Source organism: Lutra lutra, chromosome 15 (genome assembly GCF_902655055.1).
Source record: "Lutra lutra chromosome 15, mLutLut1.2, whole genome shotgun sequence".
NCBI classification, from domain to species: Eukaryota; Metazoa; Chordata; class Mammalia; order Carnivora; family Mustelidae; genus Lutra; species Lutra lutra.
This window is the reverse complement of record NC_062292.1, coordinates 51,531,950-51,604,038: the sequence shown is the minus strand read 5'-3', so window position 1 is coordinate 51,604,038 and position 72,089 is coordinate 51,531,950. Positions and strand designations below refer to the sequence as shown.

General features: G+C 35.5%; 1 pseudogene; it reads left to right on the top strand.

The window, feature by feature from the left end:
• The first annotated feature begins 23,909 nt into the window (after positions 1–23,909).
• Positions 23,910–36,885, top strand: LOC125085594 (programmed cell death protein 2-like; annotated as a pseudogene).
• Positions 36,886–72,089: the final 35,204 nt, after the last annotated feature.

Sequence of the window (72,089 nt, the reverse complement as noted above, 5' to 3'; positions counted from 1 at the left end):
CAATAGCAGTGGTTATCTCTTTATAAGATAGAGAATGAAATACAGGCAGAGACATTTCCCTGCACATACCTTTTTCTATTTTTTGCTTTGTGAATCACAAGAATTTTCCCTATTCAAAAAATGGAATAAAAAATATAATTTTATAAAGATCTTCCAGTGCACTTGAATTTGTGTGCTGGGTTCAGAGACCAGATGGGATAGCGCTGTGGTATTTGCTCTGATCCATGAAGGGAATAGAGGTGATATATTAGGAAGAGCTTTACACATTCAAGATACATTTGAAAAGTTGTCAAAGGAGTTGGCAAATGTAACCCTTGGCTGAAATCAGAGCCAATGTCAGTGTTCTAAATAAAATTTTGTTTGAACACAACTACACTCATTCTTTTATGTTTTGTCTATGGCCTCTTTCATACTATGACATCATAGCTCAGTAGTTGTAGTAATGATCATGTTGCCTGCAAAGACTACATTTACAGTCTTGCCCTTTATAGAGAAAGCTTGCTGAACCATGGTATAGATCAGAGGATTTTCTAATGGATGACTTGTGCTGTATGAAATAGTAATGGGAGTAAATCATGATTGTACACTTTTTAGCCTGAGCGACTGGCAAATGCAATTGTCATTTATTGACCTATTTATTAAAATAGGATCACTCAGAGTGGAACAAATTAGAGTTGAAGAAAACTAACAGAGTCAACAGGATATTGGTGAATTCCTTGAGAATGTCTGTATGACCCCATGAGTTCCCAGATCCTAATTTGAGAAGCGGTTGTGCAGTAGGATAGGAAGTACATATTTACAGGTCCTAAAACTAACAACACTTTGAACAAATTTTTTAAACTTTATGAATCTCAACTTTCTCATGAATATAATAGTAGGTTAATCTTAGTGATAACTTGCATCCCTTTCCAGCCCCAAATTTGTAAAATAGTAACAGAAACTGTAATATATGTATATAAGTCCATAAGTGTTACTTTTTAAAAAAAAAAAGATTTTATTTATTTATTTGAGAGAGGGAAAGTGAGAGACAGACCACAAGTAGATGGGGAAGGAGAAAAGGGAGAGGGAGAAGCAGACTTCCTGCTGAGCAGGGAGCTTGACGCAGGGCTGGATCCCAGGACTCTGGGATCATGACCTGAGCTGAAGGCAGACACTTAAACAGCTAAACTACCCAGGCATCCCCATTAAGTGTTGCTTTTAAAGACTTAAGTTAATGAAGGATGCAAGATATAGTTAGCACAAAAAGGTAAGCTTCTCACTGAAGGCCATAAGGTAGATAGGACTTTATAAATTTTGTAAATTTTGATTCAAACAAAGACAACATCAAATCTTTTTTTAAATGTTTATTAAATTTTATGGTATTAAACTTCAGGAACACTTACATTTCAAAAGTTAATAATAGGAAAACATAGCCAATCATAGACTTCCACCAAACTAGTATCCTACCTCCACTTTGCATTTTAGTTTGATGATTTTGCATAAATATAGAGAATTTTGATGGCAAGCAATTTCAGAGAGTTAATTGATGAAGAACATAAGGTATTTCTTTGCAAGTTTAACCTTACTGTGATGTTTGACTTAAAAAATAAATATAGCAAGAGTGTAATAAAACATGGAGAATTTCTCAGTGTTACTTTCTTCCCTTTCCATTAGAAACTTCCAAATATTTTGAAGATTTTCATATTTAAAAGAGATTTGAACACCAAGACGCCTCAACATTTTTTTAAGACAACAGAAATATATAAAAACATCTCAGAACAAGAGATTTGACCAAGAATCAACTTCATTATTTCAAATTACCAGTCTGTTTCTGTCACAATGAAATTTTCAGGCCTTTTTAAGGCATTTCTAAATAATTAAATATATGTAAATGTTACCTGACCTATTTTTTTAAGCAAGCCATTACATTTTTTTTTAAGATTTTATTTATTTATTTGACAGAGATCACAGGTAGGCAGAGAGGCAGACAGAGAGAGAGGAGGAAGCATGCTCCCCGCTGAGCAGAGAGCCCGATGCGGGGCTCGATCCCAGGACCCTGGGATCATGACCTGAGCCGAAGGCAGAGGCTTTAACCCACTGAGCCACCCAGGCGCCCCAGCCATTACATTTTTTAAGTGATGCTATCTTTGTAATTGTTTTTACCAGCACACATTCTCTCAATTGTTCCACACACCCCTCTTTAGAAATGCTGCTAGATATATAATTTCATTATGTCTAGTTTTCATGAGAGTAGAGGTGAGTGTTCTTTATTAAGCCTCCATAATAACCAAATTTTCATCCCCCCAAAATATAAAGTGGCAATGTTCTCACTCTTTCACATCCTCAGTGAAACTCCAGTTCTATTATCTCTAAGATTTTCCGCTTTTGTTTTCTCCAATTGATTGCATTACATTCTCAGATCAGCAACTGCAACTGCAGGCAGCTTTGTGTGTGATCCAATCATGTGAAATTCAAAACTGTTCCCATTAGTTATCACGCACATCTTAATAAGTTATATAAAACAAGTTTACAAACATATGCAAGTATGCATAATAGTTATTTGTTTTTCTCATTTAGGTTTCTAACTGTATTCTCTGATAACTTCTTACCATCAAAATTTCCTTTATTTAAAAAAATTTTCCTTTATTTTATCTACTTCCAAATTTACTGTTTCAAAATGGATGGAGCGATTCCTCCTTGAACATAGGTAAATCATTTATACTTAAGAATTATGTGAAGATGGGACGCCTGGGTGGCTCAGTTGGTTAAGCAGCTGCCTTCGGCTCGGGTCATGATCCCAGCGTCCTGGGATCGAGTCCCACATCGGGCTCCTTGCTTGGCGGGGAGCCTGCTTCTCCCTCTGCCTCTGCCTGCCATTCTGTCCGCCTGTGCTCGCTCTCTCTCCCTCTCTCTCTGACAAATAAAAAAAAAAAAAAAAAAGAATTATGTGAAGATAACATCAGAATATTTCCTAAGCAATATTTTGGGAAGTGATTTGTGAGGATTGGTATATTTGGTAACACTTTGAGAAGGTGAGTTTATAGGCAAGCTTTGAAAGGACTACACACTCTCTTCTTCTGCCCGCTGCCACAGATAACAGAAATTTTTCCTTTATGACTCCCTAAACAGGCTCAGTTTCCTCACAAATAAATACTTTAGTGAAAATGTCACTATCTCATGCTCCACTCTAAAAACAAAGTATTTCTCAAATAATAAGTGAAAATATCAACTAATCATTTTCCTTCCTTATGTTTTTATTACAAAATTAAACAGGAAAATGTGTTTTTTTAAAAAGAATTACTTATGTATTTTAGAGAGGGGGAAGGGGCAGAGAATGAGGGAGAGAGAGAATCTCAAGCCGACTCCCCACTGACTGTGCAGCCAGATATGGGGTTCGATGACACAACCCGGAGATCATGACCTGAGTTGAAATCAAGAGCCTAATGCTTAACCAGCTGAGACACCCAGGCACCTCAACATGTTTTTTCAAGACAACAGAATTATATAAAAATATCTCAGTTCTCAACAAACTGAGGGTTTCAGAGGGGAGAGGGTGGGTGGATGGGTGAACCTGGGGGTGGGTATTAAGGAGGGCACGTATTCCATGGAACACTGGGTGTGGTGCATAAACAATGAATCTTGGAACACTGAAAAAATAAAATTAAATTAAAAAAACAATCTTAGTTCTCTTTCCCTCTTTTCTCCTGTTCTTTCCCACCCAATTTCTGCATCTTACTCACTCTTCCTCAGGTAACCAATATATCCTTCCAAAAATGTTGCTATAAATTTATATACACATTTTTATGCATACACCTAATTATTTTCAATACACCTTGTTCTGCGATTTTTTTTTTAATTTTTAACTTAGTGATGTATCAAAAGTGTTTTTCCATGTGGGTATATATAGTTCTACCTCATTCAAATAGTTGCAGAGGCTTTTTTATTTGATCTCTACTATTTAGGACATTTTAAATAGTTTAAACAAAATTACATAAATTCTTCTATAATGCAGTGCATGGGTTAAAAGTATGGGCTCTAGATTCAGAACTTTCTATGTATCTGTTTTCTTTTTATAAAAGTGAGGATAGGGAAAGTAAATATATCTCATATATTTGTTTTGACAAGTAATGACGTAACACAAAAAGTATTTAATCAGGGTCACAGATACACCAACTACTCAATAAATATGGCTACAAACATGGTCATATTCATGATGCTAAAACTGTTCAATAAAGACGTATAGGTCGTTAAACTATTATGTGTTTCCACTATGTTTGGTAATCACCATGGCTCTGGGTCCTATAAGTCCTAATCAACTTTGACGGCTGCTCTCATCCCATGGAGCCCCAGAAGAATACCACCAGCATAAATCCTCATCTTCCGCCAATCTGAAATCTGCTGGCCTACTAGGTTCCCATGTAAACAACCCCCCCCCGCCGCCGCCCCCAGCCTTCAAGTTGGATGCTTGTAGGAGAGATGGCAAACTAGAGGGATGATGTCTAGGCTCAGCTGTCTGTCTTGAAGCATTTTACAGTTCTCTGAAAGTCACTTGTGGGTACTGCAAATCCTACAGTGTTATAAATTTAATATTAAACATTTTTATTATCATTCAGGATTATTATTGATAGGGTTATAAATAAATAATACAAATACAATGATAAAATACACGTATTTTATATAGATAATCTACATGGGAGATTACTTATATACACCTTTTTAAGGATGCTTTGCTAAATAAAGATATACTCCCTCAAAGAGTACAAATGCTGATATTACTGGTTAATTTTTATTATTCTTATATTAACTTTTACACCTGTTTTCTTAAAGGTCAGCCTAGTAGTGCCAGTAGAGCTTAGTGATCAGTTCATGAATAGTCAAATGTTGACCTTAAAAGGTTAAACAAGTAAGATTTCTATTCTCTGCTGATGGATCTTGCACAAAATGGAACAGCAATGAAAAAATCAGGCAGCTTACAACGTCTATTTTGGTTTTTACTTTTCTCCAGACCCCCTCATATATCCTCTGCGTTCTGTGCTTGGCCTCATGTTTAGCCATGGACATGTGTGTTAGGTAGGCAACCCTGGGAATGCAGGAGGAACAATAAATAAAATCTTCCTCTACCCAGGACTCTCCCGCCAGAAGGACTTCTGTCAAGGACACGTCACCTTGAGTAAACGGAAACCTATGGGAGAAACAGAAACCAGCCACTTTGGGACTTTCCAACCCCCAACCTCTAACCTTACCAAATATGGTTATGAGCCCCTGCCCGCCTTGGCCCAATAAAAACTCACTCAACCCCTTCCCGTCTGCGACTTCCCTGACTCTTCCTCTCCTGAGTCGCGGAACCTGGCCTTAGGGCGCCTTTTATAAACCTTGCCTTGTGCCTATCTCGCTTGGTGTCGTGTGTATCTTGCCTGTAAAACCTTACAATGTGGGTAGCAATACCCCTCCCTAACTTCCTCTGTACAACATTGTTGGATCATGCAGCTTTGCACACTGCACCTTACATATACATAGATATATAGCATCTTATTGAGGCTTATTTTTGCTTGTTCATTTCTAGCATTTCCCTGTTAAATTTCTGGAAAATCTGCTGACTTTCATAGCTTGTCTGCTCTGGCAGAAACACTAAACACAAAGAGTTGGGACTTGGGGAAAATGAGAAACTCTAGTTAAGAATGTTATGAACCGGGGCGCCTGGGTGGCTCAGTGGGTTAAGCCGCTGCCTTCGGCTCAGGTCATGATCCCAGGTCCTGGGTTCGAGCCCCACATCGGGCTTTCTGCTCAGCAGGGAGCCTGCTTCCTCCTCTCTCTCTGCCTGCCTCTCTGCTTACTTGTGATTTCTCTCTGTCAAATAAATAAATAAAATCTTTAAAAAAAAAAAAAAAAAGAATGTTATGAACCTCCAGGATTGTTCCCTAAGGTTCAATAGATTTTCTTGAATAAATCCATCTCTGTTGTGTGCCTTTGGTCAACTTATAGAATTCCCAAAGTTGTTGTTGACAATTTGGTACAGTTTTATCATTGCATTTTTGGGGTACGAAATTGCCAAGCTCTTCACTTCACCACTCCAGGAGTCTTGTTAAGACACCAACTTAAAAACACATGGGGATAGTCTATTCCATCACCAAAGAGAAGGAAAATAATCCCAAATTCATATAACTCTCATCCTGAGTTTCAGGCTTTTGAAGGATCTTGTAATTAATTAGTATAACTTACTTTTTAAAATCATAAGTGAAATGCCGGAGTTTTATCTCATATGCAGGAATGCATGACAAAGGGGATATCTAGAGATATTGCAGTACAATACATGGTATTATAGTAGCTATGCTTATTAGCTTTCAAGTTTCCTTTAATTATATCATGCCAGCTTTGAGTTCTAGATAAAATCATCCAAAGAAATACCACTTAGCTATATCGTCTCCAATGTGGAGGCTTACGCTAATGAAACCATTTAAGGAAACAAACATTGGTTAAATATTTATTTTATTCAAGGCACTGTGCTGAATGGCAAAGATGTAAATGTGAGAAGGTCATGATTAAGAAGAGGCTTTGCATTCCACATTTAAAAATGAAATTATCCTTTGGTATACACATATATAGTAGCTAGGGGAGTAAAGAGATTTAAATTTTCATTAGTGTAGGTGGGAAAGCCACATCAGGAACTCTACTTCTGACCATTTATTCTGTCTTAATAACTAGTGATGTAAATAAGAAGTTGTTGGAAAGAACTTATCATAATTAGTGCAACAATAAACTAGTATTCATCAGTGGGAAAATAATTTTCTAAATTTCATATATTTATAAGATATAATATTATACAGATATTAAAATCATATTATCAAAGATATTAATGCTAGGGGAAAATGTTCATATAATTATATGGTAAAGCAAATACAGCATTCAAATATATACACAAGATGATTTCAAATATATTTTTATAAAAGAAAAGGCATGGGAGTATAAAGATACATAGGTTTTATATACACACACACACACACACACACACACACACACATATGTGTGTGTGTGTGTGTGTGTGTGTGTGTGTGTATATAACATTCATCCATGGATGGATAGATGAGCAGACACAGAGATAGATGTAGATAGATGGAAGAGCCATTACAGATGCTTTCTAAGTCTCTGATCCATGGGATTACATAAAACTTTCTATACTTCTCTGTGATATTTTAAAATTATTTAATAAGAGTTTCATATTAAATTCCTAATCAGAAAAGAAAATTAAAAATTTTTCCCTGACGATCCCCTCTCTGCCCACCCCATTCCATAATATTAAAAACATGCATAAACATCCTTTTAGAAGAATCAGAGATAGATCACTGTTTTATCCCCTTCAGTCAAATATAACTTCTTGAAAGCCAGGAACCATGATGTTTATCTCTCTCTCTTTTTTTTTCACTCAGAAATAAATAGTCACACTTGGTCATGGAAGAAAAAAATTGAATAAATTTCAATTTCATTCTAATTTCATTACAAAAACAAAATTTACTGCAATGTTTAATGGTCTCTAAGAGATCACATTTTAAAGTGGCAAACTATGCCATTAATGTAACCTGAAAAATCCTCAAGAAATGGCAGTTTTGAGCACTCAAGGTTGTATAAATCCAAGAATATAATAGATTTTATCTTAGCATTTTAAGTGTGTATATACAAATATGTATACCAAAGTGCAAAATAATTTTAACATTAGATGTATTCTCTGTCCTGTTACTTTCATGCACTTGTTAAAACTACTGCAAAAATATTTAATTGGTTAACTTCTGCATCTGTATTTTATTTTTAGTTGACATTTACTAACTGGCTATTAGCCATGTATTTTTATCCCTAAAGAGACCTCCAAAGCTAATGCAATTTAGCCTGATCATTTTACCCAGTGATGAATTATTTTGAACTTCTGAAACCTTTTTATGTGAGTTTAGAGAGATAAAATACATCAAACTAAGGCTTTTAATAAAGCTTCAATGAAGTGATAAATAAGATGACTATTGCAAACAATGTAGAAGTATCCTTGTACCGCTAAATGATGTAAGAAGCATATCTAGTATAAATTAGTTGTTTGAAAATCAAAGGAGCATCATTCCATTTAGTATTTCCTTTTAAAATGACCCTTCACACTCTACTTTTTAAAAGCAAAATAACTTGTTTTTATTGAGTTCCAATTTTTTTGCAAGATTTATCAGCTTTCAAGTTTTCAAATATACTAAACTTTTAAAAATTTAAAGTATAACCAAATTACTCTGTATTTACTAATTTTTATTTTAAAATTTAATTTAGACAAATGAAGTATTCCAATATCTTTTTTAAAAATGGGAATTCATATTAATACTCTCTTGAGAAGATACACATCAATATTTTTGGGATCACCAATGTGACCAAATTCTCATAAATCAAAGACTGTTGAAATTATATTATTCATACATGTTTGCCTTCATCAAAGGATATAACTTTTGAACTTCTAAATGCTTTTGGTGTTTTCAAGATTGTTGTGAAAATGTTGCTGTTATTATTCTTTTTCCATATTATACCTTCTCTAGTCTCCCAAAAGACTGATCGCAAAGAGTTTGAGAAAGAAATACATTACTAAGGATAATCTTCTTTTTCTAACATGATTGACAAGGAAGCAATTCAAACTAGCCCTTTTTCTTTCATCTCTTACAGTAATGATGGAGAAATGACAAAGCATAGAGTCAGATTTTCTTGACACCCATTCTGGTTTTCTGGGTAGAGATTGCCAGCATATATAACACAATTCAATATATTAAATATTTAAGATCCCTACACTTGCTGTTAGAGTTCACATTGGATAGTTATCTAAGGAAGGTTTGCACTATTTAGCACCATCCCTGGATTTGATTAGTAAGGCTGATGTTGTCTATGAAGAGAATCTGGGGTTCTTGCTGATACTCTCTATTCTTAAATTCACACTGTTGACTTTGAGAAATGGGTTTCAGTATCTAGAAATAGCAATAGAAAGCATTCCTGGAGTAAACGTGTATTCGAAAACTAAAAGGGTAATCATTTATTATTTGAGGATTGTTCAAATGAAAGAAGAGGGCAGAAAGAGTTGGGGAAGACAAGAATTAGAGTACATCCCAGCATTTGCTCAATCATATCTCAAGGAAGTCTGACTGCTCTCAGTGATGTAGAAACTCCCCTACTTGATAACCAGATTGTGTTGGCTTTCCCTTCAACTCTCCCTGAAGAGATCCCATCTCAAGATTCTCCACTAAATGGGAGTCTACATTATGGCACATTTCCAAGTGCACTGAAAAGAGAAATCTGAAGTAAAAACCAAATCCCTCTACTTTATTCTGTATAAGAATTTCCATGGAAAGTAAGAGAAAAAAATCTCTTCAGCTCTTGTATCAAAATTTGTGTATTCCTGCTTTTAGATTACTTTGCTCTTCAAAGCACAACTTCCTTCAGTAAATATAACTCTCAATTTTAGAGAACCTTGTCAAGTAGTCTCCTTCTCATTATTGTTATACATGATATTATTGCTGGCTTGGCTTAAAATTTCAAGTTTTCATAGTAAGTCACTCAATAAAGCAATATTATAATGAATAACTATTTTATTAACTCTATGGGTATTCTCAGACATTGTTTCTCTGACACAGTAACTTGTAGATAAACTTTAAAAAATAGAGGTAAAAATCACCAAACAAATTATATTTTAGTCCTTCAAATTTAAATATATACAACATAAGTAAAATCCATACAAATTATTTAATTTGAATCCTTCTGTTCTCAGAATCTATTAAATAATAATACAAGTAATAATTAATAATAATAAATAATAATAAATAATAAATAATAAACTCTGATATCTGATATTTCAGCAGCCACTTAATTTGGGGGAAAGATAGATTAAACAATATCATATTCATGTAAATATGTGAAAAGATCATTACAGTGGCAAAGGACCTAAAACTAAGAAATAATTTTTCTGGAATATTCTACCAACTCCAGAATTGAATTTTATTCACATTTTAAATTGACCATTCCATTATTTTAATTCTCTAAAGTAATATTAACCTACAGAAAATAAATCTATTAAATGTCTTCACCTGTAAGAAAATTCACTATCACTGTCACCTTTGCTACTCTTGATCAGCAAAACAATGGAAGCTCTGTCCAGATTATGTCTGCTTATCTTGTTTAAGTTCTTAATCCTACACTTTTATAAATGCATTTAATTCTTAAAACCTAGATAATTTGTATTTGTCATAGTTAAAGGATGGTCAGAAACAGGACTTTTTTGTTTGTTTGTTTTTGTTTTTGTTTTTGTCCATAGAAGGACAGAAGCTCATAGAATGAGAATGTTCTCAAATAGAGAAAAGTTATTTCAAAATGTTGAACAGCCATGACCATACTATGCCAAGTATTTCTTGTACCTGTCATTTTGTTGCTATTATTAAAGAAAAAGCTATGCAAAATCAGTAACTACATGCCAAAACCATTTAATGGTATCAAATTTTTCAGTGAATTTCTGAGGATATTTTTAATATTTCTGTAGGCCAGTCAAAAGAATTTTTAAATTGGTGACAAACCACAACTCAGCAAAAAAAGAGAATGATGTTTTTAAATAGAAACTACTTTAAAAGAACCTATAGTTTCATAGGTCTAACTTCTTGGAGTCTGTTATGGTCTAGGATAGAAGTTCTAGTACATATCAAGCTGGTTGCACTTTGGCCATAAGATTCTCATCTCATACTGCCCTTGACATTTCTACAGGGCTTTAGACAGTATTCTCTGGTTTCCTGTTTTCATTTTTGTTTGTTTGTGTTTTCTCTGCCTGTGTCCTAAGAAAGTATACATAAGAGTAATTTTTCCAAGTATTTTTAAAATTAAAATATTTTTATGTCTTTATGCTTGATTAATATCTTGACTGATTATGTAATTCTGGTTGAAAATCATGTTTGTAGACTTGCTTTATTCTTCTACAATCTAATACTGTTTTGAGAAATTTTATCCCTTCTGCTTTACATTCTTTTATACAATTAATAACCCTAACCCTCTTCCTCTCAGAAGCCTTTAGCAGCTTCTGCCTCACTGTTGAAAAAGTGATGATACTATGCTTTAGTTGCTAATTAATGATTCGTGGTACATACCGTTATACTATAAACAGAACAAACTGAAACACAAGCAAAATAAACAAGAGCCATAGAAAGCTAGTTTCAACTCAGTATGCCATAGAAAATATGAGAGCAGAAATCATGATAACAATAGATGAATGGCTTATCTTCCTCAGCATGCAGAGTCCTTTCTCATATTGTGAAAAAATACTCTTTGGTAAAAAAACTGAATGTTGATTTGTGCAAAGTTTTGTCCATGTTAATAGTTTTAGGAATTGTGTTGCTCTTGGTTGTGACTTGAACATATTTACTGAGTCTGATTTTTTAAGAGAAAAGTTGACTTCAATTTCTAGATCGATAGAAAAGGAATATTTTTAGTTTCTTCCAATTTAAAGTTCACATTTTGACTTTTTATCAATTTGGCTGATACAGGCATGTTTATCTTGCCTTCTTTTATTTTTCCTTTTTTTGTTTTTCAAGCTGGGAGATGACTGTGAAGATAAAGATTTCCTTCTTCAAAGTACACATGAAAACTTAAGCTAGAAAGTTGGCTAAATTTATTTTTTCCAGTCATTTTAAATACTGTGGGTTTTTTTTTGTTTGGTTGATTTTGTTTCTGGGGGCTACATTTAACTACATTTAACTAATTTTTTTTTCTGTCATCAATAATTTCTACATGATATACAGGCTTTAAAAATATTTATTAAGTCATGTTTCTTGATTAAATTTGTCCTCAGTCTTCAAATATATACTTTAATTGGAGACTAACCAGTTGTCTTTTGGCAATATTTAATTGTACTTTTTTTTTCTTATTTATTTGACAGAAAGAGAAATCACAAGTAGGCAGAAGTAGGCAGAGAGGCAGGCAGAGAGGGAGAAGCAGGCTCTCTGCTGAACAGAAAGCTTGATGTGGGGCTCAATACCAGGACCCTGGGATCATGACCTGAGCTGAAGGCAGAGGCTTAACCCACTGAGCTACCCAAGCGCCCCCAATTGTATTTTTTACACTTTTTTTTAACACTTTTTTGCTCTTCTTAACATATATAAATGTGAATTATTTAAATTACTTGACTTTTATCAAATTTCCATATAATTTAGCCATTACTGTTTCCAAAATTTGTAGGTATTACTTTCTCTTAAAAAATATATTACCTTAGTGATAATATCACTTATATTAATTCATTAAAAGACATCAAAATTTAGATGCTAAAACCATTTTTAAATGTAAATATAGAAAGTGATTAAGCTGTTTAAATAAAAAATTCTGTATGTCTATATTTTTTTACACCAAAAAAAAAGTATCTAATAACATTTGTGGTCACTTATGCTCAATATATAGCCTAGACAAATATCCTAAATCTCTTGAAGTCATAAATGTATAATTTTATCATTTTGTTATGTTTTAATATAAGATAATTTAAAGTCTATGTAAAATGGTTGGCTGGGTGGCTTAGTCGGTTAAGCATCCGACTCTTGATTCTGGCTCAGGTCATGATCTCAGGTCATGGGAACAGGCCCCGCATGGAGCTCTGCACTCAGTGTGATGTCTGTTCCAGATTCTCTCTCCCCCATCCCTCTGCCTGTCCCACTTGTGCTGTCTCAATCTCTCTCTCAAATAAATAAACAAAAAAATAAAATCTTTAAAAAATGAAGTCTATGTAAAGTATGGAATATAATATTTAAAATGATTATTTATTATTTTTTTAAACACAACTATATTAGAATTGTTTAGCAGAAAAAGTGAAAAAGTTTGATGTCTTAAGTAGTAATCAGGTTAACTGGTGGCAGGACTCATAAATTGGTATGTACTTTCCAGAGAGAGATAAATAACATATGAAATCACTCACATGTGGAATTTAAGAAACAAAGCACATGAATAGAGGGGAAAGGAAGGGAAAATAAAATAAGATGAAAATTGAGAGGGAGGCAAACCATAAGTGATGCGGAACTCTAGGAAACAAACTGAGGGTTGCTGGAGAAAAGGAGGGTGGGGGGATGGGGGAAATGGGGATGAGCATTAAAGGGAGGGGTCTGTGACGGAATGAGCACTGGGTGTTACATGCAACTGATGAATCAATAAATTTTACTTTTGAAACTAATTAAAATAAACAAGTAGATTTTTCTTAATTTAGTTTAACAAGGTGACGTTTAAATGAATAAATTTTCCCTGACCAGTGTCTTTATTCCACCATTATGGATTCAGATAGTTTTTGCAAAAAGCTTCTTTCTCTAATTGGTAGACTTACATTGACAAAACTCACAGATGAGTTCACATAATGGAAATCATGGCCATAGAACGCCTCTGAGAAACAGAACTCTTTGTATCTTTTCTTCCTCTTTTCTTTTTTTATTCCTAATTCCAGGGGAAATACTTTTGATTAAGACATTTGTATCCTATCTCAGCCAACCAAATGTGCCCTCAAGAGCAGTAAACTCAGGGCTGCTAGTTAGGTCCCACCTATAAAACTGAGTAGATTGAGAGAAGGTAGTCACCCCACAGAAAAGGGAGAGAGAGATAATGTAGATGATCTAGTAGATTCTCAGTACTTATATTCTGTTTGAATAGCTTGCTGAAAAGGTGTACTGTATTTATTCTCAGTCCTAATAACTGAACACTTTGCAAGGTAAAACTTTGGAAGGTCATAGTCATAGTAATAACAATAATTATATCAATATATCAAATTATGTGTATTCATTTCAATGAATTTGTATTATTTCATTTAATTCTTGCTAAAACTGGTAAATTATTCAAAACAATTATATTCATTATATGATAAGAGATTAATGTGTGTATATATGTACATATATATGTATATATATGTATATGTACACTATACATATATATACATATATATATATATACATATGGAGATATATTTCTTCAAATAACATGTTTAGAATGAAGCATAGTCAAGACTAAAGGTTTCAGCTATCTCAGTCCAGTAATTAGCCCTGTGGTAGTAGAATTGCACCATATTAGGAGTCTAGAAACCTAGGTTCTATCACAAATCATTTGTGCTATTTAAAAACTCAGTTAACACCTGTAACTCACCCTCTTTTATAAAATACTATGTGTTTGTCATGCTCTTAATTGCTTATTTTGACATTCTCACTGACTCTTGTAAACTTTCATAGTCTTTTTTTTTTTTAAAGATTTATTTATTTATTTGACAGACAGAGATTACAAGCAGTCAGAGAGGCAGTCAGAGAGAGGAGGAAGCAGGCTCCCTGCTGAGCAGAGAGCCCGATGTGGGGCTCGATCCCAGGACCCTGGGACCATGACCTGAGCTGAAGGCAGAGGCTTTAACCCACTGAGCCACCCAGGCGCCCCTACTTTCATAGTCTTTATTTTGAAGACTTAGTTTAGTTTACAGTAGAATATAATATTAATGAAATTAAAACCAATGGATGCCTCTCTACTATAATTTTTCTGCAATTTTCCTATTTGTTTTATGTTTAAACAATTTTATTCCTGCATCACCTGGTGATCTAACATATCTCTGTTCACTGATTGTTTTTAGAGATGTTTGAACCTCATTTGAGTTTTTATTTGTACTCTGAAAGAAGAAAAGATTGAAAGACTCAACCCAAATTAATAGAGTGTTTCCAGCCTCCATCTGAATGTCACTCATTGTGTAAACACAGAAATTGTCAGATGAAGCAGCAAAATGCAGTCCCTTCAGAAGTGCTGTTCCCTGCTGAGCAGATTCTTAGAAACACTGAAAATCTTGAAAGAAAAAAATGAAGGGAGTCTACTCTGAAATAAGCATGATGTTCCATGCTGAGACAAATCACACTCACAGGGTCTATGAACATGAAAACAGAATTGCAAACCAGAAACAGGAAACAATGTAATGTTAGCTCGAGATTCTATCCCCCAAATTTAAAAATGAAATTTAAGCATTTAGAGGAATTTAAGGCATGAAGTTAAGCAAATAGAACAACAGCAACAATAAAAAAAATACTAAGGGTTATATATGATTCCTTAAAAAGCAAAAGCAAATGAGAAACTGTGTTGACAAGTGTACTCCTATAAAATGTTGAGTACCAAAGTGTAACAGTTGCAGAACTAATTAAATGAACCAGATGTGAATGTGGTAAAAGTCATTTCTGTGAAAACTGGTTTGGGTATGTTGGATTTTAAATGTTCTAACTTCCTCTTTCGGAAATGACTGTCAAATACAAATATCTTTTTTTAAATATATTTTTTAAAGATTTATTTATTTTTATTTGACAAAGAAAGACAGCACAAACTGGGGAAGTGGCAGATAGAGGCAGAAGGAGAAGGAAAGGGAGAGGCAGGCTCCCTGCCAAGCAGAAGCCCCAACTTGGGGCTCCATCCCAGGACCCTGGGACGATGGCTTGAGCCAAAGGCAGCCACTTAATCGACCCATCCAGGCTCCCCTACAAACATCTTTAATTGGAAAACTTCTAGCTCATACCCCTTTAGAATATTTTTTATTTATATTATGTCAAAAGTGTAGGTATTCTTTTAGGAAACAGCAGTTTTATAAAATATTTTCTGTCCAGAATTCCATGTAACTTCTATTAATATTACAACCACATATTCCTACAAATTAAAAATGAGAAATAAGTTAATCATAACTTGAAAACTAAACACTACATAGTGGATTCCAAACAACAATCATCAAATTTGAAGAGAAATGTGTATAATGATACATTTATCTTCAACTTAAGTCATCTCAAAATACACAGAGCACGATATTTTTATTCTATATATTTTTATTCCCTCTACATTTTTCACAAATCATATCAGACCTCAGTGCAATAGATGGACTGAGAAGTGGAAGAAATAAAATATAAACATGAATGTTTAATATGTTACATGTGATATTAAAGCTGTGTGAGAAATTAATTCTAGTCTTGTGCTTACTTCAGAAATTATGTAAATATTGCACATTAGAATCAGTTGTTAGAAATGTATAAGTTGTAAAAAAAATAGAAAGCAAAACAAAAAATGGTCAATATAATGTAATTATGGTTATATTATAAGTTATTGCAAATAGAGCACCTTATTTTCTAGTTTAATTGTACTGTGGCATTACGTTAGGATCATAGAAATAAGACAAGAAGAAATAAGGTGCACAAAAACATTTCAGCTACTAACAGAATATAAGAAATGCTTGTATACACTGTAGGTGTCTTTAATGTATTCCATAGAGAGTGTTTTTCATATCACAGACCTCAATCAGTGAGTTAAGATAACATAAAAAAATTATATAGCAAACAAATCCTTGCCAAACTCTTTCTCAAGAATTGATATCTACTCAATTATCCAATCTTTACAGAACCTGTGATGTGTAATTCCTTCTAGAAACTCTGGGAGATAAGATATAGCCTTGTCCTCAACGTAGTTATGATTAACTTAGAAAGATAGAATTAAGCATTTTATAATATCTAAATAATGTTATGTGGGTTGCTATGAATAAACACTCTCTTCAAATTATATATTTGATAAAGCCTTAAAACAACAACAAAATTGGGGCACCTGGGTGGCTCAGTTGGTTAAGCATGTGCCTTTGGGTCAGTCATGCTCCCTGGGTCCTGAGATAGAGCCTCAGTTTGTTTCCCTGACTAGCTGGGAGTCTGCTTGTCCCTACCCCTCTACCCCTCCCCCACCCCTTCTCTTGCTCTCTCTTACAAATAAATAAAATCTTAAAAAAAAAGGAAGCAATAGAATTTAAGGTATATAGGTAAAGATGGTTAACATGGACAAAAATAATGCAGTGGATGCAGTGAGACATGAACAAAGGCATTGAGGCAAGCATGGCCGACTGGGAGATGAGTGGTCTGCATGACACTAAGGATCATGTTAGACTAAAGCATCACATGCCCACGAGAAAACTGTATGAAAACTGGTATGAAAACTGCATGTGGTAATACAGAAGGCACAGTGACTAGTAGCTCTGGAAACATTTCCTGGTTTCAAATTGCTCTCTCATTAATTTACTGTCTGACATTGGGCAATTTGTTCAATCTCTGTGACTCAGTTTTCTCCTACATAGAAATAGGGATAATGATGCTTTCTAGCTCACAGGAGTGTTGTGAGGATTAACTGAATTTTTACAGGTTTCTAAATACCAGTATCTGGCATTTAGAAAGCTAAGTGTTAGCTACTGTAATTATCTGGTACTCTATAATAAGTTGTTAAATACATGTAGCAGGGAAGCAGAACTTCCCTCATACTTTAATGGCAATGTGAGGACAACTGTAAATTCTTTCCTCCCTAAAATTAATAAAAACATTTGAGGAATAATCAAAATCAACTTTTTCAGAACTCCAAAAACTAGTGAAATCTTACAGCAATTTAGAGTACTTATTCAAGAAAAAAAAAGCAGTGAAATATCTATCAATATTTTAGCGAGGTATTTTTCCATAAATTGACAAGTAGATCTTAAAGTTTACATGGAAATGAAAACACTTAGAATTGGAAAAACACTTGAAAAATAAGAGTAATGTTAAGGAAATTTTGCTTTCTGATTTCAAAAATTATTGTAAAGTTACAGCATGAAAGCAATGTCTTCCTGGAAGATAGATACATAAATCAATAAAACTACTACATGTCTAACAATAAATCTATCTTATATTTGTACTCAACTGATTTTTGACACAGATGTTGTACTATTTCATTGGGGAAAGATAGTCTTTTCAACAAATGATGCTGCGACAATTGGATATCCACATGTAAGATGAACTTAATACTTCATCTCACATTATACACAGGCATTAACTTACATTGGATCGTAGATTTAATTGTCACAGTTAAAACAAATAAACCTTTAAAGAAAACCTTTAGAAGAAAACAAGAATACCTTTGAGACCTAATTAGATATGATAGCATATGCATGGTCCCTAAAAGAAAAATAATTGATAAACTGGATCTCACCAAAATTCAAAACTCTTTTAATTAAAAAAAAACTATTAAGAAAAAAAAATGTAATCAATAGTCTGTGAGAAGATACTTGAGAAACACATATCTTATAAATGGCTTGTATCTAGAATTTGCAAACAATTCTTATGGCTCAATTATAGGAACACAACAACATCATCAAAAGTGAGCAAAAAATATAAATAATCACTTCATCAAAGACAATATAAGAATGGATAATAAACAAATGAAATGTGCTGAAATGGAAGGAAAATTAAAACTACAATTTGATGCTATTTAATACTTACTACAATATTTATAATAAAGCAGACATTAGCAAAAGCTGGTGAGGATATAGAGTCATAGACTCTCATATGTTGCTGGTGGGAGTGTAAAATGGTGCAGTCACTAGAAAAAAACTGGCAGTTTCTAAAAATGTTAAACATGAAACTACCATATGACCTGCATTTTGACTAGTAGCTATTTAACAAAAGAAAGAAAGAAAGAGAGAAGAAAGGTGAGAGAGAGAGAGGGAAAGGGAGGAAAAAGAGGGAGGGAGGAAGGAAGGGAGGGAGAGAGAGAGGGAAGAAAGAAAGAAGAAAGGAAGAAAGAAAGAAAGAAAGAGAAAGAAAGAAAGAAAGGGTGAGAGAGAGAGAGGAAGGAAGAAAGGAAGGTAGGAAGGAAGGAAGGAAGGAAAGTTTTTTTACACAAGTACCTGATGGTGAATGTTAGTAAGAGCTATGTTCATAATAGCCCAAAACTAGAAATAATCAAAATACAGTGAGTGGAGAGATAAAATGAAGTTTATCCATACAGTGGAATATTATTCATCAATGAAAGAAAAATGTCACATGCTATGAACTTCAAGTATGTTAAATGATCATACACAGAATTATACATCTATAATTCTATTTATATGGTATACTCTGAAAAGACAAATGTATAGTGGCAGAAAATAGATTAGTGGTTGCCTGTGGCTGGAGGTGAGATGGGAATTAACTAAATGGATGTGAGGAATTTTACTGAGGGTATGAAAATGTTCTAAAACTAACTTACAGTGATGGTTAAACCACCCAGTAACATTAATAAAAATCATTGAAACAGTATATGAAAAATAGATTGGTTTTTATCTTATGTAAAAAATACTAATAAAGTGGCTTAAAATGTAATGTTAATAAAGTTTATAGAAGGATATGCAAGCCAGATATAAGTTTAATTATATGTATCCTTGTATCTTGATATAATTTTAAAATAGGCACAACATTATAACTTAATTTATCACATTTAATTTCATATAGTCCAGTGAGATGGAAATAATAGCTATCTAAATATCCTTGGTAAAACTGATAATTAAAATAGAAATAAATATAGACTCTAATATTTGAAACTTGTTACCTGTACCTGGGTTTTAGTGCTATCTGGATGGAATTGGATCAAATTGGAGCTTATTTGGGGATATGAATTAAAATAATATTATATTTAATATTTTCTGTGTGAACATGCAAGGAAAATAGCTATATCTCAAAGACATTGCTTTAATAATTAATAAAAATGTCAAATTAAAGTCAATGCTTATTTAATTAGTTATATAAAGTATTCTAATAGTTTTTAGAGCTCACTTTAGCACCTTCTAACTCTTTACTGGATATGATTTCCTCACAAAAGAAAAAAAAGGATTTTATTTTTTTTTTTTTTTTTAAGATTTTTTTTTTTTTTATTTGACAGAGAGATCACAAGCAGGCAGAGAGGCAGGCAGAGAGAGAGGAGGAAGCAGGCTCCCCGAGAGAGCAGAGAGCCCGATGCGGGGCTCGATTCCAGGACTCCGAGATCATGACCTGAGCCGAAGGCAGCGGCTTAACCCACTGAGCCACCCAGGCGCCCCGAAAAAAAGGATTTTAAAACATAAAACATGAAAACACATTAAGGTATGTTTAGACTGAATGTCATACAGATCTCAGCAGGGATATCTATACTTTATTTTGTTTTGTTTTTAAGATGTTATTTAATTATTTGGCAGAGCGACATCACAAGTAGGCAGAGAGGCAGGCAGAAAGAGGAGGAAGCAGACTCACCTGCTAAGCAGAGAGCCCAATGTGGGGCTCGATCCCAGCGCCTGGGATCATGATCTGAGCCAAAGGCAGAGGCTTTAACCCACTGAACTACCCAGGTGCCCTGGGATATCTATATTTAGTTTTGCTTTCAAAAGTCAAAGTGTGGGGCGCCTGGGTGGCTCAGCGGGTTAAGCCGCTGCCTTCGGCTCAGGTCATGATCTCAGGGTCCTGGGATCGAGCCCCGCATCGGGCTCTCTGCTCAGAAGCCTGCTTCTTCCTCTCTCTCTGCCTGCCTCTTCCTCTCTCTCTGCCTGCCTCTCTGCCTACTTGTGATCTCTCTCTGTCAAATGAATAAATAAAATCTTTTAAAAAAAAATTCTTAAAAAAAAAAAAAGTCAAAGTGTAAAATCAAAGCCACTTTGATTCTATTTTGATAATAATTAATTCTATAAAATTTGATGGAGATACTGCTGATAATACAAGCTTTTAAATTGTTTTGGAAGCAACATAAAATTTCAGTGGGACAGTAGGCAAAGACAAACACTCATGCAAGATTTCAATTGAGGTAGGTAGTTATATTTATTACATTACATTACATTTTGAATGATAGAGATTAGTATCTATAAGTTATAAATTTTATCTTGAGATTGGAAAAATGAGAGAATTCTATCAGATTCAGGCATTTTTTTTCTCAGTGACTACAGTAGAGTGAATTAGATTTTTGTTCTATGCCATTTGAGAGAGCTTGCTGAATACAAATTTACTTTTTCAACATATCTAAGAAATGGAAAGGTTGGGGCGCCTGGGTGGCTCAGTGGGTTAAGCCGCTGCCTTCGGCTCAGGTCATGATCCCAGAGTCCTGGGATCGAGTCCCGCATCGGGCTCGCTGCTCAGCAGGAAGCCTGCTTCCCTTCCTCTCTCTCTGCCTGCCTCTCTGCCTACTTGTGATCTCTCTCTGTCAAATAAAAAAAAAAAAAAAAAAAAAAAAAAAAAATCTTTAAAAAAAAAAAAAGAAATGGAAAGGTTAAACTCTTCAAGATTTTAATGACTTTACAAATGGACCATAAATAATTACTAAAATGTTAACATGAAATTAATAGCAAATTAGGTGTTCTCAGTTCTTTAACTTTCCTCATTTATGATAGAAACATTTTTAGTGAGTGTAATACTATTTGGAAAACTCATGCCTATTTCAGATTGTAAATGCAGACACTTCTTGAACTAAAGAAAATAATTATTTCAAATTTTAGTTTATTTATTAAAAAATAAAAATTCGTATCCTTGTTCAGTAGAATTTTTTAAATATTCTTAAGACTATAATAATAGCATGAAAGAAGTAACCAGAAGATTGGACAGAATCTTTGTCTATAAATCAAATATTTACCCTAAAATGTATTAGCAACCACGTTTCTACATACTCTTGAGGATTACCGTTAGAACAGCCAACATTCATTGGATATTTACTACGTAACAAAGTGGTATAATTGCCTTGCACTAACTCATAAATTCATGGACAGAGATTTATTTGATTTCTTCATGTACCAAAAAGTATTTTTGGGTTTAGAGATGCATGAGTAAAGAAAATTAAAAAAAAAAAAAAAAAGTGTAGGCATTCACGAAACTTACTTCTGGTAGGGGAGGCAAAAGGAAAAAAAGTAAGCATAATTTCAAGTCTAGGTTACTTTAATGCTGCCATTTTCATAATATTAGAAGGTGTAACTAAACTGTTGGGTCACTAATATCGGGCTGATAGTAATTATTAGATTCATCAAGATTTCTGTGATGTTAAAATATGAAGAAGAAACACAAAATTACACTGTAGACATGTTGAAATAGTAGGTATATAGAATCAGAATGTGATAAGGGCTATAGAAATAGTACTTGGGACTGTATAACAGGCATTTGGAGTGGTTGGAGGACTCGGAATTTTAGATGGGGCACTTAGGAACAGTGTTATTTAATATAGGGTTTTCAAGAGTGTGGAGGCCAAGAAAAACAAGGCTGAACCCACCTCAGGTCTAGCAAGGTCTAGCCTTGACATATCTAGCCAGGTCTAGACTTGACATAAGTACAGCCATCTTGGCCCCGGGAGCCATCTTAGGTCTCCATGACCGGTAAATGACCCCTGGTTCCAGGAAGACTGACCAAAGGTTTTGAAAACAAAACACCATACCAAAAGCCAATTAGGAATAGGATAGCTTAATGAGGTAATAACTCATGTCAGGAGTAGGATAGCTTGACATTATAATAAACCATGTCCAGAAATAGGATAGCTCAACACTGTAATAAATCACAAGAACATAGGGCTGGTGGTTGTGGCCCAATCACCTACTGCCACCCCTGCTCTGCCTTTAAAAACTCTGACTGTAATCTGGTTCGGGGTCCAAGTCCCTACTCTGCTGTGTCGGGTATACTTGGGCCCAAACTTAAGCTTGCTGAATAAACCCTCGTGTGTTTACTTCAGTGCTGGCTCCTTGGTGGTCTCTCAGATGCAAAATCTCTGGCATAACAAGGAGGAGAGAAAGTAAGCCATCAAATATTTTAAGAGAAAATGGTTCTAAACTCCAGGAAGAGCTAGCGCAAAAATCGGTTATGTCAAAGCAAATCCAGAATGTTTGGAGCTAATGAGAAGGTAAAAACGTCTGAAGGGCTGTAAGCTAGGTAGAGAATAATGGAAGGAGGGTAAAATTCTGTAAGGCCTCAGACGCCATTACAAAGAACTACTAGATGATTATGTCGGAAGACGTGACATGACCAGTTTCACAGGATCACTTTAATGTTCACTTCAATGATGAATTGTAATAATGCAAAGGTCAAAGCATGGACATTAGGAGGATATTAGTGCAAAAATCTAGGCAAGAATCCTGGACATTCAGGCCAAGGTTGTAGGAGAAGATATATTTTGGAAGTAAAGCCAAGATTTCTTGGAAGAACAAACAGAGTATCAGAAAAATGTATGATGCAAGTTGATTGTAAAGGTATGAGCATTAGCGACAGGAAGTTTCATGATGAAAGTGCAAATCAGGAATCTGAATTACAAGAGCCAGTAATTCTAGCATAAATTTGCTGGAGATTTTATGAATAAATCATTGAAATAAGGTGTTTAAATGGATACCATTTTATTAGAATTAAAAAAATGTTTTCACTTGTTTTTTATAATTTATTGTTCTCTAATCAGCAGAGTGAACTCATTTGTTTAATAATCATGCACATGCCTTGAATTATGAACTCCATGCTCAGAGTTTTCAAGGTTTTCTGTTGATAGTTTTTTCCCCTTAATTTATAGAAATGCTCCATGTATTACATAACTTACCCTATGAAATGTTCGTTGCAATATTGGCTTTGCTTATACACAATTTTTATGCTTTTAAAAAGATATATGTATTCAATTTTTATATAGACAAATTTATCCAGTAGTTGCACTGATTAATTTTATACATTTTTAGGTTTTATCCATTCTTCAATCAGAAAAATTAAGCCACCTATATTGTACTATTTTTCATAATTCACACTTAATTTATTGGTTCATAAACATGTACATTTATAATAATATGATGAAGACCTCTATGAACATCTTTGCTTTAATTTCTTCCGGCTGCTATAACAAAGAATCATGCATTTTGTGGCTTAAAACTATACAGATTTATTATTTTATGGTTTTAAGGCTGGAAGTCCATGATAGGTTTCACCACACTCCCTCTGGAGGCTCTAGGAGAGAACCCAGTTGTTTGCCTTTTTCAGCTTCTGGTTGTTGTTCTTGTTCCTTGGCTCATGGCCACATATGGTATCCCCTTTTCTCCCCTGCTTCCATGGTTATGTGGACTTCTTTCTCATTTCCCTCCAAAATTCTCTCTATTACCATTTTACAGGTAGGGCATACCCTGATCATCCCGGATGGTCCAGCCATATCGAGACCCTTCAGTTAATCACATCCGCAACGTCCTAACACTACAGAAGATCACACTCACAGGTTCCATGTTGGGAGCCATGGGGCCTGGTCGAGAGTACTGCCTCACTAGGTTAAGGTTTGAGCTAATGCAGGACTAACCCTGTGGAGGGCGGGATCACCCTGCAGGCAACTGCCTGGAGGACAGATAGCCACAGATAAGCGTGGTCTGTTACTCTCTTGCCTTTTCCTCTGATTCCGTATCTCTCTCAAAGAGTCCCTTGCTAATCTGCTGCGAACATCTCTCAGGCTTGTGGGCCGGAGCAACCCCAAGGAGGTAAATTATTCCGTACCTAGGACTATAGAGAACTTTAAATGTGTCCCACAGTAGACGGTTTCCTCCCTAGGTTGATGTTTGTCCACAGCTTTCCCAAGCCGAGCCTGATAAAATACACCCTGCCTCCTGCAAAGGTAACGCCTTCTCATTCCTACTGCTCTCCCATATACTTAGTTTCTTCAGATAGCTTCTCGTTTTCCGTTAACTTATCTCTTGCTTTCCTACAGTTATTATCTAGATTATCCCTAAAGTTTCTCGTTTTCCATTAACCTATACCTTTTCTTCCTACAGTTCTTTATTATCTAGTTCATCCCTATAGCTTCTCGTTTTCCATTAACTTATATCTTCTTTTCCTGAAGACAGGAAAAGAACAATTTACCTAAAGAACAATTTACCAAAAAGCACATAAAGCTTTCTGAGGGACATGATTACTCAAGAAGCAAGACCCTGTCCCCCATCCCTGGCGCCAGTCTGTACCCTTATAGCTTAACTAAAATAACATGTGCTAAACAAAGAGAAATGATTTGATGAGTGCTGAGTTCTTCAATGTCCTTTGCATGAATGTGAACCCCCTGTCCCCATTAAACTACCTATATAAGAAGCTCGATAATCAAAATAAAGATGGAGATGCCTGACTACTGCCCAGAACTTGCTGTGTGGATCTCCTGTTCATCTCGCCGACACCACCCCTCCTTTGGGGACACCTGGGCCTGCCAAGGCTGGACCCCAGCCGTTCCAGGAATTAGGACCTGGATATCTTTTGGGGCCAATATTCAGCCTACTCCAATCATCTTCTTAAGGAAGGGGGAAAAAAACAAACAGGAAAAGAAAGATCAATAGATTGAAGAACTCTAGACCAATCACATCTAACTCTTTTATTCAAATTTAACTTAATTAATGATGTAAGGTAAACATATGAATTAATTATTTTCTATGTCAATAACCAATGTTCCAGAAATTTGAAAAAAATAATTGCTTGTGTTCCCACTATTTTGGAATGCCATCTCTGACACAAACAGGAATACTTGCCTAGTGTTCTTCTATGTTTATAGCATAGTTTGGGCATAGAATTTCTTTTTAAAGATTTTTATTTATTTATTTATTTGATAGATCACAAGTAGGCAGAGAGGCAGGCAGAGAAGCAGGGTAGGCAGGCTCCCTGCTGAGCAGAGAGCCCGATGCGGGGCTCGATTCTGGGACCCTGAGATCATGACCTGAGCTGAAGGCAGAAGCTTAAATCCACTGAGCCACCCAGGCGCCCCTGGGCATGGAAATTTAAGTCAAGGATCTGACTGCTAATACTTTTTTTTTTTTTTAAGGATTTTATTTATTTATTTGACAGACAGAAATCACAAGTAGGCAGAGAGGCAGGCAGAGATAGAGGAGGAAGCAGACTCGCCGCCGAGCAGAGAGCCCGATGTGGGGCTCGATCCCAAGACCCTGGGATCATGACCCGAGCCGAAGGCAGAGGCTTTAACCCACTGAGCCACCCAGGTGCCCCTGACTGCTAATACTTTTTCCGGGCTTGGTCTTTTTTAAATTCCATAGGCTCCTGACAGTCTAGAAAACTTGCTAATTACAATGAAGAGGACATTTTGTCTTTACTTGCCTTTGCTGCTAAAGTTTTATCTGTTGAAGTAATTTTCCCTTTCTGTACTGCAGTTGGAAATGTTACCCCTTCTTTAAATCGCAGATAACATGATGTCTCTTATTCCTATCCTTCTGTAGATGCCTCACCATTCTCTTCTGTGCTGCTAGAAGCATGTAAGCACTTATTTTACTTTGCTTTTTATTAGTTTAAGGTTAAAAAATGATGCTTTAGGTTAAAAAAATGCACCTTAGTTTGTTTTGTGTTAATTTAAATTTTTAAAAATGCAGGCTTGGATTCTAGTAGTAGGAAATTATAAGAATATTGATTTTCCTTGTTATATCTTATTTTCCTCAACCATAAAATGAACCATAAAATGATGCAGTTAATGATCCTTACGGGTGGTGGTATTGTAAAGAATAAATAAAATAATCCACATGAAGCATTTCACCTGGTACCTGGAAAAAGCAAGCTTTCAGTAAACACTAACTATTCCTCTATTCTTTTCTACATTCACTTTTAACATTATTTAAATTATTTAGATTATGACCTTCATAATGCCAGGGCTCACGGAAATGATTTCCCCAATTCTCAGATACCACTTACTTACTTAACTTATATTCAATTCCACTAATACTTATATCCTTTTAGCTTGTCCATCCCATAAAATAATCATACTTTAAAAAATACAAAATTTCTCCTGGTTCCTGGGTGGTTCAGTCATTAAGTGTCTGTCTTCAGCTCAGGTCATGATCTCAGGATCCTGGATTGAGCCCCACATCAGGCTCCCTGTTCAGCAGGAAGCCTGCTTCTCCCTCTCCCACTCCCCCAGCTTGTGTTCCCTCTCTCACTGTATCTTTCTCTGTCAAATAAATAAATAAAATCTTAACACACACACACACACACACATGAAATTTCTCTATTCATTTTTTTATCTTTATATGGCTTTTTCATGTCATTTAACTTCCTTGTTTTGGAGTGTCTCACTGTATAATACACTTACGCAGGAAATTATAACCATGATCAGTTTTATTCATTCAGGAAAAAAATATATAATTCTGTAGTCTAAATGCAGGCTAAAATTTAGTTTATCACACAAACCTTTTGCCTAAACAAACACACTTTGCAATCGACTACCCTATTTATGTTCTAAAATAAATGCATTCAGAAAGTAAATTCCAAAATTGTGTTCCATCTTTAGACAAGTATTTACAAACAAGTTTTCTTGCTGAATGAAAATACCATGTTGGCTTTTTGAATTTTTACTCTCAAATAATTGTGACTTTTTTCCCCCAAAATCATACTGAATTAATTGACTATTTTAATGCCATAGTCAAATATACTGCCAACCTTACTTCTTCATCATAAGTCCTTCTAAATTGTCCTACTTTTTTCCACAAGTACACTTTGCATATTTCTTCTTGATTAATTTTCTGGCAAAAAATATATCATTTGCAAAATTTCCTGTCATGTTTTTTTTTTTTTTTTTTTTTTTGCTTTTGCTTTTCCAATGTGGGTTAAAAGGAAAAAAGAAAAATCCTTGTACTGATCAGTCAGCTCCAAGTATCGTATAACTTCTATAACTAAAAAGTACAGATAATTTGCTTGTTTTTCCAGAGAAGTAGGCAGGGAGCCAAAGCTCACAACCAAAATTAGTTCCCAATTTAGTGTTCGATGTCATTTCACAAGGACTGGAATGAAAAATGAGACATTGGACATGTTAACTCTGAGGAAAATTATCACTTCACCTTGTATAGGGCGTCTTTACAGGATGAAATCAGAGGAGATAAATCATCTCGTCCTGTGACAGATCTGCCTGTCATCTAAGAGAAAAATGTCCCATAGTGAGGGGGCATGCACCGTCTGCGTTTCCCTCAGGTTATGACCAGGTATATTTTATGCCTCAAAATAATCATAGAAATTTGGAAATGGAGATGATGTATGCAGGACACACTTACCAAGTCAGTTTTTCCCAATGACATTTTAAGTGTATGTATATAAATACAAATAGAAATGCTTACATATTTGTGAACTGCATATATCCTTGAAATGGTTACTGAGTGAAGAATACATTTACTGAATGCTTACCACAATCAGGCATCAGAGTGGCCTGGGATGATCAACACAAATGAGAGCAAATGTCCAAGCAGGAGGCATGGGGTGTTTTGTCCTCCAAATCTTGCTCGGAAAGCAGAAAATCAGCTTATATTTAAATACTTACAAAGCCGGTGATATTAAAGTCCCTCATATACCTTATTTTGAAATCTAAAGTACTTTTGGGAAAAGATATATTGACTAGAAATGATATCACTCCAAATTAATTTTTTTTTTACATATAAAGGTCACCTAAGGGAAATATGAACAATAGAGGCAAAAATATTTTATCCAGATTTTGTGTTTATTCCTGTGCTATAGTATCACATCTAAGAGTTTTGGTTGCTGTTTTAAACAAGTATTTTTTAAAGTCATAAAGAAGCACTAATGGAGAATTTGATTACAATTCTTCAACACTAATAATTAGCCTAACAATGAATGGGTCTTTGTAGCTTGAGATAAATGCTTGATGTCGGCAGCATCTTTTTAAAAGAGCTATATCTCACATTTTTAAAGGAGGCCCACATCAAAGTTTCTAGATAACTCCAAAGTAGTTCTAAATGTAATATGTTAAAGTTGTATATTTCTGCTAAAAACAGAAAAAAAATAAAAACCAAAACTCTAGTATTATAAAGATAAAGCTATGCTGTGAGGGCTCTAAATAAAGTATTTATTTTCTTCTAGAAACCTATTCCAGTTTGGCTGAAAAAAAAAATTCTTGGGAAATCATCTAATCATCTCATTTAATAAGCACTCTGTCACCTTAATTTCTGATTACTTGGTATTTATGAAAATATATCTTAAATTAAAATTTTCTGAATAATGTCCCCACCCAAACCTTTACATAATTCTTTAAAAATCATACAATTTCGAATACTGAATAATATATTTATAATTAAGAAATTAAATCTTATCCTATATCCTATATCCTTCCAAGGAAAGCCAAATGTGATCATTTTATCTGTGATTTTCTATAAGGTTTCATTAAATCTTTTCTTTAGCTCACAGTAATATTATATTGGGGCTCATTGTTCACACTTTCGTTCATATGCATGCATTGAGCACATCCTCTTACCTGGGCTGTGTCCTGGGCACTAAGTGTACAATGTAAACAAAGTAGACAGGTCAACGAATTTTAGTGACCCTAGATTTTTTTCATACCGTTGATTGTTTAGGACTATGGTAACCTTAATGTTAGTGTCATCTGAGTCAGACAAAGGAAAGTACACAGGACCAAATAGGTTAGCAGAAAAAAGAAAATGATAAGAGATGCTTAAAAGCTAAGACAGGCCATTAGCACAGGAAAAGAATGCTACTAGTTTCAAAGAAAATAATCTGGATTTAGTCATTATGTTAATTTCTATGCAACTGATGGAGGGACAATTTAAAAACTGCCACAGAGATTAACTTGGAGAAAATACACTACTAGCTGGTTCTCTGTTGTCTAAGGGTACCAAAAACTGCACCAGACTGCATTCAAACATTCATTTTTTTTTCCCTCGTTAAATGATTCATCAAAAATTTATTGGGAACCCTCTATCTACCAGGTATCCTTCTATTTCATAGGTAGAGTGGTAAAACAAACTACAAAGAAGTCCTTGTCCTTAGTGAGCTTATATCCTACTGGAAAAACAATGATAATAAATATACCATATATTTATATTATAGTCATGTACCTGCAAATCTATGTATAGATATGTTTAGTATACATATCACATATAGATATGGATAGTATATTATCTATATCTATATTTCTACATATCTCTATGGGAACATGGAATAATAATAAAGAAGAAAACTGGGATATGAAATGGCAGGAGAGAAAGAAGAGAGTTGTTTTATAAGTGATTTCTCATTCATTATTTTAAAATTAAGCTTCTTTCCTAGCTATCTTGAACCTGATGCTTCACATGTTCCCTGTTCCTCAAACACCACACTCTTCCCCCACCCCCATGCTTTTTTTAAGTCTTTTTTTTTTAAGATTTTAATTATATTGGGAGAAAGAGTCCAAGAGCCAGGGGCAGGGGAAGGGCAGGAGAGGGCAGAGAGAGAGAAAATATCAGTTAGACTTCATGCTGAGCATACAGCCTGACAGAGGGCTCAACCTCATGACCCCGAAATCATGACCCTGAGATCATGACTCTGAGATCATGACTTGAGCCAAAAGGAAGACTCGGACACTTAAATGACTGAGCCACCCAGGCACACCTCTCCTATACCTTTAGATCTATTGCTCTATCTACTTGGATCCTGTTCCCAAACTTCTTTATTTTTTTTTTTTTAAGATTTTATTTACTTGACAGAGAGAGAGAGATCACAAGTAGGTGGAGAGGCAGGCAGAGAGAGAGAGAGAGAGGAGGAAGCAGGCTCCCCACTGAGCAGAGAGCCCGATACGGGGCTCAATCCCAGGGCCCTGGGATCACGACCTGAGCTGAAGGCAGAGGCTTTAACCCACTGAGCCACCCAGGTGCCCCCCCAAACTTCTTTAAATTGAGATTTAAAACCCCCTGACTTTTGCTTCAAAGCTTGGCTTAATATGATGCCCTCCATAATACATTTTTTCATCTACCTTTTCACTCAATGATGAGATCACATTATAATCTCTATCCCATTATGAGAATTCCCCAACTTACTCTTCAATATTAAACAAACTTTTTTTTTTTTAATTTCACCTAATATGAATTGCCTAACATCATCAAGTTCTCTGACCGATGTTTTTTCTTTCAATTATGTCACCTCTAGTTCAATGTCAATTATTTGGAGAAGCTGGTTTTCTGTTTAAAAGATAACACTTTTACCCCAGAAATTACTGTAGGCCAACATTATGGTTCTGAAACCTGTAACAAGGGAAAAGGACTCAGGATACAGAAGATTCCCCTTAGAATGAGAAGGGAAAACTTATTATTTTCATTTTTTAAAATAGATCATGACTGTATATTTGTAGTAAATCTCGAATGGTACTATGATATATTTTTTTCTTTTCAGCGTAACAGTATTCATTGTTTTTGCACCACACCCAGTGCTCCATTCAATCCGTGCTCTCTCTAATACCCACCACCTGGTTCCCAACCTCCCACCCCACACCCCTTCAAAACCCTCAGATTGTTTTTCAGAGTCCATAGTCTCTCATGGCTCACCTCCCCTTCCAGTTTCCCCCAACTCCCTTCTCCTCTCCATCTCCCCTTGTCCTCCATGCTATTTGTTATGCTCCACAAATAAGTGAAACCATATGATAATTGACTCTCTGCTTGACTTATTTCACTCAGCATAATCTCTTCCAGTCCCATCCATGTTGCTACAAAAGTTGGGTGTTCATCCTTTCTGATGGAGGCATAATGCTCCATAGTGTATATGGACCACATCTTCCTTATTCATTCGTCCATTGAAGAGCATCTTGGTTCTTTCCACAGTTTGGCGACCGTGGCCATTGCTGCTATAAACATTGGGGTACAGATGGCCCTTCTTTTCACTACATCTGTATCTTTGGGGTAAGTACCCAGGAGTGCAATTGCAGGGTCATAGGGAAGCTCTATTTTTAATTTCTTGAGGAATCTCCACACTGTTCTCCAAAGTGGCTGCACCAACTTGCATTCCCACCAACAGTGTAAGAGGGTTCCCCTTTCTCCACATCCTCTCCAACACATGTTGTTTCCTGTCTTGCTAAGTTTGGCCATTCTAACTGGTGTTGGGTGGTATCTTAATGCGGTTTTAATTTGAATCTCCCTGATGGCTAGTGATGATGAACATTTTTTCATGTGTCTGTTAGCCATTTGTATGTCTTCATTGGAGAAGTGTCTGTTCATATCTTCTGCCCATTTTTTGATGTGATTATCTGTTTTGTGTGTGTTGAGCTTGAGGAGTTCTTTATAGATCCTGGATATCAACCTTTCGTCTGTACTGTCATTTGCAAATATCTTCTCCCATTCCGTGGGTTGCCTCTTTGTTTTGTTGACTATTTCCTTTGCTGTGCAGAAGCTTTTGATCTTGATGAAGTCCCAAAAGTTCATCTTCGCTTTTGTTTCCTTTGCCTTTGGAGACATATCTTGAAAGAAGTTGCTGTGGCTGATATCGAAGAGGTTACTGCCTATGTTCTCCTCTAGGATTCTGATGGATTCCTGTCTCACGTTGAGGTCTTTTATCCATTTTGAGTTTATCTTTGTGTATGGTGTAAGAGAATGGTCGAGTTTCATTCTTCTACATATAGCTGTCCAGTTTTCCCAGCACCATTTATTGAAGAGACTGTCTTTTTTCCACTGCATATTTTTTCCTGTTTTGTCAAAGATTATTTTCCCATAGAGTTGAGGGTCCATATCTGGGCTCTCTACTCTGTTCCACTGGTCTATGTGTCTGTTTTTATGCCAAGTACTATGGATATTGAAAAGAGGCTTTTTTTTTTTTTTTTTTTGTACACAGAAGCACTGGTATAAAATTTCCTCTCAAAAGCAAGATAATTAATATATAGCATACTGAAGCCATTTATGAGTATTATGAGCAAAAGTAATTATTAGTAGAAGTTAGCAATTAGTAGAATTTAGGCTGCATTTGCATACATACCAGCTTGGTGTGGGGGGGATTGCTGTTAATTTTTTTTTTTAAGATTTTATTTATTTAGACAGAGAGAAATCACAAGTAGGCAGAGAGGCAGGCAGAGAGAGAGAGGAGGAAGCAGGCTCCCTACTGAGCAGAAAGCCTGATGTGCGGCTCAAACCCAGGATCTGGGATCATGACCTGAGCCGAAGGCAGCGGCTTAACCCACTGAGCCACCCAGGCGCCCCTGCTGTTAATTTAAATAGCATCTTTAGGAAATGGGATTAATGTTAATATAGGGTAAAGGTACACTTGCTTTAAGAGTGCTTTTTATACATAATGTTTAAGCAAAATTTATAGTACTTTGCATCACTCTGCGAGTAATGTTTCACTGGCAGAGTTTCTCTTCTTGCCTTAGAAAACACACCATTCTAATCTAAAGTCCGTCTGTTTAGTAGACTGATCTAAAATGCAGATTCGGTCATTATACAATTTTGTTTAAAATAGATCTTTGGTTTCTCCAAATCTCAGGAAAATTAAAATTTCTATCCTTCAGTGCCTATCAGTGTGACACTTTTGTATCCATCTCACCAGTGCATTTCTTGTCAATGTCAGAAAAGCAGTTTTCTTTCCAGTTTACTAATGTATTTTCAGGTATTCATACTTTTGCAGAAACGATTCCCTAGGCTTGTAAGGCATATTCTCATGCATTATTATGGTTTATCCAATTCCATATATTTTAATATCAGCTGATGTTTTATTTCCTTCAAGATTAGCAATCTGTCTTCCACATTAGCCGTCTGCCAAATCCAGGCTGTATAATCAAACTCCCCAAGTATTTTGTGTAATCTTAATTTTATTTTCGTCACAAGTACAATTTCTATATTATACTTGCATATTTACTTGTCTCTCTCCAGTATTGTTACTTGATATGCCATAACCTCAGTTTGTTATTTTTGGTATATATATATATATATATATATATATATATACACACTTTTGGATTCATGATTCAGTTCCAGCCCAGAGATTTTAATTAACTCAGGCTTAAATTAAGCCTGAATCATGAATTTGAAAAAGGATTCAAAAGAAAAAAGAAAGGAAGACCAAAGAAGTATTTGAAAAAAATAACTTTTGTTCCCAAAGTTTGGAATCAGTCTCCTGAAGGGAATTCTGTAATCCTAATACATTGCTTAATGTTTCTGGAACATTACAAGAAAAGAGAAAAAAAAAAAAGGTAAGTCTTCTATATAAAAATCAACTTGGAAAACTTGATCATGCCTCAGGTGAATTAAAGATATTCAAAATATTGTTATCATCTTATTTCTCACCTTCATTTGAAACTCTATGACCAAAGGTACTTAACATCCTTGTTGTTCTCAAATGTATCTTAATAAGACGTTATAACAAAGAACAACACAATATTTGGTGAGACATACTGGGATAAATTTGTCCCATGGCTAAGGGGACTCTTAGACCCAGGGAGAAGCCTTCCACCCTGCCCCAGAAACCACATAGCTCTAGGTATGCAAGCATTCATAAGTCTCTAGTCCTATCATCCAAATTCTCATTTCTCTACTTCTCACCAAAAGTCACCTCTCTTCTGTCCCATTCTCCCAGAGTTCTGTCTCTGCTTTGGTTTGCAGCTTATGGAATAAACAGAAGTAAATTATACTGAAGACTTATGGGGGCTACATTCCTTATCCTACTGTGTATCATCTCCCATTTATATTTGTAAAAAAAGAATTTCTGGAATTAGGGGAACTTAACGGGAATCAATGATACCAGAAATAACAATTCGGGAGTGAGACAGGCTGTTGAGTTCTTTAAAAAAAAAAAAAAAAAATTCCAAGTTCATAATCAGCTAGACTATACAGATGCCCACAACTAAATGTCATTTGAATGTTCTTAATTACCTATTTTTTTAAGAAGAAAGAGATCACTTTTAAATCATGTATTTATAGTTTATAGAATTACTTAGTGTTCACATGACTGGGTAGCGTCCTTTCTGCAGGGCATCATTGCTTGGTACTTGGTTTGGCAAAAGAGGAGAGCACAGCAGGTAGAGCAACGAAGTGGAAGGCATCTTTTAGCCATCTTATAGAAGCTAAATTTAATTTAATTCTAATATAAGGAACAGTAAAACATCTCAGTTAACTTAGCATTGAGTAATTAAGAATATGAATATTTTTAATATAAAAAGCACCAGGATCCATTTTATAAAAGTTGTTTAAATATAATAACAATCAACATAATAATAGATTATCACACAGAAGTCATGCAGAGCATACTAATAAATGACAAAATGTAATCAGAACATAATGAGCATAATAATGTAAGGCTAGAATGTTTTAAAATTAGGAACATAAATTCATTTCTTAACATATCATAAAACTAACATATCCCATAATGTTGCCATTGGCTTATCTCTTACATTTGTTGGGGAACAAAAAAATCCAGCATTGTAATACTTAATTACTATTTAATAAACATTAAAACAGAAAAAAATAATTCTGTTTTGATGAAGTCACAATATTACAAAAGTACAGCATATCTCTTACAGATGGAAAATGAAAAAGAAAAAATTGCATTAAACCCTGAAATGAAATCCATAATCCTTGGATCACAATGCATTATGTGAGCATTGAGCAATAATTTGGTTTGTTGAAAATATATGAAATTAAGAGAAAACTGCCTAAGTCTACTGCACATTTTAACTGTTAGTATTTCACTATGGACTTCAAGAAAGACATTGTTAGTTTGCTTGCTTGTTGATTTGTTTTTTAATGTTCTCAAAAGTACTGTAGCCAGGTCATTACCATTTCCTTTGGCATCTGGTAATCATATATTTGAGCACTAAGGTCGTTTTGCCACTGCCAGCTCTTATTAGCTCCTAACATTTTTTTTTTTCTTCACACATGTCTCAGTTCATGTTCTTCAATGAACTACTACAATTTAAAGCTCTAACCTAATGGCTCTCCTATGGTACAGGCCAGCTTGCCCAAACATTAAATGGTTCTTGAAATCAGATAAATATCTGTTAAAATTATTAATCTGGAAAATAGCTTTTAGTCACTTAAATTCCAATCAGTAAACTGAATTCCCTAGCGAAACACTGTATTAAGTGAAAATGTATTCCACTTGCCTTGTCACTCACAGCCTCCCATTCTGCATTCAAAAGGCTAAAATTTCATTATCAAAAATTCTTGCCAAGTAAACAACCTAGACTTCATATTATTTAAATTGCATATGCTGGGTAAAAATAACTGGTAGAGAACCTCCCCCTTTATATCTGGGCAAAAGATTCTCTGGGTACTTCAGAAAATACTTGATTCTATTGGTCGTATCCTGTGACAGCTTTTTTTTTTTTTTTTTTTTTTTAAGATTTATTTATTTATTTGACTGAGAGAGAATACACACAAGCAGGGAGAGCTGAAGTAGAGGGACAGGTAGAAGCAGGCTCCCTGCTGTGACAGTTTTAATATATGACTTGCCAACCAATTCCAACTTCTTCCTTTCTTCTCATTATTACAGATTTTTTTAAGTAAAATGTAGACTGAAACATTTCCTTAGAGTACACTTCTGCCCACTACTCCTTTTTAATCCCACTATTTTATAGTTAAGGACATGTAGCCCCTGCATTAACTCTTCTGGGGCTGGGCGCTGTGCTGCCCCGTGCCTTTTAGAAATCAGCTACTCAGGGAAAACGACTTTTATCCCTATAAGTCATCTGCTGAGCACCCTCTGCCAGAGTCAGAGGAGTCTCTGTGCCTCCAGCTCAGGTCTGGTGCTCATTTCTGTGGGGCTTGTGTCTGTTTAGGCCCCGAAAACCTGCTCCAGATTCCACATGGCATGTCACTGCAGTAAGGAGCATTAGGCTCTAGACTAGAGATTTGAGCATAAGCAGGTTTGTACACAACCATATTAATGGGACAGAACAATTCCAGACCAGAGTTTGAAACTGTAGTAGAAACTGAAGATGAGTTTACACCTGAAGTTGTCAAAACAGAAAATGAATCAGAAATTATGGGGAGCGTGGGTGAAAGCACCCGAGGGAGAATGGGATTCCATGGCAAAACATGAATCCAAAGAAGATAAATTTTCCAGAAGTTTAAAATGGCCCTTAAGCCGGAACAGTTTCTCAGATATGGCAAAGGGACTGCACCCATCTGGATCTCTGGTGAAAATATCTCTCAAGGAAAGGCTATTCCATATTTTCTGTGGTGACAAGAAAATATCTGAATTCCAGGTCATGCCTCAGCTTCTCAACTCCCTAAAGACCAACAGGCTGGGCAAGAGTGTCAGTCGTGGTGTCCTGGTTGTGTTCACCTGTGCTGAAAGCTGTAGACTGGGGGTTGGCAACACAGAGGAATTTGTTTGGAAGAAAGATGCACCAATACACCCTCAAGAAAATGTGGTGATGCCTTACAAATGCTGATCACATCTTAGACCTTGAAATTCCATTTCTAGGACTTTATCCTAAGGAAATAATTATACCAGGGACAAAGGTACAAAGATGTTTTAGGTGAGTTTACAATGTATAAATATTAGTGAGACAAAAATGTCCAGTGACAAGCAAGTAAGTAAATTTTTAAGCGGACACCAAAATATTCATAGTATGTTCATATCTTCATAGAAGTGTTTATGCGTGTGTCGGGTCCACAGAAATCTGGAAAGATGCATGCTTAGTGGGAACTAGTTAACTATGCATGGCAGGACTAAATGAAATAATCATTTTACTGGTGTGTTTGTTTCTTTCTACAATAAAAATGAGTTAATTGGGCGCCTGGGTGGCTCAGTGGGTTAAGCCGCTGCCTTCGGCTCAGGTCATGATCCCAGGTCCTGGGTTCGAGCCCCGCATTGGGCTTTCTGCTCAGCAGGGAGCCTGCTTCCTCCTCTCTCTCTGCCTGCCTCTCTGCTTACTTGTGATTTCTCTCTGTCAAATAAATAAATAAAATCTTTAAAAAAAAATGAGTTAATTGCCCAACTAAGACAAAAAAAAAGTACATTTAGCTACAGCATTTTAGATTTCAAGTAATAGAATAGAAAATAACTTGAGCTAGCTTAAGGAAAAGAGGGTATTTTTTTGAAGTACAAAGGGATGTTTGATATCAGGACAGAAATGCAGCTGAGCCTTAGGAAAGACGGTAAAACAAACAAAGAGAGCTATCCAAAACACAGAATATGTGAGTTTTCTTTGGTTTTCCATTTCTAAATTTTCTGAGTTGTCTGCATTCATCTTTTCTAGCACAGCAGTGTTCCCTATTAGTGCACATGATGAAAATAAAGAAGGGACGCTTGAGTGGCTCACTAGGTTAAGCATTTGTCTTCAGCTTAGGTCATGATCCCAGGGTCTTGGGATTGAGTTCCATATTGGACTCCTTGCTCAGCAGGGAGCCTACTTCTCTGCCTGCTGCTACCCTTGCTTATGTGCTCGCTCCCTCTCTCTCCTTCTAAAGAATAAATAAGTAAAATATTTTTTTAAAATAAAACAAATAATAACAAAAATAAATAAATAAATAAATAGAGCCACCCAATTTTAGGCAAGTAAAGATTATTTTTTATCTTTCTCTCCCTTGGTCTGAATCCTAAATTTCCAGGGTGGGACTGAGCATGAGTCAGGGGTTCCTTCATTGAACTTCCACCAATGGGGTCAATTTCACATCTACAAAACATACTTCATTGTAGATGTAAACTTATGCTTATAGAATTGATTTACCTCTTGACCAGAACTGGGCATGGAAAATGGGGATCCATTTTCCGGGTGTAAATTTATTCTCTTAGAATGAAAGAAACTTAGAAATCAACATATTTATCAAAGAAAGAAACAGAAAAAATGGGACCATCGAAAATACAGCAGTGTGTAGACTACAGACCTTACTATCAGTCAAACTTGCATTCACATACTGACTCTGCCATTTTATAGGTGCATGGTCTTGTGAATAACATTTAATTTCTTTGAGCATCATTTCCTCCATCGTAAAATAATATTTACCTAACAAAATTGTTTTGTGGGTTACATGGCAGGATGAATATAAGTGAGTTTTGTGCATATAGTATATCAATATAGTGAATTAATACAGTCCTGCTAATGGTTCAGGTCCCTACTCTGATGAAATCTTTTCAGAAAATCATTCCTCGATTATCTCACCCTTTACTCTCCTTTATTTTTCTCATTGCACATTTTATTGTTTAAATTATGTCATCTCTGTCTATATTTGTTTTTTAGCTATCTCTTCCATCAGACTGTAAAGTTCACGAGAGCGGAATTTTTCTCTCCATTGCTCACTAACATAGTCTTTCTTTCTGGAGCAATGTCTATTAGATGAAAATTTGTTTAATGATGGAAATGTATATTAAACACGAAACAGCCATTATATTTCAGTGAAATGTTAGAGCATATAGTCCAACTTCCAGATCTTTGAATATATTGTGTCATGAACAAAGAAATATTCTTTCATTAAATGCTGAAAAAAAAGATTCTGAAAGTTTTCATGGGATTTCTTAAGGTTGTACATGTAAAAAGAATGTTTCCCAATGAAAGCGAAAAAAATAAAGATTAGGAAAGTAAAAGAAGATTCAAAAGTATAGTTTATGTTTCCCATTATCCCAAAGATATAAGAAGTGGAATAAAATATCTAAAAATGCTCTCTTTACCTATCAGAAGGTACTTCTGGATGGTGATGATATGCAAAAAGTTTAACTAATATTAATAGTTTAATGAACATTCTTTTAAAAAATATTTTATTTATTTGAGAGAGAGACTGAGAGATAGAGAGAAGCAGACTCCCCACTGAGCAGAGAGCCTGAGAAGAGGCTCAACCCCAGGATCCTGAGATCATAACCTAAGCCAAAGTCAGATGCTTAACCAACTGAGCCACCCAGGTACCCCTAGTTTACTGAACCTTGTATGTTCACAACATGGAGCATGTGGTACTGCCTTACAAAAGAATGAAAGGTTGTTTTGTTTTAGATGGAATACTGTAGGTTTGAAACAATGTTATTTATATCAAGCTATTAAATCATACCATCAATGAATTTTAGTGATTAGTTGAGCTCTTATGAATTCTTGCCCACAAGATGATATGAAACAAGGAAGGAAGAATATTTGGCATTAAGGAAGGGATAAGCATTTAAAAAATGAAATAAAAAAGAATATTGAAGTGAAAGTAAAGCTAGAAACCAAGATAGAGAAGGGTAAAGAACAGATGAACACTGGCAGATAGATAATATCATTTATAATTATGTGGAAGTCTAGTTACCCCGACCTTAAGTGTGAAAGATCCATTGCAGAATTTTCTCTAAATTTGTCTTTTGTGTGATAACTCAATATCCACAAAAGGTTGATGATATTACAAAGCACAGTCAAATACCTTACAAAGAATGAGAGAATTTGAAAGATTAGTGGAGCAAGTGTTTCTACAGAAATACAGTCATTCATGCAAAAATATTATTGCAGAAAAATTTGAAAATCAATATTATGATATCCCATATTTCATTGCTTTCTACCTTCATTCCTTCTTATATCTGAATCTGATATTCAAACATCATTCTATAGGTTCAGTATGGTATTTGAAAATATGATCATCTTTTTTTGAGAAGTTAGGCTTTAACATTAAATCCACTGATTTCTAGCCATAGTATCCAAAAGAGGGAGAGAAAGTACTGGAGGAAGAGGAAGATCTGTAATCAGCCTGCAGAGATGTATGATACAAATGAGATGAAATAAATACACTACATACAATGTATACTAAATAGATGTAAAATATAGACATAATTTCTGAAGTTACATGTAATAGTATACTGTGGCTATGCAATGGAAAAGTGCAATTTATGCTAATTGTATAAGGGAAAGAAGAACAACTGCATTAGAAATAATTTACAACTTATAATGCCTTGGTTTTATTTAAAAAGGTAAATTAAGATATTTATAATTATATATTATCCATACAATGTATAGTATATAATGCATATATTAGCAACAAATTGTTCTCATGGGTTTAGAATTTTTTTGTTTAATTAAAAACCATACTATCATCTAAAGAGAAGAAAACCATGTTATTGAACCATTTATTTTTTTCAAAATTATACTCTACCCTATGTGTACAGAATAATAATGTATGCTAAGGTATGAAGACTAAAAGAGGTAATACATACAAACACTCTTGAAAATGCTTTACAAAGCAAAGAATGTGTTTTATCTTAACAAGTTAAGGTAATGCTGTGAGCTAGACATGAAAAATTTAAAGGTTGGCAATAAGAACAAAGATATACAATGTTTGAGAAATGGTTAGTGTCTCTTTTGAATATCCACATCAACATTCATCTTAAGGGTACATAAACATGAGTCGAGATTATTTCTGCTCCTCTGGCATTATTTTTCCAAAAATAATAATAATTAGCAAGCATTATACTATATTTCCCCTAACAACCCCTTTATTTAGGTGCTTTACAAAGACAGTATTAGAATAAAAGAAGCTACTGGCACTTCTATTATTATAACAGATGTCTCGTGAGATGTGATGATGTGCAGGTTACAACATTCTGATAGCGATTTCTAATGCATTACAGTAGGACATGGACCCTTGAGAATCACATGAAATTCTCTTCCATCTAGATTACATTTTCTCACTGTCCCAAAGTGCTTGATATGAACTGACACAGCCATAAATATGTTTATATAAATGGCGCGCTGTCAGAGTTAGATAGAGAAATATACAGCCCTGAGTGAAAAATAATTTCAGATACTTTTCAAGTGCTTTTTGCTGTTGTAACAGTAATTCCTACAAATCACAGGGTAGACTATGTAAAATAACAATACTACCTACAGATTTAGTGAAATTTGTATTCTTTGAAGAACTTTGAAAATTTGTGTTCAGATAGTACCTAAGTGTATTGTGTAGGATAATTTAACTTTCTGGTGGTTTATAGATCTCCAGTTCCCTACACACTCTCTTGAAAAGAAAACCAAGGGCTCATCTCCTTCTGATAAATTATGAATGACCTGTGATCACTGCATGTATATCTAATTGATGAAATAAATATAGTAACAATATTCTAAATGTATACACAGAAGAAATACATATATTAACTGTGTTACGAATTGAGAAAATATGTATTTCAACACCCTCATAAGATTATCAACAACAGAGAAATTAAATTTAATGAATGCTTAGAACAGTGTACACACAACACAAGTTGTTGATATTTGGTAGATTTGATAGGTGTTGGTAGTTGGTAGTTGTTGATATTTGGTAGATTTAATACGTGAAATTTGTAAATAGCTTCAAAATTATTACATTGCCTACACAAAGCCTCACATGAAATTTATTTCATATTTTAAATATGACTTTCCCTTTGTCCTTTTACTTTGTCTAAAAAACTAGTAGTGTTATATATGATTAAGCCCTAAGATTGAGTTGGTTCACTAAATGTATTATTCAGATTTTTCAAACAGTTGGATGGTAATCAGAGGATTTTGCCATGTTGCATGATTATTCGGAATGCTGAAATATTTTAGTATCATAATCCAAATTGTAGCACTTGTGCTACAATTTTTTATGTCACCAATTTTTTGTCATACTCCTGACTACTATGCTCATTCTATTTGTCAACAATTTTAAGCTTGCCGTTATTTAAAGCTTGATTAAAACCTCAACTCCTTCATAAAGTATTCTCCAAATTCTATGCTAATTTATTTTTTCTTTAAACTTTGTCAAATGTAGGCAGCGGGGACATTTTGAAAAACTTCTACCTTTCTTTATTGAATCTTTTATTTTATTTTTTATTTTTTAATTGATATTTTATTTATTATTCTTTTATTTCCACTTTTGCTCAACAAACTTGAGAAAGTCTGTTAAGAAACTTCACAAGTGGACTATAGGTTTTATACGAAAATTCAAAGGTCCAACAATGTTGAAGGAAATCTGGAAGAAAGAATAAATTGGATATAATCTATAAAATCTTGAAGTGTATTATATATGCAGCAAAGAGTTAACAACAGTTGGCCTTTTGCCCTCAGGTCTTAAGAGATGACCTCCAAGCCTTCCTGACAAAATTGTCTTTATCTACCTGGAGATTTTGGGCTATGCCACTTAGTCTATGCTAGAAATGGGTGGTCAGCCATGTCTAATGATCAAACCCCAGGAAAAACTAGACTCCAGATTATGAGATTTTCTTGTTGGTAATATTCTGTGAGAATTGCCAGTTATCACTGTAGAGAGAAATATGAGCCCTTCACACCACTCCTCTAGCAGATAACAACCAGTAGCCTGGCATCTCTTCTGCACCTGCCCAATACGCCTTTTCTTTTTGCTTATTTTAATCTGTATTCTTTCACCATAATGAACGGGAGCCATGAGCATAACAACTCTTTCTGAATACTGTGAGCCTTTTTATTGGTTTGTGACCCTGAGGATGATCTCAGAGGCCTCACAGACAGATGTATTATAAGACTATAGTAATTGTCAATTAGGTGTGAAATACAGAAAAATAGGTCATTGGAACAGAATTTACTGTGTGGTCCAATAAAGTAGCCACCAGTTACATATGGTTGTTTAAATTTAATTTTTAATGAATTACTGGAAGTAAAATGAAACATTCAGTTCCTCAGTATATACATATGTACATGTCAAATGCTTCATATACGGTTAGTGGTTGTTGTATTGGACTACATAGGTATAAAACATTTCTATCGCCACAAAAACTTCTGTATAATGAGAGTGAAGTTTCCAATAAAAGGTCCAGTTAGATAGATAACTATTTCAGATAAATTATACGTTAGAATTTGAAGGTAAAGTTATAAAACCTCTAGAAAATTACATATGAAACTACCTTCATGTCCCTTACACAGAGAACAATTTCTTAAAACAAGACAAAAATACTAAGTATTAATGGAAGCTATAGGGCTACATTAAATACAAATCAGTTCTTCAAATAACATCATTAATAATGTAAAAAGGAAAGTCAGAGAGTGGGAGAAGAAACTTGTAATGGATATCATTAACAAAGGGCTTGTATCAAGAATATAAAAAGTAAATTTACAAAAAAAAAAAAAAAAAGACAAACAGTCCCATAAAAAATTGGATGAGACTTTATCAGGCATTTCACAAAAGATAATATCCAAACAGCCAATTCATACACAAAAATGTACTACACTTCAGTAGTTATCAAGTCAATGCTCCATTAAAAATACAGTGAAATACTACTGTATACCACTAGAAAAGCTAAACTAAGAAAAACTGAGCATATCAAGTGATGGTGAGGAAGTGAAACCATGAAAATTCTCACACTGTGCAGGAGAGATTGTAAATTTTTAAAATTACATTTGGAAACTCTCTGACATAAATTTCCATGTTAAACAAGTACATAACCCATGACCTAGCCATTCCTCATTTGGAAATGTATATAGCTGACACTCTCATGTGCATCAAAGACATGTATGAGGATAGTAATTTCAACATTATCACTAATAGCTATGAAGCTAAAAGCAATCCAAGCACCCACCAACAGTAAATCAAACAAACTGTGGTAAGTGTGATAATAAGTATACATAACCACTGCTGCAGGCAACAATGTAGATGAACATGAATACTACTGTAGTAAAAACATAATATAGAGGTGATATGCAAAATAATGTATTATATAATTTGTATACAAAGTTCAATAAAAAGGAAAATTAATTTACGCTGTTAGAAGCCAGGATGGTGGCTTTCTTTGAGTGAGAGGAGAGTATAGATTTTGGGAGGATGACACCAAGATTCTCTGCATTGCTGGTACTGTAATATTTCTTGATGTGGGTGGTTACAAAATATGTTTACATTGTGATAATTCATCAAGTGATACATAGGATTGAATGTACTATTGTGATAATTTAATAAAATGATTCTAAAATCTTATAACAAGTAAGATAGAGTATAATACCTGTTTACTAATAATTGCATACATTCTGGAGAGATGCTAGTCCAGTTTTAACATGCTAAAATAAGGGGAAAACAAAATGATTCTGGGTGATTTTAGTAAATAAAACTAGTAAAATTACCAGTAATAACTAATTTTTTTTAAGAGGGGGGAAGGGCAGGGAAAGAGGGAGAGAATCTTAAGCAGACACTGCTACAAGGAACTAGATCTCATAACCCTGAGATCATGACCTGAGCTGAAATCCAGATTCAGATGCCCAACTGACTGAGCCACTGAGGTGCCCTCGCTTATTTTAATGGTTTTAAAAATAGAGAGGAGATAAAGAAAATGTAACTCCTTTGAGTCCTTAATAAAGATTTTTATAATTCCCCCATGTGTTTATTAACCATTTACCATTCTTTTAAATAAGACAGACATTCATGAGTGATCATTTGACCTGGAAAAATATTTTAAACTTCATTATTTCAGAAGTGTCAATTTCAGTTTGAACAGTGCAGTATTTTGTTGCATAATGAAGATAGTGCATATAAAATATAAGATGGCATGTTCTCACTGTGTGAGTCAAAAGAGTGAACAAAACATTCCATGATCCTCACCATCTTGGAATTTACAAACTAGTAGTTTATATACACGTGACAAGAAGTAATAAACATAAAACTTCAAGAGTGGTAATAAGTGTTATGGAACATAAGTCTGTTGTGAAAGCATATAACAAGAATGTGTACTAATTTTAATACCCATGCTGATATTGACTGTTAAAAGATTAAACTTGTCTGAATTTCTCTAAGTTCTTGTGAAAAGCCCTCACTTCCCAAGAAGCTTTTCACATACCCTGAAATGTGTAGGTATTTGTCTAGTTAATTGTTCTAATTCAAAATGTAGTAAAATGTCTCTTTCTTCCTAGAGAGGCCAGAAGTTATTGCCCTGAACTAGGTCCATTAAGTAAGTACCTGGGGAGACAGGAGCTTTATCTTTCTACATATTTACATATCAATGAGTATTGAGCCTAGAGATTTGGAGAAAACTCCACATCTTAAAAGCTGAGACAGAGAACCATCAGACACCTCCAGAGATTGTATTCTCATCTCCAATGGCTGGAGGAGAGGGAAGACCTTTTCAGTAAGGGGAACAGCTACCTTCTTCAACCTTGTAAGTAGAGGAAAATAAGTTTTCCTCGTGCCTCACTATGAGATCTTTGGTTACGCGCATGAGAAAATTCCCATCACTGGTTCACAAGACTTCACCTCAGAAGTAAAAACTAGGGTAATGGGGGGGGGCAGTGTGAAGTAATAATAAAATAATAAATCTGTCCAATCCAGTGCAACTTGTGTGTGCATTCAAGATACCATAATAACAATGAATATTTAAAACCCATGGGGCACCTGGGTGGCTCAGTGGGTTAAGCCTCTGCCTTCAACTCAGGTCATGATCTCAGGGTCCTGGGATCGAGCCCCACATCAGGCTCTCTGATCACCGCTTCCCTCTCTGCCTGCCTCTTTGCCTACTTGTGATCATTCTCTCTCTGTCAAATAAATAAATAAAATCTTTAAAATAAAATAATAAAATAAAATAAAATAAAATCCAGCACTTGGGTGGCTCAGTCCTTAGGCAGCTGCCTTTGGCTCAGGTCATGATCCCAGAGTCCTGAGATCAAGCATCGGTTCCCTGCTTGGCGGGGAGCCTGCTTCTCCCTCTCCCACACCAGCTGCTTGTGTTCCCTCTCTCGCTGTGTCAAATAAATAAATAAAATCTTTAAAAAATAAAATAAAATCCTGCACTAATACTCAAACTTTGTGAATACTTATATGTGCCAGTTGCCATTCCAATTTCCCTACACAAATTAAATCACTGAAAATCTACAGCAACAATTTAAAGTAGTTACTATTATTATCCACCAATTCACATACAGGAAAAATAGAGACAGAGAGAAGTTAAATGTCTTGCCTAACTGAAGTGACAGTCTCTAATTTGGTACATTTAAAAAAGAGAGAAAATGCTGAGAACTGAGGAAGGAAACTTAATTTTTATAGATCTATGACAAGTTAGCATTGCATTTCTTGTTTTTCAGCCCCTAATAAGGATCGTATAGAAGCATTTTAGTTCTAACACTATATAGGTATTCCTGAATAGTCTCATATTTTGCTTAAATTGCACACTAAAATATCAAGGCTTATTAAGAGAAAAAAAGAAAGAAAGAGAGAGAGAGAGAAAGAAAAGGGATAAGGTTAGAAGCAGACCACTGAAAATCCATGCAATTTTGTAACTGTAGAGCCCTTGAAGAGAGAGAGACAGAGAGACACAGAGAGGAACAAAGACAGAGACAAGGAGATGGAGACAGCGAGAAGCCAAATACAGCAGGGCAGGTAGCTAGTTCCTCATGGGCATTCATAGGCAGCATCATAGTCTTACTGGCCTTCAAAGTTGAATTCCTCTTTTCTCCATCAAATGTGGATCCTTGAGGGGATTCACTTCCAAAACCATAGGACATCAGATATGCACTATACTTTTTTTTCTTTTCTTTTCTTTTTTATTACCATGAAAGAAATGTTTCACATTTTCCTCATCTGTGTTTTCTACTTCCCAAAATAATTTCACGTGATACACTCAAGGAATATCTTGAAGCAACAAACTAGCTACTACTTCCTCTAAACAAAGGCACTTTTGTGGGATTTTTAGCTTATTCTTAAGGTTTTTATGTTATTGATTTGCCCTTTCTCTGTGAAAAAAAGCTTGTCAATTACAGCCTGAAAACAGTAAGGTAACTGAAAAAAATACATATAAAACAACTTGATTACTGGATGATACTAATATTTCTTCATGTGTGAGATGATTTGCATTAGGGTAATATATTTCTAGCAGAATAGACTGGACTCAGAATAAGTATTTAATGTTTGGCTTAGTCATTGATGAATTAATTTATGTATTAAGAAATACTAATCTTGGGGTAACTGGGTGGCTCAGTGGGTTAAGCCTCTGCCTTCAGCTCAGGTCATGATCTCAGGGTCCTGGGATCGAGCCCCGCATTGGGCTCTCTGCTCAGCAGGGAGCCTGCTTCCCCCCCCCCTCTCTGCCTGCCTCTCTGCCTACTTGTGATCTCTGTCTGTCAAATAAATAAATAAAAATTAAAAAAAAAAATACCAATCTTTTAAATTTTTATCACTGGCAGTGTATTTTCCAGATAAAATTTATATCATTACTTTGTAATGGATCTTTCCTCAACCATGTGGTAGCTATTATAAACAATTTCAAGTTTTTGTCTTTATTCTTCACTTTGCAATTTACTTCCCCTTGTGTACAGAGATAAATTAAGTTTTCACAGCCTCAATTTGTTCATTTATAAATTGAGGAGGTAAGAATTGAAAGGTATCTTTCATGTCTTGACCAATTCTGGCCAAAGCTTTGGAGAGGATAAATGTACATTTAATTTTTTTTAAATGATTTTATTTATTTATTTGAGAGAGAGAGAAGGAGAGAGAGAGAAGGAGAGAGAGCACAAGAAGGGGAAAGTCAGAGGGAGAAGCAGACTCCCTGCCAAGCAGGGAGCCTGATGTCGGACTCCATCCTGGGACTCCAGGATCATGACCTGAGCTGAAGGCATTCACTTAACTAACCGAGCCACCCAGGCGCCCTACATTTAATTTTTTGAACTCACATTCTTTAGGAAAAAATTGTCTAAATTATGTATGTATAATATAGACACATAATCTGAAAAATAAAATAGTGTGCTCTCCTTCTGACCAATTTGCTTTTAATATTGTAAAGATGTATTTCTTTTCTTTTTTTTTAATATTTTGTTTTTATTTATTTGACAGACAGAGATCACAAGTAGGCAGAGAGGCAGGCAGAGAGAGAGGGGGAAGGCAGACTCCCTGCTGAGCAGAGAGCCCAAGGCGGGCCTTGATCCCAGGACCCTGAGATCATGACCTGAGCTGAAGGCAGAGGCTTTAACCCACTGAGCCACCCAGGCACCCAAGATGTATTTCAATTAGCTTATAATCCACATTCTTTACCTACTTTTTGTAGACTGTGAGAATTTTTTTTAAACTGTCACTTATTAGATGAACCATAAGAAACAAAAAAATTTAAAAAAAAATCCTGAACTTTCTGTGATATTCCTATTTTAATCACATCTCAGTTCATATGCTTACTCCAAAATTAAAAATGTAAAATACCCAGTATTCATATTAGTATTATTTATGACCTTGTTTTTGTTTAGCTTTCTATTCTTGTCTTAAGGCTGTGAGATTTCAGAATATTACATTACTTAGATGTTAATGACTCACAAATTAAGATCTTACTCTTGCTTTCCACAATGCTTCTCCAAATGCCAATTTGACATTCCCAATCCTTATAGTTTATTCAGGGATCTAGCTTGTTCCCCTCAGCTCTCCAAATAAACCTATTCTTAATTCTTAATCCTGGCTTGCCCAACCTGAAATGGCTGCACCATCTACACAGAAGTTCAAGTAAATACCCAAGTTTGTCTTATCTGCATCTAGCATATCTAATTAATTAAAGAACATTGGGATTCTTCTTCAAAATACGGCTCTTATTCATTTACGTATCACCCTATTCTGCTTTGTTACTCTCTGGTACAAGCCACCATTATCTTTTGCCAGCACTATCACACTGATCTGCCAGTTCCTGGAACAGACCAAGCCTTTCCACTAGCTACTCTCTGTCTTGGTCACTCTTCCTTCTGGTTTATATATGTTTCCAGAACATAGTAAATGCTCAATAAATAGCCATTCAATGAATATTTATTACTAGCCTAACAGGAAAAAAAAGATAAAAAATGAAAATTTTATTAAAAATATAATAGATATTGGGACACCAATAGAGATTGGTTTGGTCAGTTAAGTGTCTGACTCTTGATTTTGGCTCGGGTAATGATCTAAGGATCACCAAATTGAGTCCTGCATAGGGCTTCACACTGGGTGTGGATCTTGCTTAAGATTCTCTCTCACCCTCTGCCCACTCCCACTCTCAAAAACAATTATAGATAGATAGCTAATAAAGATTGGGGCAGTAAAATCTTTATATAAGTGAGATTACAACTCAGGAAGAAAATACAAACTTTACATCCAAAAAACCCCAAAACATAACAAACAAAAGTTTTAAAAATCAGAAATTCAATTGATATTATAGATTTTTACATACACATACTTCTGCCAGTCTTTGAAAGTTGAAATAGATATTAAGAAGATACTAATTTTTCTAGAAAATCTAATTAAGAAAGAAGTAGAAACACAAAGAGAGTGTGCACACACTTTTTAAAAGCAATAGGGACTACATCTCATTTTGAAATATCCATAAAACTTGATTAAATTTTATCAGCTATTTCATTAAATTATCCATAAATTAACTCTAAATAGTAAAAATCATTCAGGTTATTCTCTGTTCACAAGATAATATAATTAGATTAAATTATGAAAAGTTGTGAAAACATATTTAATAAATTTAGTATTTCTAACTAAATTAGATTTATTCCATGAAACAAAGAGTTCCTTAATAAATATCCATTAATGTCACATCAAATTAGTAAGAAAAATCACATGATAATTCTAATAGAAGATCAAAGTATTTTGCTCTCATTTCTGATTTTGCTTACATTTCTGATTTTAATTATCTTCTAAAAATAAAAGTTTGCCCTCCTACTTTAAATCATCTGCTACAATAAAATTTATTTAGAGCAATTTTTATTTAAAAATTATCATTCTACTTTATCAATTTTATTAATATTACAATGAATGGTATGAGATTATTGATATGATTAAAAAATAAAACTAGAAGGTATCATAAATGAAAAAGGATACCTATGTTCATGGAGAAAGAGATTAAAAGGATAAATTATTAACATTGATAGCTCCTCCTTCAATATAAACAATATGAGCCGGAGGAATTACTTGCCCTTCTCCTTTCAGTTTCAGTTACATTAACCAAAGACATATACAAATAAGAGTGAACCTGTATCTGCCCCAGAAGAAACTAGGATTGCACACACACAGTGGCAAGGTGTGAGTTCAACATCTAAAACAAGACTAGTGGTTCCAACTCTAGGTGATAAACAGCGCCATCTGGAGTGTTTCATAAAAATCCAACAGAACTAGAACATAGTTTATTTTATTATTTTTACTTTATTTGTGTACCTTTCATTTATTTCCATTATCAGACAACTTTGGGAATGGTTATTTTAAGAGAAACCATCATTGAGAGAAAGATCAATTCTATTGCAATTAGGAATCTTAAAAAAAAAAAAAAGTCAACAAAGTAAACCACAATGAAATTTTCCAGCACCCACGACACAGAGTGGTACAGGATATAGAATAAATAAATTTATGATGCGGGACGCCTGGGTGGCTCAGTTGGTTAAGCAGCTGCCTTTGGCTCAGGTCATGATCCCAGCGTCCTGGGATCGAGTCCCACATCGGGCTCCTTGCTCATCAGGGAGCCTGCTTCTCCCTCTGCCTCTGCCTGCCATTCTGCCTGCCTGTGCTTGCTCTCTCTCCCTCTCTCTCTGACAAATAAATAAATAAAATCTTTAAAATAAATAAATAAATAAATAAATTTATGATGCAACTGTTGGTGGGAAGGCAAAACTTATTCCACGGGCAATTGCATCAAAAGAACCTACTACTAATGTCACCATGACATTTATCTCATGTGACACATGTTTTTCATCTACTCCTTATATTTAATGTGGCCAAATATTGCTCGTCCCAGCTGAATTATAGATGATAGTCTCATCTGAGAATGGCAGCATACCACTAGGATCACATTACTAAGATTACTGCAACAAATATAAAAATGAAGTGTTGACAAAGAGGCAAATTTGCTGTTCTTCCTTTTTCATTCATTTTCTGAACAGGCACGTGGATCCTTAATTTTTCATTTTTTTCTTTTATTAACATATAATTTATTATTTGCTTCAGGGGTACAGGTCTGTGAATCACCAATCTTACACAATTCACAGCACTCATCATAGCACATACCCTCCCCAATGTCCATAACCCAGCCACCCTATCCACTCCCCCTCAAGCAACCCTCAGTTTGTTTCCTGAGATTAAGAGTCTCTTATTCTTTGTCTCCCTCCCCAGTCCTATCTTGTTTCATTTTTCCCTCCCTTCCCCCCACGATAATCTTTCATTATTAAACTACAATAGATTTAATTTTCTCTTCTTTCAACTCCTTTAAAAGATTTTTTTTTTAAAGATTTTATTCATTTATTTGACAGAGAGAGAGCACAAGCAGGGAGAGTGGCAGTAAGGAGAGGGAGAAGCAGGCTTCCTGCTAACCAAGGAGTCCAATACTGGCTCCATTCCAGGACCCTGGGATAATGACCTAAGCTGAAGGCAGGAACTTAATCGACTGAGCCACTCAGGAGCCCTCCCTTAAAAGATTTTGAGTTAAGAACTGACAAGGAACTTGGATGGCTTAGTCAGTTGGGTACCTGCCTTTAGCTCAGGTTATTATACCAAAGTTCTGGGATGGCGCCCTGCATTAGGATCTCTGCTCAGTGGGGAGCCTGCTTCACCGTATGTCCCTTACCCTTTGCACACTCTCTCCCTCTCTCTCTCTCTCTCTCAAATAAGTTAATAAAGCATTACAAATTTTAAAAAACTCACAAAATTGAGCCTCCCGAGTAAATACAGGACAAGAACAAATTTTTCACTTGTTCAAATCTGCTCTTCTCAAAATTATGATTAAAGTGATTAAGTAGTTTAAAAGAAAGCCATCAATTTAAGAAATCAAAATAAAATCTTTCATATAAGTAGTTACTAAAAGAGGAAAGTTAGTATCTAGAATTCTTTTTCTCATTAAGATGTGAGAGAACCTAAAATCCACAAATCTGAGATCAGTAGGTTAGTTTGAAACTGTCACATTTGAAATGTGTCAGAGGCATTAAATAGCAAGTTAAATAATACAGAATACTAAATCAGAGATTATGACAGGACATTTGAAGAGTTTCTAGAGAACTGTGAAATAATATAAATATTATACAAGATAAAATAAGAGATAACAAATTGAGAAGGAGAAGCCCTGCACCCATCAGTTCACCAAATATGAAGAAAAAGTTCACAAGAGTAAAAAGTGTAAAAGACATCCAGAATAAACTTCACTAGCCCTTCCACTTTGGACTGGAATGTGCTGGAAATAGTGGAAGAACATAGGAAAATCACCAGCAAAACATCTTTCCCATTTGAACTTTTGGTAGGGTTGAAGGATAGATGTACAAATTCTAGTTTATATTAGGAATAACTCCAGATTTCCTTAAGGAAAGCAGATAGAAGATAAGCAATACTTAAAATTTGTAACTATGTGTGGAGATGGATGTCAACTGGAAATTTTAGTGACCATTTCACAATGCATACAAATATAAATCATTATGCTATACACCTGAAAATCATACAAGTTATTTTTCAATCATATCCCAATTTAAAAAAATCAAGTAAAAATTTTGAAGCAAGTTTTCTGAGCAAAAAACATTGTGAGGTTTTTTTCCCTCAAAATATTACAACATCATTAAAATTTTAGCAGGTTTTTATTTAACGTTTACCACACACCTGCAAATGTATGAATCCTGTAGGTTACAATAGTAAACAAGATATAACCTTTGCTTTGCAGTCAAGAGAAATCTCACAATTTTATGAAGGGTACAAACAGGTAAATAAATTGCTATGCCAATTAACAGCTGTATAACCATGAGCAACTTGCTTAACTTCTCTGTGCCATATCTCACGTATAAAATGGGATGATTTAGCTTCTACTTGTGATGGTTTGACTATTTTCTTTTTTTTTTTTTAAGATTTTATTTATTTATTTGAGAGAGAGAGAGAGCACGAGCGAGGAGAAGGTCAGAGGGAGAAGCAGACTCCCCATGGAGCTGGAAGCCTGATGTGGGACTTGATCCCGGGACCCCGGGATCATGACCTGAGCCGAAGGCAGTCGTCCAACCAACTGAGTCACCCAGGCGTCCCGGTTTGACTATTTTCAATGTGGCATCATCAACACATCTTTCCAAGGTCTCCTCTGCATTTCCTTAACCTCCTTGCCCCACATGTCTCCTTGTTAAGAATTTGCCAATGATAGACGTTTGTGAGCTTTGGAAGACAGAAGAATAGGAGAAGCCATTATTCTCTGGAGGCTGTCACAGCCAAACAATAAACAAATGGGAGATTCCACTGAATTGTTTCAAAGAGCACTGGGGTTCTAGCTGCCTGGCTTTTGCACACTCAGACAATTAGTGAGAGTTTCACAGAGACTGTTGAACACTATAGCAGTTTCCAAGAGCTTCTGGCTGAGATCTCTGGTAGCTTTCCTGAAATTTCGTATTGGGTTCCTTATCCTTCAGAGTCAGCTTTCATGACTTTTCTTCTTGTCCTTTTAACTTTCTTGCCAGCCTTTAATTCTTATATTAACTCTTTCATACCTGAGAAACTTAATGTGGCTTCTGTTGGCTCTTGGATTTCAGACGACTATAATTCTATAATTTGGCAACAGGAATGGATTTCCCACCTCTGACACACATGTGTGTTGTTACCAAAACATCTGTGGTATATAAAAATTTCTGCTTATCACTCTAATCAGCCTGCCAATAGCTACACACTAGATGTTGGGGACTACAGAGATTTATTCTAGTAAAGAGACCATATTTGGAATAGTAACTGTGATTGGCAACTACATGGGGTGGTTCATGATAACTCATTAATCTTCTCCAAGATCTCTTAGCTTCTGCACTGTCCAAATAAGCAAGCCCAACAGGGATGTGATGGGATTCTTCACTGCTCCATGTTTAACAGTTTTTATTGTGGCATTAATCTTGCTAATTCTTCCCAGAATATGATATGGCTTCGATTTAATATTTTGAAGAGAGAGACAAGTGTAGTGGTTTCACATGACCCTTCTTACTGTGATAGCCCCCAGTCCATTTCCTATGGACGAACATGAGTGTTCTGCTAATCCTTATTTCATCTACAGCTTCAAAAACAGGAGAAAAAAACACAAGTCAGGTTTGTGGACCCAATGGACCCACGTTGACATAGATCTGAGCCAAAACTAGATCATGACACTTAGAAACATTTACATGATAAAGAAATTATACAAATGAAATTTTTTAAAGCTATGAATAATGATATATTTTGGGTCTCCTGGAGATAGTATCTCCTCAGAGCTAGTATATAGTAATCCCTCAAAATACTGGTAGATGGCTATTAGCAGATACTTTTAGAAACGGAGAGAGAGATTTTCAGTATAGTTTTTTGGTTTTGTTTTTAGTTTTGCATTTGAAAATAGTTTGATTAAAATATCAACATATGCATACTGCTTTCCCTTACAACTAACATGTGTTCAATATATTTTAAACTTGGCAATAAAAAAAAATAAAGCATTCAAATATACATATGAAATAAATGAGATGTCATGGGATTAATAGTCACAAATTAAGAGAATGTAAGGTAGCTTAGTTATCCAAAAGCCCAATACATACTACTATCACTGGCTCAAAAATAAAATTCCAAATTTAAAAAAAATAATAAAAATTTAAAACTAAGCATATAGATATTATTTAGCTTGTTTTCAGAAAAGTATGGTAAAACGCAGGTAAGCTCATTAAGAAAAAAGTAGAAAAAGTGAGAAGACATAAATTACCAATAGCAGGAGGAAATAGGGAATATATAATGCTAGACCAAATGTAGCTTATCCATGAAATTTAAGGTTAGTCTAACATTTGAAAATTATTCTCATAAATTTAGAGCCCAAGGAGAAAACTAACGTGATTTTTTCCAAAAACCTGTTAAAGCCACTGTTACCGGAAGGAAAAAAAAAAAAAAAAAAAAAAAAAATATATATATATATATATATATATATATGCCCATCAGGAATAGAGAAGAATGTCTTTAACACATTCAAAAAATGTGTTAAAACCACTGTTATGGAAAAAAAAATTATCAGCCCATCAGGAATAGAGAAGAACATCTTTAGTTGTAGAACATCTACAAAAACCTGTAGTGAGCATTAATACTTCATGATGAAATGTTTCCTTGCTCAGGAAGAGAGCAAATATGTCTGCTTTCTGTTTCTATTTAACATTGTATGGGGTATCTTAATCAATGCAATAAAGTAAGAAAAACAAATAGAAACCATAAAAATTAGAAGAAAGAAATAACTTTAAAGATAAAAGGGTCGTTTTATTGAAAATCTAGTGGAATCTACAAAAAGATTACTAGAACTAAACTAAACTAGAACTAAAAGATTACTAGAACTAAAGCAAAGGGCAAAGCGCCAAAATAAAATATCATTTGTATTTACAAATTATAAAACATTGCTTAAATTAACATAAGAATATTTTATTTTCATAAATACAGATTATTTTATTACAAAATCTGTCTTTGGAATTCTCCTTTTATTGAAATCCAATTTATCTGCTATTAGTTTACACACACTAGACCTGGAAAATATGAACCCTTTAATATTCATATATTAGTAATATTATAATTATCAAGTTGTTAAATCTCCCCAACTCATCTATATTTTCAAGCAGAATTCCAATAATCCCAAAAGCTTTTTTTTTGTAAGAACAGGTCAAATGTGTGGATAGGCGGGCACTCACAGTGGATTCGGCATTGCTAGTGTGTAAGAGACCCAGCATCAACAGTGGCCTAAGTGAATAAGTTTGAAATGACATAACATCTGTAATGGAAAAAGTATGAAGTCTTAAAGAAGTGGAAATGTTGGGATGAAAATATTATGTGAAACCTTCAGAGCGCTGCAATGCTGCCCCAGGCATATACCATAAAAGTGGTCTTGGAACACATATTAAATTTTTTTTTTTTGATGGGAAAAAGCATCCTTGAATAACTCTTCAAGACTGTTCTCTGCATTTAAGAGATTCTGCTATGATGTTATAAGGGATGCTGTAACACATTTGCATTTCCTGATATCAATAGAAATAATGAAGTCTTAAAGTTGTTAAGTGGTAGGTAGTGGTGCCTAACAGCCAGTGACAAAGTAGTTACAGCCAGCCACATCAACCTATGGGCTGAAAAGGTAATCAAGAGTATTTTGAGATCTGCAGGGATTTGTGGTAATGGTTAAATGGTTGTTGGATTTGTAGTCATGGAATAGCTTGCTGTATTATGGTGCAAATTTTTTACGCCTAGCGGAAAGAAAATTAACTTGTATCATCAATTGGGCATTCACGCTCTCTTATCCAGTCCCCATACTCAGGTAAGTTTACTCAAGGATATCTGACATTGAAGGGAGGCAAGAAAGGTTTAAGGAAGCTGTAATAGTTATACACCATGACTCATCCCCAAAGCTTTCTTCAGAGAAAACCGCTGTCACTTACTAAGGCCTCGTACATTGTGAGAAATGAATTACCCATCCCTTCTGAGAGTTATAAGCTGCTGGCTCTTAAGACACACAGATCTGAAGACCAGAAAGCTCACTTTCTACCAGTCCAGATGGGGCTTAAAAGATGCCTCTTGGCAAAGTCCATCTTACTGTGGGTTTAGAGAAACTGTAGACCACGCTGCCGTCACTTCTCTTTGCTCAGAACAAATAGTGAGAGTAAATAAACTTAGCAACTGACCAAATCCTGGTCTTACTAACTCTACTTATAGAATCTAGAAGCAGTTAAGGAGAAATTCCTGAATACCCATTTCTTCACACACATACTCCTTAACTACCACATGAATAAAGCCAAAGCAATGTTGCATCCCTGGGATGTCCTGCACAGATTAGAATAATCAGGGAATGCTTAAAAGATGCAAGGACAGTGATCCTAACTTTGATGTTAAAGAAATGAGCCCAAGATGACCTCTGCATCTTAGCTTCTAAGTTATTTGCTTCTTTATATAGGCTGATAATTTGTTATCTCAAAAGCCCACCAGTACCAAACTCAAATTTTGATGATCCATTTGTTTTAAACATAACTCAAATAAGCAGAATTTTGGCCATTTAGAGCTTGCCTGCTTTGCATGCCCTGGAAAACTCCCTCACATTTGCTAGCCATAGGTTAGATAAAACCCAGAACTATAAAGATCCCAAGCCACTGCTGCCCTTTGGAGCTCTCTGTCCAAAAGAGTTCCCACTGAGCTGCTGAGAGACATCCCCTCGATATTTAAGTCCCATCTTTGATTCCTGTCTCTCCTGGTCTTTACTTACTCTTTTTCCCTTTTCAGTAGTAAGCCTTGAACTTTGGCCTCTATATTGTCTCACACTATGAAGGACTTTGCCTACTTGTATGAATCCTATATGCTGTCCTTACATAAGCATGGGTTTTTTTTTTTTTTTAATTTATTTATTTGAGAGACAGAGAGAGAGCATGAGAGGGGAAGTCAGAGGGAGAAGCAGACTCTCCATGGAGCTGGGAGCCCAATGCGGGACTCGATCCCAGGACTCCGGGATCATGACCTGAGCCAAAGGCAGTTGCTTAACCAACTGAGCCACCCAGGCGCCCCAAGCATGGGTTTTTATTTCCTATTTTCCCCCATGCATATCAGCTAGGTCAAAGCAGCCCCCAAATAAAGCTGTGTGCCATACCCTATGATCATATCTTGTTCCTTGATTAACTCCCCAAATTCCTTGAACTCTTTACAGTAGCCATGCTCAAGTTTTCTATTTGTCCAGCACAAAAGCCACAGGCTCCTGGAAGAATGTTAATTATAACAAAACTGTAATAATGCCAGTTACAACTGTATTTCTGGATGTAGCATCTTTACTGGAGCAGTAAATTCTTTGTGACTAAATTCTCTGTGACTGGTATGCAGACATTGATTGAGCACATGATTTAATTAAATTCCTACCAACCAAACCTTGGTAACAATTAGCCTGCATGTGGCAGGATGGCCACTTGCATTGTCTTTCATCTTGATCTATCAAATATTTTGCTTTTGCTATAGTCAGGGATGAACTAATTTCCTTACCGTCAGGCAGATATGAATGTGGTCTGCTGAGCAGGATGTAGAAAGCAGCCTAGATACCCTCTTAGCTTCTCTCTCTCATTCTCTCTCATTCTCTCTCTCTCTCAAATAAATAAATAAAATCTTTTTTTTTTAATTAAAAAAATAAAAGGCGAAAGAGAATATATTTGAGGATGCTGTTCTGATCCATCTTCTATGTAAACTCAAGAGTATTTAGTGAAAACTCTAGACAGCCATACCTTTTCCCCTAGTGCACCAAAGATATTGAGGTCTGTGGTGCATTGTGGAACCTTGGACAATAGGGGAATCTAACTCAAACTCTTAAAGTTTTCGTGTAATACAAACAAACTGTTTTCCATTTGAAAAGCAGCTTCTTATTTGCCGCTGTGCTTCCATAGACTGTAAATTTGTCCAAGGGATACCAGTAACAATGCAACCTAAATTTTCCATCATAAAATGAATTTTGTCTAGTCTACAGGATCATGAAATTCATCATGCACAGCAGCAAGCTGTTGTAAAATTGCAATAGTCCATGCAACACCAGGCACAAACTTCACGATTGCTGGCCTAGACTTTCATGGTATCTGCTCCTGTTGCTTTGCAAACCTTCCCTCAACCCACATACTTATGGGAATTCAGTATGATCAGGTAACTGAGAAAAAAAAGAAAAAATAATAAGCCTGGTTTAGTGATGGGTCAGGAACTAGCTGGAATTATCTCACTGATGCAACATATACACAGTAAGAAGGGAAAAGTGTCCCTGAAAGATAATGGAGAAAGAAATGTCTTCCAGGGGGCAGAATGTTACGAACCTTTTGTTGCTTACATTACTCGGGTTGATAGATAGTTTTAAGTGTGAATCCACATTGATTCATTAGCAGAAGCTAAGAGATTTTTAGGGAAATAGGAACTTGGGATATTGGTAACAAGGGTGTCTTAGGGAAAACATGTGGTTGAACCCTCCATGATAGGTATTCAATGTGAAGATACTCAAATCTGTACAGTCAGTTGCCTGCTTTGTATCACTACCAACCACGTCTAAGGACTTCACTGGATTTCAAAGGAAAAGGAGGAATTGCATTTCCAAGGGCGCTTTTCCTTTTAAGGTTCTTATGTGAGCGGAACACACAGTAGGTTTGGGAGGTCTAAGTGAGGAGAGGGGATTATTATCAAGAAACCACAGGGTCAGATGAATGGACAACCACAGAATATACAGTGACTTCTCTGGTCAACAGTTTCTAGAGACTTCTGAGAATTACAAAATTTCCCAGTGAAATTTTGTAAACCACCCTCTTCTGTTCATTAAGTTGGTATTATCAGTGATTCTTTTTTTCTAAACTGTCAAACTAATAACTGTATTTATAGTTAGTTAGGCCCAGATTCCTGTATTAAACTCCTTAATTCCCTTAAAACATAGAGTGACTGTTTTCCTAACCAAACACAAACTGATAGAAATTTGGTGCTGGAACTAATTCCAGAGGAACAGAATTTTGAGGATGGGACCTTGAAGTTTGTCCTCTGATGTGTAATGATTGCGTTGGCAGAAGTACATGGGATACCAGTAGCCCAAGAAATGCTTTGACAGAAGTTACTCGTTACTGTTAGTTTACCTGGAGTTGAAGACCTAGAGAAAGCAATGAGGTGGCTTCTGCAATAGAATATTGCAGGGGAAATATAAAGACAAAGATTATGAAATGACTTTTCTGCCTCTATCCATGATTTAAAAACTTGGAAAAAGAAAATTACTAGTTTGGGGCTTCAAATTCTCAGCTCAAGTTCAAGATAAGGAATCAGAAATCTTCTGTGACTTTTCCAAAAAGAAAATTAGATAGATAGATAGATTCTTATACCTGCAAGATGGGGATTTCTAAAAACCCACTTAGAGTCTGGCCTAGTTGGAACTTAAGTTACAATTACAATACAAGTTGAAATCAAAGTGTTGTAAGTTCTGTTAAGATCATGCTAGAGCACTGATTAAGAAAAAATGGGAGCCTCAATTGGGCAAAATTTGCTGGATGCTCATGAGGATGCAAACCTTGAACCCTCACATTCAGCCAAGCTTATCTTGCCAGCAGAAGCAACCCTCTCTAAGGTGGTTAGTATTTTTTGCTTAAAAACTCTATCAAGACTTCACCTAAGTTAGTTCCCTTACAATGCTCCCAAGATGTACTCTGCCAAATCTTTGCTTCTAATCTAAAAGCACAATTTATAAGTAGTTTCAAATCTTAGCATTCCCAGGAGACTGAATATTGTCTGACCTAGAGAGAGTTACCACATATACCAAAAGATTATTACAAGATTTTGCAATTTACATTTACACATGTAATATATCTAATATATTACATATTATATATATAAATATATTATATATATTCTAAAAATATTAGATGAAAATAGAAAAAATAATGTATGATCAGGCTGGATTTATTTTTATGGGTGCACTGACCACAGATTCTGGACCCACTGTATACTTCAAGCACCTGAGAAGTTTGCTCAGCTGCCTGAAATATGGGCTTAGTGGTGACCCTTGTTAAGGAAAGCTTATGTGTCAATTTTTTCTTATTAAAATGTCAAGGATACAATGTAGGGGAATGGAAATGATACTATGAATTTATTTTGTTCAATCTCTTCTCCTATTTTCTATCTGTGCCTCTAGGAAAGTCCAGAAGATACCACCATTTTCAAGCCTTTGAGAAACATTTTGATTTAGAAGATACAAGCATCTCTGAAAGGCTTGGTAATATCAATCTCTAGGCCAGGAATAATGGAGATAAATACCACTCTTCCAGAGGGCTCTCTGAATTCAGCGCTAATGGTGGAGTTCTGGGCGAGCAGAGGTGAGGTGGTAGCACTTAACTATGGGATACAAAGACAATATTGTTGCTCTGATTAGTGGCAGGACCAGAGCAATAACCAGAATTATTTGTTCCCAAAAAGACCTTAGGAACTGAAATAAAAATGTATCATACTCAAGCCTCACTTGATAATTAAGGTTTCACTGCATAATTAAAATCTGCTAAGAATGGTGAACAGACACCAGACATTCATCACTCCCAAAGAGTTATGACTGTTCACAAATTTTTCAGACATGAGTCACTTCACAGACAAACCCTTTGAATGAAGGAGACAGAGGCTATATCTTCTTGAGATAAGACACAGCTATACTACCAAAAATTTATACTATAAGCTATTTTTCCTCTGCTTCCTCAAATTGATGAATGGCTATTTGCCAGGGTAAATATATATGTAAAAATCTTGCCAGTTTTAAGCAGGGCCCTATGCAAGAGAAAACATTGTGTCAGGGCTATGTGGAAATTCCTCTGCCTCTTCCTCATATGACGTAAGGGATTCTAGGTACTGACACACCTGTTTTACCTAGGGATGCTCTATGGAACTTTTTCACATATCATAACTCCAGCATTTTGGAACACATCATTTACATTATGAATAGAATTATCTTTACTTTGAAAAGCGACATTCAATTTGTGACCGACCAGGCACTGGTAGAGATTGATTGCATAACTGTTAGCTTTTAACCTACCATGTGACCTGAGCTGCCCATGATGAATTGACTGTTACCTAACTTACCTAGTGTGCATCAAATGATACATATGAGATCAGTCTTCAGCAGACAGAGGCACATGTGAGTTGCATGAGCAAGTGGCATAAACCTCCAAGGCATAGACTTTGGATATCTCATCTTCCTCTCCTCAAAACTATACTTGCATGAGGTAGTCCATATGGCTAGTTAACTGAAGAAGAAAAATAATATGGGTCCATGTTCTAAAATATTGTGTATTAATAGAAAATTTGGGGTAAAGGCCCAGGAGAAGGGGTCTTACCATGAATAGAGGACATCATGAGGAAACACTAGGGTTTGTCACCAGGTTGGTGGGGGTGGGAATGTGAGGGACTGTTGTAAGAGCTTTTATTACATTCTCCACAAAAAAGAGCTAGTAAAGTAAGGTAAGAAGACATGAGAATTAGCTAGTTTCAATCATCTCAGCAGGCTCTGGAGCATAAGAGCTGTTGTTTTTGTCTGATGGCGTGGGCCTGAGGTAATTAGGGCAGGTATATAGTGCACTAGAGTACCAGATCCTGACAAAGAGGTGGTTGGGGGTGAACTCAGGATTGGATGGTTTGTATTTAAAAAGCATGCCAATGGGAGGAGGACTTCTTACCAGGAGGTAGGGGGAATGAAAAGAGGAGGCAAGTGATTCATTGGGTGATTTGTTGGATTGTCCAGAATAAAGGGTGTCCAATATATGCCTCAGATATTAAACCACCAAGTGTACAAAAACTGGAAACATAAATAATAAAGCTTGTAATATAGAAAGTTTTATACAATAAGCTGGGCCACTTGCAATGGGATAGTGATAGCATTATAACCCCATTCAAACTCTGAAAGCCAATGGTAATGGGAAATCCTAATTTGCATATCTGTGAACAGTACACTTTGTGTTTACTTTGCCTGGAAAGAGAGATGGACAAATGTACAGAGCTATGTTGATTTATTGGCTAATAAATTTTTCCAAATGGTCAGGTACTTGGCACAGATAATAATTATATAGCTAGATGGCCAAGGAACAACATTATTAAATGGAAGACAATGAAGTCTGGAAAAGAGATATGTGGATGGACTTAGAAACTTCTAAGGGTCAGGAACTATGAGAATGACCATTGTCCCATGTAAATGTTCATCAAAGGGGAGCAGAGGGAATTCCCAATAATCTGGAGACTACATAAGCTGTTCTGTGATATTGCTCTTTCTCCAACAGGCTCATAAACAAAATTGCCATCATGATAGTGATGGAGGCTATGTATGGGTTGAGCATCATGGGCTTCCATTCACCAGCCCTGATCTGGTTCTAGTCACTGCTGAATGCCTTATTAGTTACCTATTATTATAAAAACAAACCATTTTAAAATTTAATAGATTAAAACAACTACCATGTATTTATCTTATGATTCTGTAGGTTGACGGGCATTTCTTCTTCTCTGAGCTGGCTTGTGGAATCTCTGCTTGTCTCATTGATGAACTTCCAGTGATCTGATTGGTCAGCTGGTAGCTGGGAGGTCTAGGACAGTGTCACTCACATGTCTAGTAGTTGGTTGGCTGCTGGTTGGGTTGCTAGGAGCAAAGGCTTTATGTCACTCAACATTCTGCACGGTAGCCTGGTTTCTTCACAACGTGACAGACAATGTTCCAAAAGTAGAAACTGAGAAATTCCCAATTTGCTAACATCCCTCTGGTCAAAGCAAATCATAGATTAACCCCGTTTTAAGAGAGAGAAAAACTGACTCCACTTGCGAGATCCATCTCCCAAAGTCATACTTGGAAGAAAAATTTACTTAAGGCTCAGAAAAACTTCTGGCAATTTCCCCCGCCCCCAAATCAATCACAGTTCTCAAACTTTTATCTCAGTGCCCCACCTGCAACATAGCTTCCCTGGTAGAAACACTCGAGGGAGGAAATAGTGAGCCACCTAGTGGCAGGTCGATTACATCGATTAGATTCTGCTAAGGAACTAGGCTGCAGATTTTCCCTTCCCTTAAAGATTCTCTAGGTATGGACTTACCTCCCGGCCCACAATGTTCCTGCTAAAACCAAATCTTTAATCTTACAGAAGGACTTATTTTTCTGCCCAAGAAACTTATTTTACAGAAACTTAGAGGCAGCAGTGGGCTCATGTTCACGGAAGTCACTGGGCTCACCATATACCTAGTTACCTTTAAGGTAGCTTAACCTCGAATTGCATGGCAGCTTCAATGGCTTCTTGTCAGCAGCCACTTGTGTGTTGCATTCAAAAGCAATCTCTGGCTATTTCATGAAGCTCTTACAAAAAGAATATTTCTTGTGAGTTTTTGAGAATTGTCTATTACAGTGCTTTAAGCTTTTATTCAGACTGGATCTGTGATGATTACGTGTCCTAGTTAAATGAACATGTAGGTTATAAAGCAGGTAAGGACCTCAATAAATGGATGGAAAATGTTGCTATTAACTCTTTTCCCCAGTCATATTGGTACTTGCTGAGTGGACATATATACAGTGGCCATGATGACAAAGATCAAAACTCTGCATGGTTCAACTATATGATATTTTTGCACCAAGACTGATCTGATTATTGTCACTGCTGAGTGCCAATCTGTGCATGACAGAGGCCAATGACAAATTCTACATGGCATAATTTGCAGAGTGTCAGCCAAGCTTCCTGACAGATTGATTGTTTTGGACGCCTTCCATCATGGAAGGAGCAATGATTTGGAATATGTATCCACAGAAGTACAGAATTTCCTTATTGCCCCCAGTATTTGTAAACTTACAGAAAGTTGTAGCCTATGCCACAGTATCTTACAGAACATCTCTACCTGTAAAAGCGCATGTTTATGATAAAGAATTGGAACAATTGGTTCACAACCAAAAATTCACTGGTACAACCACATGTTTTATTAACCAACTATTTGAGAAAATTATGAGATGGACTCCAGTACTCTTAGTTATGGGATCATCTTGGAGGAAAAAATATCCTCACAGTCATGATGCAGTTCTGATGTTGCTATGTACATCTTAAATTAATACTCAGTTTATGATGGTCTTTCTTCCATGATTAGTATGCTTGGGTTCAGAGATCAACAGAGGGATATGTGGCTCTCTTACTATAAAGCCAAATAATATGTTGAAATAAAACTTCCCTCTATTTCTATAATATTGGGCTCAGTGAGTTCTATCCCCAAGGGAGAAAAGCTTCCAAAAGAATCGTAGTCATGGTTCCCTTAAATTAGATGCCAAGACTGCCACTGACCATTTTTGTCTTTTATGCTGCTAAATCAGCAGGGAGTAAGGGGGTCACTGTAAAAGCTAGGGTGATTGATCAATCATTTTCAGAGAGTTCATCGATTCAATCTAGTAGCTGGCCAAATTGCCCGTCAGCTGTGTTGACTCTACTATTCAGCTCATTTATTGAGTTTTTCTCTTCCAACAGACAGACTGCCATCTTGGGCCAATGTTGGCCATAAATTTTTTGCTGCTTTGAACAGATGTTAGCAAGCCCATTCTTGCTTGCTAGATAACAATTCAGACAACATGATAAACACAAATCTTCCATTTGTAGTTGGAATGACATGCATAAGAATGAATTCTAGTTTTAAAAAATCAACATATAGTTTTTAATCTGGTGGATCTAGATAAAATAGAAGATGCAATTTTAAAATATGAGTAGTGTTAGCTTACATTTGTAAAAGAAAATATTTCTCATAATCTTTTTATATTTAGCAGCACTCTGGAAAGATAATTTCAAGCATGTTTTTAAATTGCAGAGCTTTCCTTCATTGTAATACTATTTAAATTATTTGAGGAGATGGCTATTTTTCTTTCTGTACTACTGAAGAGTCACCAAAGTATATAGCTAGAACACCCAAAGTTTCCACTTCCAATGAAATAAACTTGAAAATTAACAATATTACTTCCAAAACATTATTAGTTCATGGTGAGTCCACCTTCTTCCTCTTCTTATAGCTATGTAGTGCAAAATTCTCACAATTCTAAATTAAATGTTGGTATTGTGGTCAAATCTACCAAAGTGGTATATAGGGCCATTTATTCTTTTTTTTTTTTTAATTGTTTTAGTGCCTACTATATGTCAGGCACTGTTCTGGGCTTGTGGGATGCATCATTAAACAAAACAATAGCATACACGGAACTTGTAGTCTAGTAGGGAGACAGCAGACAATAAATATAAAAGAACACAATAAATAAGTAAACTATATGATATATTATAAGCTGTTACATATTATGGATAAAAAGAAATGATATAATATTTTGAGGGAAAATCAAGAATTTTCTCCTCTTCCAATAGGAACAAGAGAATTGAACTGACATCAGATTACTGAATTTTTTATTTACTTAAGGAAAAAGTGCCAGTCAAAAATATTTTATCCATCATACTGTCCTTCAGGTGTTGAGACAGGACTCGGGGAGTGCTGGGGCACCTGGGTGGCTCAGTGGGTTGGGCAACTGCCTTCAACTCGAGTCCCGAATCAGCCTCCCTGCTTGGTGGGGAGTCTGCTTCTCCCTCTGACCTCTCTCCTCTCATGTTCTCTCTTTCTCTCTCTCTCTCTCTCTATCTCCCAAATAAATAAATAAATAAAAATCTTAAAAAAAAAAAAAAAAGAACTCAGGGAGTGCTAAATACTGTGGTCTTCCCAAGGAATCAAAGAGAAGATGGCTATTACCTAAAACTAGGGAAATCAATGTTGAATCTTTCATATATTTAATTATAGAGTTAAGACTAACATATGGTGGGGTCATCAGTTGAAAATATATGTGAGCATTATCTGTCTGATTGAGTAAAACATGCAAATAAAAGTTAATAAAGTGGGGTGAGTAAAATAGGAAAGTAACATAATGTTGTTGACTGTTATTTAAATAATATGTGAGAATCAAATAATTCCTTTTAAAGCTGACTGATAACAAAAGGTTAAATTAGAAAAAAGGAAATTAGGGTAACCATAAAAAATATGACCAGGCCCAGAAAACTACAAGAATAAGAATACAAACCTCCGCAAATAACAAATAAAAATTTAAGAAGCAAATAAAACATACATACAAAAAAAATGAAGACAACAAATATAACATAATACTCAGAACTGAGAGCAACAAAAAAGTCATCAATAAGTGGAATGAGTGATTTTTTTCTGAAGAGAAAAACATTTCCAAATATGCCCAGGAACGAATTAGAATGAAAGAATTTTTAAAATACTAAGACATACACATGAATATTCGTTAACCAAATGCAAATAATGAGAAAAGTTAGTTTGCAGTTCTGTTACCTGACAATGTAAACTTCACTACCAAAAGCACAAAATTAGACAAAAAAGGACACTTTCTAATATTAAGAACCACATTAACAACAAAACTTTAATATACCAGTCTTGGAGCCAAATAGGTCGAATGAATGAAAAATAAGAAAAGATGTAAAAGATCTAGAAAAACAATAAAATAGATCTTTTGGATATATTTCAAATGCAGTTGATCTTTGAACAATACAGGGGTTGGGATGCAGGTGCTCTGCACAGTCAAAAATATGTGTGTAACTTTTTGACTCCTCAAAGACTTAACGACCAATAGCTTAGTGTTGACCCTTGCTGGGATAACATCCATTGTTAAGTAACAGATATTTTGTGCTATATGTATTACATGCTGTATTCTTACAACAAAGTAAGCTAGAGAAAAGAAAATGCTATTAAGGAAATTATAAGGAGGGTGCCTGAGTGGCTCAGTGGGTTAAAACCTCTGCTTCAGCTCAGGTCATAATCCTAGGGTCCTGGGATGGAGCCCTACATCAGGCTTTCTGCTCAGCAGGGAGCATGCTTCCTCCTCTCTCTCTCTCTCTCTGCCTGCCTGTCTGCCTACTTGTGATCTCTGTCTGTCAAATAAATAAATAAATAAAAGAAAATCAGAAGGAAAAGAAAATGCAATTATAATATAGTACTGTATCAAAAAAAAAAAAATCCATCTATAAGTGGACCTCCCCAGTTCAAACCCTTGTTCTTCAAGGATCAGTTCTACTACACTCTATGACTGGCAATATAACCCATCAAGCACATATTAAACATTCCCCCAAATTGATCACATTCTAAAGCAAAAATAAATAAAAGTAATTTCCATAAAATTCAAATTTCCAAACAAGCCCTGTGTATAGACTACAAAAAAGAAACAAAAATCTCATCACTTTATAATTAAAAGTCATCCCACTAATCAATTATTGGGTAAAATGAGAAATACCACAGTTACAAAATTTCCAAAAACTAATGATAATGAAAACACAAACTATCAGCAGTTAAATTAATGTTCAGAGGAAAATTTATATTTATATATATGAATAAAAATTAAAAAGGCAATAGAGTTCAATTATTGTTTTTTAAGTTCTTTAATTTCCATTTTTAAACATTTCTACTTCTTTGTTGTGATTCCTCATCACTTTGTTCTCCATAAAGACATTCTGTAAACTCGTCAACATATTCATGTTAGTTCCTTTACGGTTCCTATCTGCTAAATTTGGCAACTGGAAGATCTCAGGGTTAGGATGTCTTGAGCGCATTTCTTTTTGGTAATATTGGTCAGATGTCTAGTGATTTTTTTTTTTTTTTGTCTAGTGATTTTTTATAGGCCAGTGGGCATTTCAAATAGTGTATATTTTGGAGATTCTGAATTCTGTTGTGTTCCTTTGAAGAGTAATTTTTAATTTTCTATATGGTTACCATGGCCAGACTTAAACTCTAATCTTTTTTTTTTTTAAAGATTTTATTTATTTGCCAGAGAGAGAGAGATAGAGCAAGTGAGTACACACAACCAGGCAGAGAGGCAGGCAGAGGCAGCGAGAGAAGCAGGTTCCCTGCCGAGCAAGGAGCCCGATGCGGGACTCGATCCCAGGACCCTGGGATCATGACCTGAGCCGAAGGCAGCGGCTTAACCCACTGAGCCACCCAGGCGTCCCTTAAACTCTAATCTTTACCCAGCAGCTTCCATCTGCTGTTTTTTACCGGTCTCCCTGGAGTCTTTCCTAGGCATTTATACCTTAGTAAGGATTTTGACAGTTTTCATTTCAGATTTGAAGACTCACTCCTTCTGTGGATCTCTTCCCCTACATACACACTCAACTTTCTGGCTGTTCTTCCATCCCCAAATTCTACCTCTAGAATTTATTCTCAAGACAGTAATACTGGTTTTATGCCACTTTAGCGACTACCAAACTAGACAGTTTCCCACTGTAAATGCTCACACTTAAAAGTTCTCATTAATTACACTTCCCAACTATCAAGGACAGATTTCTTCCAGTTTTGTCTGGTTTTAATCCCTCTCTACTGTTCCCAAATTTTTTCCCTTAAATATAATTTTTTGATTTCATCATTGTTATCTTGGAATGAGAAATCTGACAAAGGTATTTCTCCATTATCAGAAGCCAGTTGACCCCTAGCTCCTAAGTGACAGTAATTAATTCAACTTTAGTTAATTAAAATCTGAGGGTGCACTCGCCAACAGGGTCATATCCAACATAAGTACTTAAGGTATAACATATATGTTCAGTCCATTGACTTTAAAAGCTAATCATTTAAAGAAAATACATACAAGCAGAACAATTTAAAAAGAAAATTCAGGATGGATCAGTCAGAGTAGAATGGATTATGTTAATAGCAACCAACAATCTTAAATCTCAGTGGCTTAAAACATTTTATTTCTCATTCCTATTACATATCTAAAGTGGGTTGTTGGGGTAACTCTGGTCAGGAACTCATGGGTAGTAACTCAATTCCACAGATACATTTGGCAGATACATTTGCATGTATCCATCTCAATTGTTTCTACCACTTTAACCTCTTTTTTTCTTTTCACTTTTTTCAAACATAGATTATTTTTATTTTGTCTTTGTTCCTAGACTCTAAATTCTTTGAAGATGGCAGAAATTTTCAAAGTTTTGTTAGCTCTTACTTGAAAAATCATTTTATACTTAATATGATCAAGAAATGTTTGTTGAAGTGTGGAAGGGAGGAAAAGAAGGGAAAGAAGAAAAGAAGAATAGAATTGAGGTATTTAAAAATTACACAATATATGAATATTTATAGTTGTTTAAGATACACTGTTGAACAAATGAAGACAAAAAAAAAAAAAAAAAAAAAACCTTGCCCTTACAGAACTCACTCTGACTTACTCTACCTTGGATATGGAAAAAAACAAACAAACAAAAAAACAAGTAAAAAGTTAATAATCTTTCTTGATATTTTCTGTTATCCCAAACTATATATTTTTCCTCTCTGATTGCATTAAAACTGTTAGTACATAGAATGTTTTTTTGTTGAATTGCGAGTTCCTAAATTGTGAGTCTTTTGGTAGATGTTTTTGGTGGCAAGAAAGAAGTACACATCCTTCTTACCATTCTTTTTTATTTATTTATTTATTTATTTTTAAGATTTTATTTATTTCACAGACAGAGATCACAAGTAGTCAGAGTAGCAGGCAGAGAGAGAGGAGGAAGCGGGCTCCCCGCCAAGCAGAGAGCTGGAGGCGGGGCTTGACTGAAGACCCTGGGATCATGACCTGAACAGAAGGCAGAGGCTTCAACCCACTGAGCCACCCAGGCACCTCCCCCCCCCTTTTTTTAAAGATTTTATTTATTTATTTGAAAGAAAGAGAATGCACAGAAGGAGAGTGAGAGGGAGAAGCGGACTCCCTGCTGAGCAGAGAGCCCAATGTGGGACTCATCTCAGGACCCTAAGATCATGACCTGAGCTGAAGGCAGAGGCTTACCTGACTGAGCCACTGAGGAGCTCCACACTCTTCTTACCTTCAAAATATTTTATTAACCTAATGCCACAGAACAGCAGTTCTGGCGTTAATAATTGAATGTTTAATGAATCTTGTTCTCTCTCTTCCTCTCTCTCTCTCTCTCTCTCTGATTTGGCCTGTTCATTATTTTGGAAAGCTCTGCTTAGGTTTACTGGTCACCAGTGGCCCAATCAAACTAGAGATTACAAATATTTTGCATTACTATAGCATCACTAATGTCCAAATCTTCAAGCTATTTTTTTATTTAACAAACGAATAGGATTAAGACCTAAACACTTATTAAAAAACAGATGATTTGTTCTTTTAAGTTTAAAGAGCATAGAGAAAAAATTCAATTAATAATACAATACAATAAAATTTTAAACAGTTCTAGGGAATGAAATGTAACCCTAACAAGAATCCTGAGATTTTTTTTTTTTCTATTTGAACCTGATAATAGAAAAGTCAATAAAATATTAGCAGAGTTTTAGAGAAAGCAAGTTCCTTTAAGTAGCATACTTTAGTTGAAAAGGTTTGAAGGATCTTTCCAAATGCACTGATTAGTAAAATTAAAGCTGAAATATTCTATACCAAATAGATAATAAGCTTAAGGGTACAGTTGTTCTTAATTGAAAAATGTAGCCTTAAGAGAAATATAACACCAAATTAAGGAGAACAAAAGCAGCACAAAATCCTGAAGATTTTTCAGAAAACTATGAAGAAAGATTAATATGTTTAAAAATGCAACTAAAGGAAAAAAAATATTTAAGCATAGGAACTATTGGGTTCACATTTTAAAGATGTGATAAAAACAGCATATGGGTTTAGAATGAGACTCCTAAACGCTGACATATTTCAAGATAGTTTTTGTCGGGAGGAGGAGTCAAGATGGCGGAGAAGTAGCAGGCTGAGACTACTTCGGGTAGCGGGAGATCAGCTAAATAGCTTATCTAAAGATTGCAAACACCTACAAATCCAACGGGAGATTGAAGAGAAGAAGAACAGCAATTCCAGAAACAGAAAATCAACCACTTTCTGCAAGGTAGGACTGGCGGAGAAGTGAATCCAAAGCGACGGGAAGATAGACCGCGGGGGGAGGGGCCGGCTCCCGGCGAGCGGCAGAGCAACGGAGCAAAATCAGGACTTTTAAAAGTCTGTTCCGCTGAGGGACATCGCTCCAGAGGCTTAACTGGAGTGAAGCCCAGACGGGGTAAGCGCGGCCTCAGGTCCCGCAGGGTCGCAGAAGGATCGGGGGTGTCTGAGTGTCGCAGAGCTTACCGGTATTAGAACGGGGAAGCTGGCTACAGAGACAGAGCCGAGGAGTGACTCTCAGCTCGGGGTTGCCTTGAACTGGTCGCAGGCTCGGTCAGCTCGGAGCGCGGCCGGAGGCCAGGGTGGCGGGAGTCATTGGGCGCTGTTCTCTGAGGGCGCACTGAGGAGTGGGGCCCCGGGCTCTCGGCTCCTCCGGGCCGGAGACTG